The 70650-nt window shown below is 43.5% G+C and overlaps 3 protein-coding genes across 3 annotated transcripts in view; 2 read left to right on the top strand and 1 right to left on the bottom strand.

Annotated features, from left to right (window-relative positions):
* Positions 1 to 11320: 11320 nt before the first annotated feature.
* On the bottom strand, positions 11321 to 37794 carry LOC139200980 (zinc finger C3H1 domain-containing protein-like). The gene is made up of 35 exons (XM_070830175.1): positions 37083 to 37794; positions 35269 to 35658; positions 34023 to 34267; positions 33457 to 33907; positions 32505 to 32716; positions 31839 to 31962; positions 31568 to 31662; positions 30968 to 31159; positions 29840 to 30001; positions 29151 to 29288; positions 27908 to 28026; positions 27649 to 27798; positions 26730 to 26904; positions 26069 to 26197; positions 23106 to 23789; positions 22740 to 22849; positions 22406 to 22537; positions 22195 to 22316; positions 22008 to 22109; positions 21797 to 21925; positions 21511 to 21688; positions 21214 to 21400; positions 20079 to 20267; positions 19641 to 19878; positions 18813 to 18918; positions 18331 to 18529; positions 18023 to 18117; positions 17791 to 17895; positions 17430 to 17534; positions 17008 to 17158; positions 16828 to 16928; positions 16191 to 16292; positions 15084 to 15123; positions 14533 to 14595; positions 11321 to 12430 (listed from the first exon to the last, which is right to left on the bottom strand). Exons 1-35 carry the CDS (start codon positions 37639 to 37641, stop codon positions 12290 to 12292), a joined length of 6420 nt encoding a protein of 2139 aa, XP_070686276.1. The 5' UTR covers positions 37642 to 37794; the 3' UTR covers positions 11321 to 12289.
* A 1372-nt stretch (positions 37795 to 39166) lies between these two features.
* tbc1d15 (TBC1 domain family, member 15) lies at positions 39167 to 56815 on the top strand. The gene is made up of 17 exons (XM_070830182.1): positions 39167 to 39254; positions 40655 to 40756; positions 41203 to 41277; positions 43630 to 43771; positions 44814 to 45021; positions 46678 to 46780; positions 47705 to 47899; positions 48101 to 48229; positions 48483 to 48586; positions 49690 to 49784; positions 49898 to 50014; positions 50763 to 50863; positions 51185 to 51284; positions 52106 to 52203; positions 52906 to 53022; positions 54028 to 54114; positions 56357 to 56815. The coding sequence occupies exons 1-17, from the start codon at positions 39231 to 39233 to the stop codon at positions 56540 to 56542; spliced, it is 1983 nt and encodes a 660-aa protein (XP_070686283.1). The 5' UTR covers positions 39167 to 39230; the 3' UTR covers positions 56543 to 56815.
* Positions 56816 to 62937: 6122 nt separating this feature from the next.
* The window catches only part of tph2 (tryptophan hydroxylase 2 (tryptophan 5-monooxygenase)), an 11437-nt gene continuing 3724 nt past the window's right edge, over positions 62938 to 70650 (top strand). Inside the window, exons 1-6 of the mRNA XM_070830178.1 lie at positions 62938 to 63096; positions 66796 to 66930; positions 67503 to 67686; positions 68174 to 68274; positions 68976 to 69043; positions 69728 to 69924. Of these exons, the coding sequence (XP_070686279.1) occupies positions 62938 to 63096; positions 66796 to 66930; positions 67503 to 67686; positions 68174 to 68274; positions 68976 to 69043; positions 69728 to 69924 (844 nt within the window). The remainder of the gene's footprint in view (positions 63097 to 66795; positions 66931 to 67502; positions 67687 to 68173; positions 68275 to 68975; positions 69044 to 69727; positions 69925 to 70650) is intronic.

The raw sequence follows: 70650 nt of genomic DNA, 5'->3' as shown, positions 1-70650 counted from the left end.
CTGCAAAGTAAAATTGTTGTTTTTGCCAATGGAGTCTGGTGGTTTTGGAGAGAGCGATAAAACGGCTGTTTCTGGTTAAAGGATCTTACAGGTGTATCTCTGTGGGGATCCTTTCTGTAATGTTATTAAATTATAAACACTTTTTACACTTTTTTTTCCCAACAAATTTGTTGTTTATCATAGAAATAGTTATTTTATGCACTGAGATCGATCATTAAGGTAATTTTTCATTCCTTTCCTCAACTCTTCTCTAACATTTGTAGCGTTTGGGAGAAAAAAATCACATCGTGTCAATTAAATAACTGAAGGTTTCTGTCATACTTTCATTCACGTGTTTTTGGTTCTTGTCAATCAGATATTTCAAGTAAACTGTAACTTACTGTAACATTTCCAAAGTGTTATTTAAGTTAAACACCTAAATACTAAAATGCACAAACAACGCCAGCATCACCGGACTATTGCGATTAAAATAATTATTATATTATCATTATTCTCTATCAAATTAAGTGATTCTTGAGCCTGTAAAGAAAAGACTGAGAGAATTTAGCAGTAAGGGTCTTAATTATCGCTAACAATAAAAGATAATTATCTAATTTAATCCAGTCTCTCTCTCAGATCACCACAACAATCCAAGTCCAATGAATATAAAAAGGTTTTTTGGCGTGCGCGACTTTTCCAGCCCACAGAAACGGCGTCTGATCCGAAACATTCAGCAGGTGCGGCCTCTAAAACATAAACGCCTCTGGCTCTATCCGGTAAGTGAGCCACCAGTGCAGTTCAAACAACGGCAATCGCAGTGTGTGGTCACGGCTCACAATTACCCTCCATCTAACTGCAGCGTGCACGTGTTCCCTTCACTGCTCAGGCTACAGCGTAGGAAAATTAAGCCTCCTGAAGCATCTCGTGGAAGACAGCACAGGTCCGACAGGAAAGGAATCTGTCTGTTTCAGAGACACAGGAAGTGAACAAAGGTGGAAAAAAAAGTAGTCAGACCCTTAAATAAAAGATTAAAAATCTTAAAATCATAAGAAAAGTATTAGCAGCAAAGTATTAAAAATTAAAAAAGCACTGGTTTGGTCCCTTTTATACTTTATAAACCAGAGGTCATCATATAATTATCAATAATAATTAACTTTAAAACACCAAAGTCAAACAAAGTCCTGCGTTCTGTCCGGTAAAATTAGTGTTTTTGTCAATGGAGTCTGGTGATCTTTAGATCTTTCAACACGTCCCGGCAAAGTTCATCCACTAAAAGTGAATAATAATGATAATACTTTTCTTAACTGTTTAATTTAATTTAAAAGCACCCACATAATGACAAAAGTGGTTCACAGCTCAGTTGAGATGTTTATTTTACTGTAAAACTGCATAAAATTTGTTTTAATTCTGACTTTTTTTGTTCTTATTCAAATAAAGAATTCAAATAAACTTAAAATATAGAAAAAAATAGATAAATAACGTACAGTAGTTAGTGGTTTCTGTTCCTGAGATGTGCAGTGTTGAGCTGGCTTTTAATTTTATTTAATTCACTGATAATTTTTCCCCCTGTGACTAGTTTAACACACTTATTTCCACATTGTGTCGATGAAAACGCACTAATTTTGTCATTTTGTTTTTTCATACTGAAACATATAATTAAATTTGCATTGGGCTCATTTTTCACATCATTAAAAGCTAATATATATATATATATATATATGTATATGTGTGTGTGTGTGTGTGTGTATATATATATATTTATATATATGTGTGTATATATATATATATATGTTAATGTGGGTTTATTAGACATCAGTTTGAACTCCCACAGTGTCCAGTTTTAAATAATTTCCATAAATTATTGTAATGAAAGACAACACATTGTTATTACTGTTATTGTTTGTTTTTATCTATTATTAACACAATCAGACGAGGACGGGGGGGCTGGACTGTTGTCATCATATATATATATATATATATATATATATATATATATATATATATACATACAGATATTTATCCACACTGTTGCCCATGAAGTTGGAATAATTGTTCAATACCCCCAATTTAGTTAAAGCCTGAATACACAGTCTGCAAAGGTTCATTGTGGTTTAAGTTTCACTGTGATCTATAAATAAAAATAATATAATAATATAATAAAATAAATAAATAAAATGTATTATTATTATTATTATTATTATCTGTTTGGAAGAGTTTGATCAATAAAGTTGAGAAGATATAAACTTTATTTATCAGGAATAAATCACATTGTCACAATCATTTCATGAGAAGAGGTAAAACATTTTAGTCCAACTTTATGGGCAACAGTGTGTATTTGCAAATACATTAATTTGTATGTATATATATTTATATATTTATACACACTAGTTAATTACTAATTAAATAATAATTATCATGAATTAACTTATTTATATGGCACTTTTCTTACCAACGTGCTTTACAAAACTAAATAAAACCAGACAAGATGGTTAAAGAGAGATAAAGATAAAGAAAATAAGATAAATCGGAGCAGTTTAAATAAAAACATATCAAACGCTTTGACAAAGAGAAAGAACGACGAAGACTGACTTCATTTCTGATCAATTTAAGTAAATAAAATAAATACTTTTAATTACTGGACGTGTTATTACTTCCTTTCCTTATATAACTAACAAAGCTTTTAATTAGAGGAGCAGATAAAACTGGATTAAAATGTGTTTCTAATGTTTAGAAGGTGGAGTCTGTCTCTGCGAACACTGTGCAGCTTCACTCTGCCGTCTTTTTACGGCATAAGTGCATCCGGCTGCCGTTTATCTAGATTGGTCTATTACTACGTAGAGCTGCAGGAGATAGATCCGCCTGCGGTCTCTTTGTTTCTCGTCGTCCGCGGACCGACACGCTGCAGACGTCTCGCTTCATCAAAGGCTCTGAGGTCGCCGTAAAAAAAAGACCCCGAGTCCTCGAAGAGTTCACAAGAAAAAACACAAGAACGAATTTAAATTTAAATTTAAATAAATCTGAATCACTGCGTTACATTTATCTGAGTTTTAGCATTTTAACTGTAAAATTATATTGATTATCTCAAGTTAACGAGAACTTAATGATGACCTTTATTAGTTTTTTTTTTAATTTAATCTAAACTGATTAATAATAACATTTAAGGACTAAACAGTCGACTCAGTTTGAGGTTTGTGTCCATTTTAAATATGTGAAAAGTAACAAAAAAAAACTAAAATTAGTCCAAATATTAGTCTTATTTTTATCAAACTGGTTTTTACCATGAATTAATTTAAGAAAACAACAGTTATCTGATATTTAAAACTAAACTAAACTAACTAACTAAAGAAACTAACTTTTTATTTGGAGGTTTAAAACATCCTTCTCTCTATTTTAAGGTTCTTAATTACAAAAGCAGTTTAAACAGTTTAAAATAACAGAGACGTGATGTTTTATAACTAATACAGGCACTTTGATAGTTTATATATTTATTATTTATGACTTTTTATCTATTTCCAAAGAACTGGTCGTGTTTATTATTGATTTATTAATGTCTGATGTTATGACTCAAAATCAACTATGAAGAAAAATTAGGTTTTATTTTTGATGAGAACAAAAATTATCAGTTATTTTCCACCACTATGAATAAACGTTTGGTGTTTAGTTATTGATCAGTAGTATTGGTGGTCACGTTAGAAGCAGGATCTCGTTTGCAGTTTAACCCTTTGAGGGTATTTTTACTGCTTTTGATTCTACCTTTATATTTCACCTTAAAAAAACTGTTCACTTATTAAATCCGAGGAGGAAAAAGTTTTATTTTTTACTGTGAAAACCACAAAACATATTTAACAAACTAGTTCTTTCACTCTCAGAATAGCCGGTTTGACCGTTTTTGTCCTGCACCAAACGTGACGACGATAAAACGAGAAAATATTACGTAAATTATTGATCATGAGTCTGGTGTCACTTGGCCGATCAACACAATTTAAAAACTGGTTTGTTGTGTGAAGTCTCTTGTCGACTCCAGAGGGGTTAACGAATTAATATTTCATCTCCGCAGAGATCTGAGCTTCAACAGGATCGACGGTTTTCCTGCAGCCATCAAACGTCTGAGCGACCTGAGAGACCTGTGAGAGCAGCGCACACACACACACACACACACACACACACACACACACACACACACACACACAGTTTAAGTTCTTTAGTATAATTGCAGTCGTAACCACTAACTCCCCTCTTATTAAAATAACTGTTGGATGTTTTCTGCTGCAGGAATCTTCAGAACAACAACATCCGAGTCGTCCCAGAACATGCCTTCTCTGGAAACCCCTCCATCCGGACAATGTGGGGTCCTTCAGCCTTGTCGCCACTAACGATCAATCACACCTTTACTGTTTTCAACATGTTCATGCTGATTTCCATCTTGACAGAAACATCCAGAATAATCCTCTTCACTCTGTGGGACACTCGACCTTCCGGCTGCTGCCGGACCTCCGAACGCTGTAAGTCAACACAGTCCCCATTATGTACACTAGACCTGAATGTAGACCTATTTATACACATACACCTGTATTTTATTTTATACTCTCTTCATTATACACATACACCTGTATTTTATTTTATACTCTCTTCATTATACACATACACCTGTATTTTATTTTATACTCTCTTCATTATACACAGTACACCTGTATTTTATTTTATACTCTCTTCATTATACACAGTACACCTGTATTGATGCTGCATTCACTTGCTCTACAGCCCAACAAGTACTGATAGTTCCCATCCCACCCTGCTGTTGTTTCTTTGTAATTATTGTATTCTGTGTATTTAATGTTTCTTTATGTATATAAGGTTTTTTTTCCTGTATTTTATGTTTATTTAATTTTCTATTTCTTTTTTTTTTTGTCAATTCTATTTATTAAATTTTACATATAAAAGTAGCAATTACAGTCATACATTCAATAACGTATAGCTATTGTAATTCAGAACAAACAACAAACACCCCCCCCACCCTGGCACATATCCCCTCCAAAATAAAAAGTTGATCAGGAGGACAAAATGAATAATCACCACAAGTGAAAACTAAATATATAAGATAAAAAATAACATAACATGGGAAGAAGAAAAATAATCAAAACCAGGTCCTTTCAAATTTACTACCAGTACCAGACAGGGTCAGCCTGATTTTCTCAAGTTTAACAAAATAAAGCACCTCTTTAATCCATGGATAGGTGGAACTGCAGATTTCCATTTCAACAAAGATTTCAGACCAAAATCTTTTCAATTAATTTTCTATTTCTTTACCTGTGTGCTTTCTCTGTCCCCTTGAGCTGCAGTAACGGCAAACTTTCCCCACTGAGGGATCAATAAAAAGTTTTAATCTTTATCTTTAGTTCATTACCTAAAGTGCATTTTGCTGTTCATACTTTTGTATTTTGATTTCTCAGACATTGTAGTACTGGTACTTTTACTTCAGTGAACGATATGAGTACTTCTCCTACATCTGAAATAACTGAAATTATTATTGTTTTTCAGCGGCGACACGATTCCACCAGACTGATTTTAGTCGTTGTGTTTCCCCTGTGATTGTTGCCGTTCGCTTGCAAACAGGAAAAACAATCAGTTATTTCAGGAATAATACAAATATGAATAAAAACAGCACCTTCGTTACGAAACTCTACGTCTTCTTTGTTGTTTCCGTGCTGTTGGCCTCAGATCTCTGAGTGGAAGCAGCATCACGGAGCTCCCAGACTTCACAGGGACCCACAGACTGGAGACCCTGTGAGTTCAATTAGATTAACAGCAACAAAAAACTATATATAGCACAATATTTAACTTTAATAACTGCATTATTTACATTTGAATAACATTATTATCATTATTTGTATTTTAGTTATACGCCATGTAATTCATTTATATGTATTTTACTGACTGTTTCATTCAGCTCCATCACAGGCAGCCACATCTCCATCTTACCCAACACCATCTGTGAGGAGCTGCCCAACCTGCACCAGCTGTAAGAGTCATCTCACTTTATCTCGTTTGTTTATTTCTATTTTTATTGGGGGGGGGGTCTGTGTACATTAATAAAAAGTGTAAAATGGCTTAAATGGGTGAACTTTGACCCAGTGATTTTTAGTATCTTTACTGTATCTTAAAGGATTATGAAAAGAGCTTGTTTGATCCACTGACAGGCTCAGAGTGTTATTCTAAGTGTGTGACAGCATCATGGAAAGGATCCCTACAGAGAGAGACCTGGAAGATCCTTTTGGTTTAACCACAAACAGCACACACACCAGACTCCATTCACTAAAACAGGGATTTTACCTTTCAGCACACGTGAGTTTCTGGTCTGCTGCTGCCTCAATCAGTTAGTTTGTTTGTGCTATTGTGTGACTTCAGTGTTTTAAATTTTTAGTTCAGATGCAACATTATGTTTGTATAACCCCCCAAAAACTGGCTAATCAAGGCAGCGGTAGAGCAGCAACCCTTGTGTTCTGTGATGTAAAATTACTGTTTTTGTCAATGGAGTCTGGTGAGTTCCAAAATATTTTGTAGTTAAGTTAAAAGTTAAACAACCCGTCTGTCTTTGTGCAGTGATTTGTCCCGTAATCCGATCCAGAGTCTGCCCAGCTTCAGCGGCTGCAGGAAGATAAAAAACATGTGAGTGTTTCCACCTCTGTCTCACAACACTTTCATCAAACACATGAAGAAGAGACACTTTAAGGTGTCACTCTCTTAGTTTCACCTGTTCTCAAAAGCTGTTGAGACAACAGGTGAGAAAGTGTGACTGTGTCTCCGACAGCGATCTGACCTCCAGTCAGCTCTCCTCCGTCTCTCTGAGGACGCTCAGGAGTCTCACACACCTGAAGCTGTCTGCACACCTGCAGCTGGGAGTCTCCCACCAACACCAGCCCAGACTCAGGTAACACACTCAGGTGACAGACTCAGGTAACAGACTCAGGTGACACACTCAGGTAACAGACTCAGGTGACAGACTCAGGTAACACACTCAGGTGACAGACTCAGGTGACAGACTCAGGTAACACACTCAGGTGACACACTCAGGTGACACACTCAGGTGACACACTCAGGTAACACACTCAGGTGACAGACTCAGGTAACACACTCAGGTAACACACTCAGGTGACACACTCAGGTGACACACTCAGGTAACACACTCAGGTGACAGACTCAGGTAACACACTCAGGTGACACACTCAGGTGACACACTCAGGTAACACACTCAGGTGACAGACTCAGGTAACACACTCAGGTAACAGACTCAGGTAACACACTCAGGTGACACACTCAGGTAACACACTCAGGTGACACACTCAGGTGACACACTCAGGTGACACTCAGGTAACACACTCAGGTGACACACTCAGGTGACAGACTCAGGTAACAGACTCAGGTAACAGACTCAGGTAACAGACTCAGGTAGCACACTCAGGTAACACACTCAGGTGACACACTCAGGTGACACACTCAGGTGACACTCAGGTGACACACTCAGGTGACACACTCAGGTGACAGACTCAAGGAATAATCTCAGGTGACAGACTCAGGTAACACACTCAGGTGACAGACTCAGGTGACACACTCAGGTAACAGACTCAGGTGACAGACTCAGGTGACAGACTCAGGTGACACACTCAGGTGACACACTCAGGTGACAGCATCACTTCCTGTCTTTCTGAGCTCTTGCTGTGATTGGTTGTTTTCTCTGCAGGGGGGCGGAGCTTCCGTCTGTCTGTCTTCAGTCTGAACGTCCGTCCAGTTCGAACGCTGCTGACTGTAAGAAACGTCTCTTTGGTCCAGTTCACCGACTCTAAACCAGTGAAACAGAAACAATCAGATTCATTTTCCCACCAGAGTTTTGCTGCATGTTGGAAAATAAAATGGTCGCACTTTATTTTACGGGTTTGTAATTTCCAGAGGATTTTGTACGAAGTTAAAGAAAAAAAAATCTGGTTCTCATTAAAGAGAAAATACAGATTATTAGGACAATTACTTTAGTTTCTGAACAGTTTGAGGTGCACGGAAAGAATTTCTACAACTTTAAGGAGAACCCAATAAAAAAAAAACATATTTTAGGTTTGAAATGACTGGTTGGTACAAAAGGGTTTGGAACTGGTCCCAGCAGGCAGCCAAGAAACGGGCTGCAATGGCTGTAATTTATTCCTGATCACAGTAGGTCCACTAAAAGAGCTTGTTTGATCCACTGACAGGCTCAGAGTGTTATTCTAAGTGTGTGACAGCATCATGGAAAGGATCCCTACAGAGAGAGACCTGGAAGATCCTTTTGGTTTAACCACAAACAGCACACACACCAGACTGCATTCACTAAAACAGGGATTTTGCCCAAGAGTTGCTGGAATCAATAAGTTAGATTGCTTGTGTTATTTTGTGACTTTGGTGTTTTAAAGGGTCAGTTAGGATGAAACACAATATTTGAGAAACACACAAACACAAACAAACTAATCAATCAAGGCCACAGTGAAATTAGCCAATCTCATGTTGTACAAAGTAAAATTACTGTTTTTGTCAATGGAGTCTGGTGGATTTTAATAGCGTGATATAACAGCTGTTTGTGGTTAAACCAAAAGGATCTTCCATTATATCACGCTATCAAAATCCAATGGTGCTATCTGGACCCAAACTGGGTGCATTTGTACCTTAACCCATAACTCAAAGTTTGTGGTTTTGCGGTTGCATCGCGTTATTCAAACTCACCAGACTCCATTGACAAAAACAATAATTTTACCTTGGGGAACACAGGAATTGCTGGTCTACTGTTTCCTCAATCAGATACTTTATTTGTGTGTTACTGCATGACTTCGGTGTTTCAAATAGTTCGTTCTGATCCAACAAAATGTTTTTGTAACACACAGTAACACAAACATACTAACCGATTGAGGCAGCAGTAAACCAGCAACTCCCTCTGTTCTGTGAGGTAAAAGTACTGTTTTTGTCAATGGAGTCTGGTGAGTTTGAAGAGAGCGATTGCAGCCTGGACACTTTTTGTACCCATCAGTCATCTTGACTCCAGCATATGTAAAAATGGAGTTTGCATTTAACACAATGAAGTATATCTGTGTGTGAGAAAACAAATAATCAATTTTCTTTAGTTGACTCATGACATTGGCTTGTCAAAATTGTGAATTTCACTTTTAAATTAGTTTGATTGAAATATTTCCTGTTTCTCCACCTGCAGGTCCGTCCACATGGTTGTCTCTGCGGCTGCTTTACTTCAGCGTCTCCTTAATCTTCACCATCTTCACCCTGCCCCTCCTCTTCCTCTCCCTCCCTCCCCCGTCCTCCCAGCGTCACCTGGCTCTCCTCCTCTTGTTTCGGCTCCTCGCTGGTCTCTCCGGGTGCAGCATCGTCAGCACAGACTGTTTCTGTGCCGATTCTGGTCCTGGATCTGGACTCTGGTGGGTCTTCCTCTCCTGGCTCCCCTCCGAGGTCTGCGTCTTGATGGCGGTCGTCTTGAAGACCAGAACCTGGACTCGGGTCGTCTGCGCAGTCGTCTTCGGCCTCGCTCTGACTGCTCTCCTCCTGATTCTGATCCTGGAGATCAGCTTGTGCTCTTCCTGTTTCCTCCTCACACACTCAGCTCTGATGCTCCTCAACACTTCCTGTTTCCTGTTTACCATCGGCGCCCATGTGACCCACCGCCAGAGAGGAGTCCACGTCGCTTTGGCCTTCCTCCTCCTCACAAAGGTGACGCTCCTCTTCTCTGCCTCCTTCCTCTGCCTCTCCGGCCCAGATGTTTCCCCACCTGCGGCGGCGGCCATCTTCGCCTTCATCATGGCGTCTCTCCCCTGCTGCCTGGACCCGATCGTCATCGTCGTCTTCATCGGTCCAGGTTTCAGAGGAGACCTGCAGAGTTTCCAGTCAGAGGATGACGAGGAGTCGTCCCGTCAGTCAGTTCAAACCTTCATCTCTGTTCCACTGGAAAACATCCTGTAACAGATTTCAGTTCCCTCAGTAGGTAAAACTCAGGTGAACTCGTAAAGGTGAGAGACCAACGAGTCAGGAGTTCAGCTTTAAGCATTCAAGAATCCCCACATGAGCAGAATCAGATATTATGTTAGGCAACAGTGGCAGGAAGAACTCCCCTTTAACGGGAAAAACTCCCCTTTAACGGGAAAAACTCCCCTTTAACAGGATAAAACTCCCCTTTAACGGGAAGAGACCTCAAACAGAACCATTAAATTAAGAAACAGTGGCAGGAAAACTCCCCTTTAATGGGTCAAACGTTACAGCAGTCTGCTATTTCTGTGTAGTTCTGATAGCAGGAAGTAAGGAACTCCTTTTTTTAAATCAATAAAATCATTATTAGTCAGTATTTTGTGTCAAAGTGGACTCGACTTCATAATAAAGATACTAACAACTACAAAATACTGACTTTAAAACAGTTTTATTGATTTAAAAATGAGCATTTGTTCAGTAATGTGTTGTGAATGTTTGATCTTCATAATTTAGATGTTTTAGGACTCTTCAGCTTTAATTTAAAACTTTTGTTAGACAAGTAATCAGAAATTAAGTTAGTAATGATGTAATTAAAATAGTAATATCACCTTTTATATATATTTAACAGTTTAGATAGTAATCTGTAACCTATTACATTTAAAAAATAACCGTCCCAACACTGATGGGACAAACAAAACTCTTTTTTCTAGGTGTTGGAACGCACCCCAAATTTCTACATGCAACATATTTGCTGTTGCAGATCTTTTCACCATTTGCATGTTTTATTAACCGAGTTTATTGACCTTTCTCAGCCACCGTAGCAGACTGATGTTTGTGTATTTGAGGAAAGTTTCTGTGTTTTTTTCTTTTTGCTTTGAAAAGGCTCATCTGACCACATTTACATGTTAGATGTGATCCAACAGTCATAAAATGTCTCTGTGCTACATTTCTTCATCTCACTTTTATAGTTTCTGGTTGCTTTTCAAACTAAAGTCTTCAGTATTATAACACAGTGACACCGACAGGAACCAGTCAGCACAACAAATAAAACACGTTAAGTACATCCTGTAAACCTTCGTACTTAGTTATAAATACTTTAATGTGGTGTATTTTCACAGTGTGGTATTAGTACTTTTACTGCAGTACTCAGAATACTTCTTCCACCACGTTACATCTGATAATTAATAAACAGAAAAATCAACAATTTTAGTAACTGAAATATAATTTTCCTGTTTTTTTTTCAAAGTAAAAGATAAATCTTTGTAGTTTTTAAGTCACCAAACGATCAATTTACACCCAACAGATCAACATTCAGACTCTCGTGACACAATAAAAACTCAGGAGACGCTCGTTTTATCATTAGAAAATAATTTAATAACATTTAAATCCAACATATAAAAAAAACAACAGTGGAAGGACTTGTTTCTCCTCTCCTTGCTAATACTCTTTAATCATTATGTGGTAGAAATTTTGACAAAATAAAATAGAAAAAAAAAAATAAAAAGACAAATTGCACATGAGAGCACGTTAGCGAGGTCCTGACTGGTCTGGAGGCGGATCAGTCTCTGAGGCAGTCTCTCTCTCACACATTCAGACCGGACGAAGCCAAATAGAAAATACTAAAGAAGAGGCGGCGGCGGTGGCGGCGGCGCTCCACGCCGAGCTCGAAACTCCGTTTGTCTGCTTTTTTTTTTTTGTTTGTTTGTTTGTTTCTGTCTGATCAGTTTTAACAAAATAAAAGTCTTGTTTTGCTTTTTGTTTGGTTTTTTTTTACCCCCCTCTGGAGACAAAGAAAAAGACGACGTGAAGATGTTGCAGCGTCACTACTGGAGGGAGGGAGGGGGGTAAAACACACACATTGAAGGGTGGAGGAGGGGGTAAAACACCACAGTGAGATGTCACGTCTGTCCCAACCACACACCCCTCCCCCCCAAGCCTCCCCCACCCCCCCCCACCCTGCTCAGGTACATCAAAATAAAAGAAAGGGAGGAAATGAAATCCAAATGAAAAGCGACAGAAACAAAAACAGGGAGGACAAGAGTTAAAAAGAGAATAAAGGCAACACTGTGTCACTCAGCAGGTCGATACTTACGTACATGATGTGATTTAAGCAGCTCCAGACAGATCTGGACACTCGAGGGAGCTCGTGGTGTCCTGGAGGAGGTGACGGGGGAGGGGGGCGAGGCGGGGCCGGGGACGGGGGGGCGTCTGTCTTACCTCGTCTGATCTGTCTGCTCACACTCAATCATCTACAGCTGATCGATTTAATGGTTTTCTGACCGAATGAACGGGTTTCTGTGAGTTTGTGGTGCAGCCGACGGAGGCGTCACTGATCTTCGGTCTGATCGCCGCCCGCCACTAAACTGAGCCGCTCACTCAGACTCACGCCCACCTGCTGACACCTGTCCACCAGCCGCCTCAGTCTGTCGGCGGGGCCTCCGCCTTCAGCCGCTTCAAACAGCAGGCGCTGCAGGGGGGTGGGGGGGGAGACACGGGGAGAAGGGGGGAGAGAGTGAGGGGAGGAAGATGGGGAGGGGGAGAGAGAGGGGGAGAGAGAGAGAGAAGGGGCGAGGGGGGGTGAGGGAGAGAGAGAGAGGGTGGGGGGGTGAGGAGAGAAAGTAGGGGGAGAGAGAGAGGGAGAGAAGGGGCGAGGGGGGGTGGGGGAGAGAGAGAGAGAGGGTGGGGGGGTGAGAGGAGAAAGTAGGGGGAGAGAGAGGGTGGAAGGGGGAGAAAGGAGAGAAAGTGGGGGAGAGAGGGTGGGGGGGTGAGGAGAGAAAGTAGGGGGAGAGAAGGATGGGTGAAGTGGATGGGGGAGGAGACGGAGAGAAGAGGTTGGGTGGGGAGAGAGAGCATTGGGAGGGGGAGACAGAGAGAGAGAGACAGAAGGGTGAAGTGGATGGGGGTAGAGAGAGGATGGAGAGGGGGAGAGAGTGTGAAAGGGTGGGGGGGAGAGCGGGTGAAGGACAGGGGGAGAGAAGGGGAGGGTGGGGAGAGAGACAGAAGGGAGAGAGGGAGGAGGGGGAGAAAGAGAGAGATGGGAGAGAAGGGTGGTAGCGAGGAGGAGGGGGGAGAGAGAAAGGGGGACAGTGAAGAGATATAAAGAGACAGACAGAGGGGGGGGGAGATGAGGGGGGAGAAAGACAGGAGAAGACAGGGGTGATGGAGGAGGGGGGCATAAAGAGACAGCGAGGGGACACGGGGGGGAGAGATGGAGGAGAGAGGAGAGGTGAGGATGGGGGAGGGCAGCAGGTGAACATGCGTGTATACAGGTGAGGTGTGAACAACACAAAGGCCTCGTCGTCCACTCGTCACTCCAGGTGTCTCCGGACAGGAAGTCTCTCCGGACACGCCCCCTCCTGTCAGGACACGCCCCCTCCTGTCAGGACACGCCCCCTCCGGCTAAATGCTAAACGCTAAAACGAACACATCTCTTTGCCACCATCACCATGACAACCGGTGATTACTTGTGCCAGTGTGGATCTTTCCGGATGCATAATCGCCGCGTTACTTCCTGAGAGTTTGGAGACGCGTAACCATGGAAACCCACGGCCTTCAAAATGGCGTCGTGTTTCCCATGTTTACGATGCGAGAACGCCATCTTTCTTTTTATATTCACGACTTCGGACGCGGAAATTATCTGAAAGCCGTTTTCAGAAATGACGAAGACCATAGAAGTTAATTTATCGTAGTTTTTGTCGTACAGAGTTTTTCTTCATAACTTAACGTCAGAGGAAAATGTTGATAACAACAGCGTCACATTTCCTTAACATTAACTTTGTGTTACTCGCTCGCTAGCTAGCTAGCTAGCTAAATTTCTGACCTCGGTTGCCTCTAGACAGCGAGGAACATTTTGGCGTCTACGTTGCCTAGCAGCAACGACGTATCCACTTTAACGCCAAAGACGACTTCCCGTGTCGTAGTTTACGAGTTCCATTTGAAGCTAGCATATGATCGCGCTTAGGTGTTACTGATGCGACACCACAGACACTTTGGTCGCTGCCTGTTACCTTGTTGTCGTCACTACTGCAGTGCATCTTGGGATATGTATGCTAGCATAAATCTCACAGACTGTGTTAACGTACAAAATTAAATATTAGTCTGGAACCTTCGGACGCAGTTTTTTTTTGTTTCAAACGTGACACAAAAGGAAATTCGCCGTCTTTTCAAACGTATGACGCCGACAAAAGATGGCGCTCCACGGGATAATCATTTACAGAGTCGATTTGAGGAGGCAGATCATTAAATTAGCAAAATAATTGACAGAAATCACCTCAAAAATTAAATCAACCGGTGACTGACCCTAATCATTGATAAACTCTAAATCTATTCAAATATTTAGTAATTTATTGCTGCTGTATGAAGAAAAAGTATATTTTAAAAGTATGAAATGCTTCAATCGTCGGGTCTCTTGGATGCTTTTATACTTTTATTCTTTTAACGATCGATCGGTCGGTGGGGCGGACGGAGACACCTGAAGTGAGCGGGTGTGAACGGGGTCAGGGACAATCTGTGTGTTACGTGTTTGCATGTCATGGGTGTTAAAAAGAGAAACTGAAGGGGGCAAATTACATCTTTCCACAGGGCAGCACACAGTGGGAGGTTTTGCAGGGCCTGCTGATAGAGAAGTCGCACCTATAAAAGAAATAACAAAAAATAAAAGAGGGAGAGGGGGGGGGAGAAACAAACACCAGACGCCGGAGCATTGTGTCAGTTCAGCGGAGGGCAAAGACAGGAAAAAAAACAAAAACAAAAAAAAACCAACAACAAAACAACAAAAACACAAAGCGTGGAATGAAATCAGAGGTTTTAGTCGAGCTGTAACTGTCCACAAAAACACAGATGAACAACAGACAGGCTGTCGATCAAGAAGCTAAAGCGGCACTTTACACATTACTGGTGATATAAAACCTGTAGGGGAACAAATCAGATTCACATGAAACGATCAGAGCATTTCTTCTCCTTCCAACCAAACTTCATTCATTTTTTGATCGTTTTTACACGGAAGAGGAAACCCTGTTTTCAGCTCCTGCACCAATGAGGTTTTTCTTAATTTAAATCATGCTGACTGAAGCTTCCTTTAAACCCTGTTGACTCTCACACCCCCTCCACCGCTAACTCACCTCAGATCGCTCCTTTAGCTCCCTCTCCACGCCTATCGCTCTGCCGAGAAACACCACAAACAGTTCGTCAGCTTCACTTCTGGGAAAACTTTTACCTGCTTTAAATAGAAAAGTCTCAACTTTTAATGGATGAGGTTGAACATTATTCTGCGTTTTTTTTTTTTTGTTATCATCGACAAATCCCATGTTTGGACTCAAACCAACAGTGCGACTTCCTGTCTGTCATCTTTAAAAACACCTCACAAATATATAGTTCAGTAAATTCCTAAAAACAGCTTTTAATCAAGCAAAGAGGAGGAACTAGTGCATTTGTTGGGGACTATTTTCAGCGGCGGATTAATCCACATTTGGTGCTCTGGTGAGTATAAAAATCTTAAATTAAATATATGATTGATTTTTTTTTTTTAAATCTGAAGAAGACAATATTCCTGCGTGGTTAATGAAATGTTTACATATGTGTGCGCTCAAACAAACTGCTTCTTATGTCAAAATACAGAAAAGTGGAGCCGCTTGTTCCATTTTGCTTCTTTTGCGTCAAAATAGATTTTATCTTTTTCAGCCTTTGGCGGACTTGTTCCCTCTCTTTCACTCCTTCAACCAACATCTTGAAAAGAGCGGCTACCTGCTCACCGACCAATCAGAGGCGGTCTGCGTCACATCTGGCTCCCCAAAAAACAAAACAAAAAAAAACAAAAAAAATGGCGACACCCATAAAGCTAAAGTCGAGGCTTCACAGTGACGAACATTTATACAAAAAACAAACAAACAAAAAATGCTCCTAAAAGCTGAATAATGATCTTAATCAGGAAACGCTGCACTCAGAATAAGACCTACTTTAGAAAACACTCTTTACATGTCTCTCACAGGCCTCTGGGGGGGTCCCGGCCCTCATGTTGGGAACCTTTAGGACTAATGTGTTTTAAACTGTTAGTCTTGGCTTTCGTCTTCTCATGAGATTTGTTGACAAGAAACAGAAACTGAACACCAGAGTTGCTCTTAAATCTCTCTGTCGACCCGTTTAAACTTTCCTTTTCCCCACTTGTCTCACACTTCCACCTCATCAGCGCCTCGCTCGTACGTCTCTCAGCTTGCTTTTGTTGCACTTACATCTTCCAGTAGGCCAAACACTTTGCCGAGTGGCTGCTCAGCATCCTGGCCTGGAACTTCAGGTGCTCCAGGTTTCCGTCCTGCCACTCCTGATGCAGCAACCTGCGCAGCAACACACGGACACTGACGCCAACGGCTGAACGCACAGAGCACCGACTACGGCGGCCGAGTGTCCCCGACACACAGGCGGCGCCGTGCCACCGGCCCGGTTACTGGTTACAGCTGCTGGTGCAGACGTTTAACCAGTAAACTCTGCTGGTTTAAAACAGACTGGAGCCCAAAGTGACGAGCGCTTACCTGCCGAGAGCTTCTGAAACAATATATCAGCTGGATTTATCACCGTGTGTGAGTGTGCTGCACCTTCTCAGTCAAATTCAAGCACTTTCCGAGCATACTGAAGTGCATTTTCAAGGTTTTCCAGCACCTTGTGGCTGCGCTACATTAGATATATATATAAAACTATTCAGTCCGATAGTGTTTTATTATATTAATGCAAATAGAATTTCACTTTGCAAACCTTGAAAACACCTCATTAAAGTTCAAGCACTTTCAAGGATTTCCAGCACACGTACAAGGCCTGTGTGTGTGACTATGTGTGCATATGTGCAGGTGTGTGTGTGTGTGTGTGTGTGTGTACCTCAGGCCCAGTTCTGTGTTGTTGGGCATGGCGTATCGTAGTCTCTCCAGGACCAGTGCATGCTGGGACTGCGGTAAACAGCTCAGGTACAGACTCACCACCTGCGGATCAGCCAACCAACAGGAGACCGTTACTCTAACAGCCGACCTCCCTCACGGCTCACGTGGCGTCGACTCTTGCCTTGTTGTGGAGGCGGTAGCAGCTCCAGAACTCTGCTGGGTTGAAGGGGACCTCCAGTCGGGACGGGACGGTGCTCAGGCAGCGCTGGACCAGATCTGAGAAGAGCTTGGACTGACTGCTGGCCTGCTGGCTGCTGCTGAACATCAGGTAACTGCAGACGGAGAAACACACACAGGTAACCAACGTACTAGCAGTGACTATAGCACTAACGTATGTGTGACACAACAAAGTGTGTGTGACAAGGAGTTTTAAAGCTCTATTAACACCATGAGTACAGTGTGTGTGTGTGTGTGTGTGTGTGTGTGTCAGATCTACACGCAGCATGAAACATACAGAGTTTTGGTGGGAAATGCTGAAACAACAGAAACTGTTTGGTTAAAAGAAACCTCCACGGGACGGGTGGGGTTGGGGGGGGAACTCACTCCATCCAGAGTTTGTGAAGCTCCTCCAGCTGCATGGCCGACCCCAGCGCTCTCTCAAAGGCGTCGACCGTCTCCTCCACAGAGCCGTGCAGCCACTGCCAGCGACTGCAAACCACAAGCAGACGACAGGCCGTTTAACGACCGCTCACACTCACAGATCTATTTATTATTGTGTGTTCAAGACCTGAACTTAAAAATAAGACTTTTGTTTTGCCACAGTTCACAAGTGAAGTGAGCTCAGAAATGAAAAGCTACATGTAATAAACCAAACTAAAACTTTCAATCGCCTGGTTTACCAGTGAGGTAGAGAATAAATACATCCGTTAATAAATACACAACAAATCAAAACACACACACACACCAGTGAATGAGATGGAGGTAGGGCATCTGCTGACTGAGCTGCTCCTGCAGCTCCTTGATGATGGGACCTCTCAGGAGCTCCTCCGTGGGAAACCCCAGGATGTGTCTGACGGGAGGAAAACAGCCACAAACTTTAACTCAAGTCCTCGACATGTTTCAGCGTTTAGCACAGAGAAAAACAAACCGCTCGTGTGTTCTGCCTTCTTTCGCGGCTCCAGTTCAGAACAACGTACCGCAGAACGTCCACCGGTTTCTTCTGACTCTGCTCGTCCTCGCAGAGCGACAGGATGAATCCTCTGAACAGAGGAGCGATGGCACTTGACTTCTCCTGTCAGACAAAACAACAGCCGTTCTTCTCAATGCATCCATTTAAATAGATAGCTGAGCAATGAGCGCTTTAAAAAGAGTTATCTTCCATTGCTGAGCCACCATTTTTACCCATAATGCACTGCACGACAGGCTAGCTAAGTCAGTCTTACATTAGTGTCTATAGCAAGTCTGACTTAGTTATATTTTTACTTTACAGCAGTCGGTTACTCACCTGAGCCATGAGGAACTTGCAGGAGTGATAGAAGACCTCGGCGTTGTTGGGACACTCTGCCAGAGCGTGAAGCCACATGCTGACCGCGCGATCGCCGTCTCCTCGGCTGATGTGGAGGTCGGCCAGAGCGTCTCTCAGAGTGCACGACTCGGGACGACACTGCAGCAGAGACTCACACTGAGCGACACCGTCATCGAACCTGCAGGGAGGCACGGCAACAACATGTAGCGTTCAACCAGGCGGACAGCTGGAAAAGCATCAGACAGCTTCCTAAATAAGACTAGTGCTGCTTCTGTTGGGACAAAATCACTGCAACTTACACACAAAAGCAAAAACTAAATATTTAATCCCTTCAGGTTTCCATAAAATCAGAATATAACTCATTAAATAAACGGGTATGAAAAGACGACGACTTCTTCTTATGTGCTGGAAACAGTCTGTTACTTTTTGCAGATGCACCAGAAAAGTTAAAAACTCCTCACCTCTCCAGCAGTTTGTTGAGGAAGAGGAGGTTGGTGTGGAGAGGCAGGCAGGCCAGCGTCCTCTCACTCGGAGACAGAGACTGATCACTGCACTGAAGGATGGCATCTTCCAGGAGGAATCACATGAGATAACGAACTTTAGTGTCAAACCAAACACATCCATCTAAATAAAACAACCTTGTTAAAAGATAAGTCCTGTATTTTTAAGTGGTCCAGTAGATCACCTCAGCTAGCAGCCGTGAAATGACGAGCTAAATTGGCTGCAGCGTGATCCTTTGGGACAACTGCACCTGATCACAGTAGGTCCACTAAAAGAGCTTGTTTGATCCACTGACAGGCTCAGAGTGTTATTCTAAGTGTGTGACAGCATCATGGAAAGGATCCCTACAGAGAGAGACCTGGAAGATCCTTTTGGTTTAACCACAAACAGCCGTTATATCGCTCTCTGCACACACACCAGACTACATTCACTAAAACAGGGATTTTACCTCACAGGACACAGGAGTCTCTGGCTTACTGCTGCCTTGATCTGTAGGTGTAATTGTGTTATTTTGTGACTTTGGTGTTTTAAAGGGTTAGTTCAGATCAAACACAATATGTGTGTGACACATAACTCAAACTGATGGAGGCAGGAGTGGATCAGCTATTCCTGCGTTCTGTGAGGTAAAATTCCTGTTTTTGTGAATGTAGTCTGGTGTGTTTGCAAACCAAAAGGATCTTCCAGGTCTGTCCAGGTCATCATAGCTCGTTACTGGATCAATTCCAAAACTACTGATCATTCTGCAATATGAATGTAATATAACCAGTTATGTCGTTTTGTCTCTGCACCTTGGAAGAGAGCGATGAGGATGTCGAGCGGCGTGCTGACGTCCTGTGACGTCCTCCAGGGCAGCAGGAAGGACTCTCTGCTGACCAATCTGGACGGACCGGACTCTGCCAGATCAAACAGGCTCGACGGCAGCCGGTCGAACTCCGTCAGGTGGATGTAAGAGAGCCACAGCAGCGCGCGGTCGCTGGCTGTCAGGTGCTCAGCGATACTCCGGTCGTGGGCTGATTTCAGGGCGTTCTGTGGACAAATCACACAAGAAACGTGATCTTATTTTGATCTCAGAGGGGACGAGATCTCTTTAAATTCAACATAATGCCCAGAGACTACAGATTTAAAATAGAAATCCCATCACTTTTCCAAAACTTTGAATGATTTTACTATTTCTGTGACTTTTACAGGTCTGGAAAACAGACCATTTGTTGGTGCTGATGTTTCACCTGTAAAATGGCCAGGGCGCCCTCCATCCTGCCCGTGAACAGGCTGAGGTCCACCCTGTAGAGCAGCGCCTCCATCAGCTGGAAGGACAGTTTCTCTGTGACCCCAGAAGACGCTTCGCTGAGGAGAAACTGCAGCAGGCGGTCGCACACGTAGTCCTTCCCCTCGAACGAGCTCTCCAAGTTCAAATACTGCACAGAGAAACGTCATCAACACACACGAAGAACAGAACACAGTTCGTTTCTGTGTCAGCTGAGCAGGTTTTACAGCTCCATCGTGTTCTAAATGTTGTTTCACAGCCTTTTTACTCAGAGAGCAACACGACTCTCTGGTGATCACAAAAACACAAATAGTTTTGTCATTTTTTTTTTGAGTCCAGTCTCAGACTACTTCTGCACCGAGCAGTTTAGTTTTAAATCTGATGTTTGGTCTAGATTATTATTTTAAATCAACAGGGACAGTGTGTATTAATATCGTCTCTGAAAACAAGCCAGAGCCAAAAAGGCTCCTGTAGACCCCGGCCAAGCTATAGGTCAATGTTAAGAATAAAAACATTAAAAATATAATCAACAATAAAAGCAGTGATTCAGTTAATCACTTGTAGTAACTGTTTGAGAAAGAAAATGTCCTAATTCTGTGATTTCAGCTTCTCAAAAGTGATTATTAGCTGGTTTCTATCAGCAGCAGCTTCAATTCACGGCTTTTTCAGACCTTTTAACGTCGGCGTTTCATCAAACTGAGAACACAGTCAGACTCACACAGCAACACGACGACAGGTGGGTTAGGTTAGCACACGTGGTCAAATCAGTTACATGAATTTGTCCTTAATGACATTAGTCAGTGTGAGATGAGGTCACTTTATGTTCTGTTTCATAGTTCAAACGTGGCCTTTAAATGCATCAGGACAACAGAGCCGCTGGATTCTGCTCTGAACTGACAGCATTCAAAAAAATAATGTTCAAGACCTTCACACACTGAATTTCAGACATTTCAATACTTTTTAAGGCCTTTTATTAGTTAATGAGACTTTCTAAAGGACCCATGTTTTTATGATATTGAGGAAATTCAGATAAAAGAAGTGCTGCTGCAGAGAACAGGCCGGAGCCAGAGGATCAGGAGGGGAACACGAGGACTTACGTTCCACCACACTTTGTAGTCGGGCGCGTGCTCCACAGCCATCTCACACATCTCCTGGACCTCCTCCCTGCTGCCCCGCCTGGAGAACAGAGACAGGTAGTGGCTCCACACCTCCGGGTTGTCGCAGTTGCTCTCCAGAGCGCGAGACAGCGTGTTCAAGGCGGCTTCCAGACACTCTGCTGCAGACCTGCAGAGGAACACAGTGTCATATTCTCATCCTGAAGAGGGAAGCTAGACGGAGGGTGGGGGGGCAGGTACAGAAGAGAAGACTAACTAGAATCAGAATCGGCTGCTTACGTCTCGTTCTGATTGAGGTATTTGAAGGCTAATTTGATCCACAGCTGAGTGTCTCGGGGGCTCTCGATGACGCTGGTCTCCAGGTTTGATATGTCGTCTGTCTCGCTGACAAAATAACGTTTATCCTCCGATGTGACGCACACGTCCAGAGCAGACAGGCTGGTCCCAGAGCAGTCATCTGCACAAGCACAAACAGGCAGTCAGGGGCAGTTTGTCTCCAGCAGCAGCATGTTCAGGGATCATGTCCTGGTGAATTGTTTGGTGTCAGCAGTAAAACACTCCTCACCGTGTCTCCTGGCCGTCAGGTCTCCAGCTGCCGTCTCGTCCTCGCTGTCGTCCTCTGGGCCGCGGCTGCTCTGTGCCGACGGCTTGGGCCTCCACCTCCTCAAGTCTTTGCAGGTGGTGAACGGAGGGACTGAGGAAGGACAAAGAGTTCAGAAGAAGTCCGGAGACACTTTCTCTGACGGTGATGAGAGTTAACGGGAGACTTAACCAACCGTGTCGTTTGCTTTCATTCACTTTGCTGACGAGGAGAACCGCCTTCTGGTCGATTCCCATCCGGTCTTTGTTTGTGCCAAACAGCTTCTTCATGTACTTTTCTATAAAACACAAAAACATGTTATGGTTTAGTGAGCATCCACTTTGTGTGTGAAGAATATGTACTACTGTTGTTCTGTGGCCGACCTGTGGCAGCGCTGACGTCCTCGTCGGAGCTGCTCTCAGAGCAGACGATCAGGGGCAGATTGTACGACAGGATGTCCTGGAAAAGCTGGTTTCCGGTCAAAGTGCAGTTTCTCATGTGCTGCCTGCAGAGCAGAGAAGGAGGTGAAACCATACAGGTAGCCAACGTACAGCAGGTGGAGCAGAGAGGTAAAGAAGCTGCTGTCACACTCACCATCTGCAGTCGTCGTCGTTGCAGGTTCCTGTGAGATCAAAGCGGCAGAAACACTTCTTTGGTTCGATGGTGTTGCTGTACGTTACAGAGCTGAGCGGCAGCTTCTCCTTGGTCCTGTAATACGGACTGAACCTGAGAGAGGAAGGAGAAAGACTTTGTATCAGTCCGCCCGGAAATCAGCTGCTCTACAGGACTTTTACTAGTTTTTAAAGCTCTTGTGGCCGTCTGACTAAGTAGCTAAGTAACTACTGGAGCTAGTTTGTCTTTTTAAAAAGGGGGATGAGCAAACAAAAATAAAACATGAGCATTTGGTAAGTGCTGCTGTGGAGTCTACCTGTACGATCTGAAGACCAGCAGAGGGCTGTGATATGGTCCAAAGGGAACCGGCTTCAGCTCTGTGCTCCCTGATTGGCTCGTGGCTGCGTCCACCTCCAGTGACGCCACCTGCACAGCGACCGAGACATCACAGAGCACACACCGAGTCAGAACATGGAGAAATCAAATCTAAACTTACTGTAAACACAACTTGTTTCAAATATAAAAACTCAAATATCAAGCAATGATGCTGTGAAAGCAGTGACATGTTCATCTAAGACCTTTTAAATACCTTGAATAAACTGGATTCTCTGCAAGATCAAGTAAACTCTTACAAACAACGTGTTGCAGTCCTGAGAAAACATTTCAAAGTTCTGCCGGTCACCTTTCCAGTTGGAGGGCTGTCGACATTTTCTCCCACTTTGTCCAGCTCCCTCTGCAGCAGCTCTCCGAGCTGGGGCTGCTGCTGGTACCGCAGCTTCAGAGCATCCATGTCCAGCCCTGCAAACATCTCTGCAGGAGGTTTGGACCTGGCTGAGGTCTTGGCAGGTTTGGAGGTGCCGCTGTCTTTAACTGGAGTGGAGCTCAGCTGCTCCAGGTTGGGTTTGGTGAAGGAGCTGCTGGACTGGCGGAGGGAGTTTCGGCGGGGTGCTTTGGCGACGGTGGCGGCACCACCGGCAGCTGCAGCGGCACCAGCACCAGCGGCAGCAGGCGTGGGTGCAGATATGGATTCGGTCTCGTTGTCGTCAGCCTCGATGGCGTCCTCGCTGTCCAGGGTGAGTTTGTCCTGAGTGAGGTCGTGCAGGGAGGGCTGAGGCAGAGGGAAGGCGGTGGAGGCGGGTGGGAGCTGGGCCTGAGGTTCAGGAGGGGTGGAGGCTCGTACTGGCGGCTCCGCGGGCAGGTCGGCTGGGATTCCCTTGTTGCGCAGGGCCTGAGCCTCCTTCAGCTTTTGGATCTTGAGGGCGTACTCCGACTCCAGCTGCTGCAGCCGCTGCTTCTGAGCGATCAACTCTGCAAAGTGCCGCTCTGATCCGCGGGGAGCTCCGTCCACACGCTGCAGCTTACTGGGCTGAAGGGGGGGGGCACAAAAGAAAGTTAAAGTCCATTCACTGCTGAACACAAACCTAAAGATCTGATTCTCTTTCAGCACAACATGTTTTAATATTCCCCCTGTGTAAAGTATATCGTTTCTATATTCATACTTCCTCTGTCTCAGCTGTACATATTTCTTATATCTCCTTCGGTCTGCTGTGACCTTATAAATGTCCCCGTCGTGGATCTAATAAAGGAATATCTCATCTTATCTTGTTTGACAAGTTCAAGCGTGAGTTTTCTGTCTCAGTGCAACTTCTAGATACAGTAAAACACAACCAGAAGAGATTATTCACAGTATTCACATGCCTCCGAGTTCCCTTTTGTCTGACTTTACTCTGTGAGAAACACTGACGCAGCGTGTTGTGTCAGACTAACATGGGCAGGTTAGTTCATGTGATCATACCTGAAGGCTGGTGCTTCACACTTTAGGTGTTTCTTACTTTTAAAGCCACATTACATTGAATTAAAGACACACTGACATTTATATTCTATGTGACTGTGGAGCTTCACTATGAGAGCAGGATATTTAGTAATAGATATACCTACTATTTATTTTTTCCATGTAATCCTGCAGTTCAAGCTCATTAAATACAAACTGTACAGTATCTTTAACTGTCCAGACGATTTTCCTTAATCAATTAATGTAATTGTATTACCTAGCACAGACTAATGCATGTGTGTGAGGTGGTAGATGTCTATAAATCTTAATAAATAAAGAATAAAATTCACCTGATCCCACCATTTACCTTCTCAGCTAACACACAGACATCCAACTTTTCTTGCATCACCACTAAACACTGCTGGCTGCACACAAAGCTCCATTAAGGGGGTGATTAAGTTAAAGCTAGCAGCCAAAGCTAAGTCTGAGCTCCACACACCTGTTACAGTCTGGGGAAAGCTGCAGGTAAGAGCTAATCATCATTAGCTCGTGTTAGCGAACTGTGCGTTAGCAGCGAGCTAATTAATGCTAAACCAAAAGAAAACAAGTCTTTGTGATGCTAATAATGCTAATTTTTAGCTTTTTAACTGGGCAGCTGCAGTAACGTTTAAGTGTCAGAAAAGCAATGAAATCCATTTAGTGTCCGACGGTTAGCTAACGTTAGCTTAGAGCGGAACTAAAGGGCCATGACACCAAGTAACCGACACAGAGGGCCAGTTTCCCCGAGCAACAGTGTTCAAAGATCAATACCATCTTCACTCCGACCTGGGAGGATTCAGTATGTTAGTGTTTATATGTTATGGCTGCTAACGGAGAGGCTAGCAGGTGTGAAGCACATGCTAACAGGTGTGGAGCAGAGGTTAGCAAGTATGAACCACAGGCTAGTAGATATGAACCACAGGCTAGCAAGTGTGAACCAGAGGCTAACAGGTGTGAACCAGAGGCTAGTAGATATGAACCACAGGCTAGCAAGTGTGAACCAGAGGCTAACAGGTGTGAACCAGAGGCTAACAGGTGTGAACCAGAGGCTAGCAAGTATGAAGCAGAGGCTAGCAAGTATGAACCACAGGCTAGCAAGTATGAACCACAGGCTACTAGATATGAACCAGAGGCTACTAGATATGAACCAGAGGCTAGCAAGTGTGAACCAGAGGCTAACAGGTGTGAACCAGAGGCTAGCAAGTATGAAGCAGAGGCTAGCTGGTGTGAGCCACATGCTAGTAGATATGAACCACAGGCTAACGGATGCGAAGCAGAGGCTAGCAAGTATGAACCACAGGCTAACGAGTATGAGCCAGAAGCTAACAGGTGTGAAGCAGAAGCTAACAGGTGTGAACCACAGGCTAACAGGTGTGAAGCAGTCCAAGCAGTCTCAATCCAAGAGACCCAGAGTCAGTGACGCTCAGTATAAATCTGCACATCATGGTTGACTAAAACTGTTGAAACAGGAACATGGAGCTGGAAGTCAGTCACATATTTTAACGAGGAAACTGGATTAAAGCTAAAATGATTTTCACGGTCAATTATTTAGTTATAGTTTCAGTCATTTAATTAAGCCCACAACTTCGTTTGGTATCACAGTAAAGTGATTTTTAGGATTTTGGACGTTTGAAGATGTCACCTTTTATGATTTATCCTTGTTTTCTGACATTTCATAAACTGAACGATTAATCAGTTTGTTGGAGGGAGAAAAAAAATACATTGGCATTGAGCTGTAACCCCCTCCGACTATCCACACTACACTACGTCTATACGGAGCTACAGAGGAACGAGGTAGCATTAACTTAAGGAACCTGAAGGGCCGGGATGCTCACCAGGGTCTGGTTGGAGTCCAGTCTGCGTTTGGGTCCTCTGCTGACAGCCAGCTGAGCCTGAGCCAGCTCCTGCTCCAGCCTGGCCGCCATACTCTTCTTTATGGACACCCGATGCTCAACCCGATGCACCTACACACAGATATGAACCAGAGGGACTCAAATACAGGTGGAGGAGGTGTGTGTCTGACAGCATTATGGACAGGATCCTTTTGGTTTAACCACAAACAGCCGTTATATCGCTCTCTGCACACACACCAGACTACATTCACTAAAACAGGGATTTTAGAGAACAGGACACAGGAGCTGCTGGTCTTGATCAGTTAGTTAGTTTGTTATTTTGTGACTTTGGTTAATTTGTTTGTTGTATTGTGTGCTACACAGACATTTTGTCAGATACACCAAAACCCCAATCGAGGCAGCGGTAGACCAGCAACTCCTGTGTTCTGCAAGGTAAAATGACTGTGTTTGTCAATGGAGTCTGGTGGTTTTGAAGCCAGTGATATCGAGGCTGATATTACGGCTTTTGGTCCGGACTTCTATTGAGTAAATAGGACACGAACCAAGTAAACTAACTATTGCTGAGGGTTTGACTTCTAAAGAATCCTGTGACAGTATTTAAAGATCTGCACGTGGACTCCAATGTTCCCGTTCATCTTCCCACCTGCTCCTGCAGCTTCTTGAGGAGCGTCCTGTTGGCGCTGACGATCCTCTCCGAGGCCTGCAGCTGCTCTCTCAGCTTGGCCACCTTCCCCTCGGCGGCCTTCAGAGACTCCCTCTTCTTCAGCTCCTGTTGGAGCAGATGTCTCAGCACGACCTCGTCTCTCTGCAGCAGCTCTCTGTGAGACACAGATGGTTCGCAGTCATTCACTCTGCACGCACTGTACCAACATGAACACAAGCTGAACGCTTTATACAGCACTGCCTCATGAGGCCTGCAGGAATGGGTTTATATGTGTTTAATCTTTGCTGAATATATACTATTCATTTTGCCACATCCCATCCTGGGTTACTATACATGATCCATTTTAACATTTGGCTCTGTAATGTTGTCACTCCTGTAGATATTCTTCGTCTCCCTCCTACTTTGAGCTACAGTCTGTGTTTCTAACCACAGTCTCTGCTTAAACAGGAAGCGTAACGTTGCCATCATCTGTTAGCGTTGACAACCGTCAGCGCATAACTGTGATACTGAGGGAACGATTTCTAAGTGGACTATTTATGGACGATGGTTTCATGTCACGGTTTGATGATCCGAGTTGTGAATCGGCAAAGGAGAAGTGAGATTTTTGACAGAAACCTAATTTCTCTCCCTCCGAGGGAGACGACTCAGTTTGAAAACCTCATTTAGATAAATGTTAACCGAATCAAGCTCCATCAGTCTGTTACTTTACATGTTTATGTTATTTAATTAAATTATTGTTATGCTAACACAAAGCAACAATGGTCTCTGCACTACCCCCCCCCCCCCCCCCCATACAATGAGCCCATGAGCGGTGGCTCTACAGCAGTAGTAGGTTAGAGCAGCTCCTCCATCACTGTGCAGTGGCTTTAGCTGTGAAAGGGAACAGCTTCTGTGTCACCTGTGTTTGTTGAGTCTCTGCTCCGCTTCAGTCAGCTTCAGCTCCATGGCTGACTTCACGAGCAAGTCCACCGCGGAGTCCGAGACGGCGGGTGAGGCGGAGCTCCGAGTGCTCGGACTGTGATCCTTCATCATCTTCTGCTTCTCCTTGCTGCAAGAAATTCATTTTAGTCTTTTGAACATCAGGAATACATCCACCACGGCGCTCACGGTGTTTTTCCTCCTGTTGGTCTTTGAGGTGACGACGGCGGTTTATTTACCTGGCGATTTCCTCTATGAGCAGGCGGTACTCGGCCTTCTTGGCTTCGGGTAAGGCCTCCGGGGTTCTGACGGGGTTGTTCTCCTTCTCAGATCCTGAGGCTGCTTTAGGCTTCGCTGCCTGGAAAAGAGATTTCAAGTGGAACAGATAAAGTCAGCGTTTTACTAATTAGTTTAGTTTTGAATTAGTTTTACTGACACACGACTGCATGTGGTCAGATGTGTCTGTTAGTTATTATGAATTTCAGCATTTAGCAGGTTATGTTAGCGTGTTGTTTCATGGAAGACATCCAGACGGAGGGCGGGAAGGGAAGAGCAGAAGATGAAAGGTGCAAACAGAAAACCACAGCATATGTTGGACTGGATCCTTATGTCATGAACAGGAGGCCATTTTTACCGGCGTGGTTCAGTTTTCCCCTTTTGCTATTTGATCAATGTATACACACACACACACACACACACACACACACAACCCACGGGCGTTATCAGGGTCTGTGATAGTGTTTCCAATGTAAAGGGGCACCTCCTACCCTCCATCTGCGTCGCCGTAGCAACGCAGCGATGTGGCATCATGTGCAGCGACACCCAGATACATTAATCTGTGTTGTGTGTGTGTGTGTGTCACTGCGTCACTGGAGCTGGAATGGATTTATAGTCCAGACATCATGAACACTGACCGACAGCCACAGCTTGTTTTAAAAGAACAGTGATAAAGTAGAACGGATTCAGACTCCTTGTAAACTTAAAGTTTAAACAAAAACTCCTTTTTTGTTTGTTTTCTAGGAAATCTAACAAACTTATGACGGCAACCAGTCTTAGAAACATTAGCAGGGTCAACTTTGTCCTCCTGCAGTCCTGAATTAAGGCTGAATATGCAAAACAAAGACAGATATTCTTATTGAAGTCATGAATTTGGTGGAAATGCTGATTCTTCCGCTTAATTTACAGTGAAAAGAACATAAAAAGATGTGATTTTTGCTGGAGATTTATAACATTTATAACATAAACTGCAGCTCCTGCAATTAGTTATCAGTTATACGTTGAATCACTGCTCAGCAAAATCATTCTAACCACTAAACACTGTTGGGCCTCCTGAATGTACTGGATCACAAGATGGTCGTACTGAAATCAACTCAAAGCACTTTTAAAACTGCAGTGATTCAATTTAACTTCTGACGGCTCGCCATAGCAAGACAGTTTTCCAGGTTTTTGATGCCTGACGACAGACAGAAGAGTCCGACCCACCTCCACGGTCCTCCTGGCTTCTTTGATCATGAACTCCAGCCCTCCGAACGCCGCCTGTGTGGAGCTGCAGGCGTCCACGTCTGAGTCGCTGTCCTCCGAGTCATTGAGAGAAACCACCACGGACTTGTGTCTGGGCAGCTGGACGGAAACACAACAACCAGGTGAGAGTCTGGGACTGTTACCAACCGCTGAACACCACATTTACTCTAATTATGAGAGTCGGGTGCTGCAGGATGAAGCTTATCATCATCATCATCATGGACCACAGCCCACATCAGAGCTCATGTGTCTGATCACAGGTTTTATGAATGAGGTAGACTGTGTTTAATGGAAAAACAAGGATATAAACATGTCTATTCACCAAACCAATATTTTTTGTGAAGTGCGTTCTTAGTTTCATGAAACTTTAGCAGCCATTTCTCCTCCTCAGCTCTCGCTCTAACATCAGCCAACCTCTGGTCATCAAAGTCATGAAAAACTGACGGAAATTGAAAAATTAATGGAAATTCTACTTTTTAAGTCGTGGAAAGTCTCTATTTGACCTAAAGTGGGAGCCCCGAAGATATAAAATCCCAAAATCTGTTTTTATTGTGTGAGATGAAGATAACATGATGATTTCAGCCTCCAGCAGACGACTGTGGTCGCCCTGGTTTGTGTCTGTGTTGGACACCAGACTGTGAGGTTCTTACCACCAGTGGCGCTCTGGGAGTGTGATGTCCTCTGGTGAACTTGCTGCTTCGTGAGTGAGACACCGTGTTCAGGCTGACGGTGCTCAGGTTTCCCCTGACAGGCTGCTGAACGTCTGCGGGAGGCTGACAGCTGGGAGACGGAGGGCCGCTGGAGCTCTTGTCCTACAGAGAGGAAACATGTAATATCTGTTAAAAGGAGTCGACACGCAACATGGAGTCAACAGCACCAACAACTGCCGGTACAAAGTCATGAGGAAAAAAGGTGTTGGTTTGGAACTGGGGATAAAATCATGTTAACAACTGTCTGAAACTTTGAAATGACTCCCGTCTGTGCTGCTGATTATTTGAGCTGCAGGAGTTTTAACCTGTTAGAAGCTGTAAGAGATGGAGGTCAGACTGTTGCTGACAATGAGCTTATAAAAGATTTGGCAGGAAAACTCTTTTAAATCTGGGCCCTATTTTTTTTTTTGTGCATATTTTGGTTTCAAAATGACTGGTAGGTACAAAAAGTTTTGGAATTGGTCCACCGTGAAGTGCATCACTGCTGAAATTCAACTGAGGAGCAAACATCTGCTTTCACTGTGTCACCCATAAACACCTGAATCTACTCTGTGACTGATCTCCTGCAGATGAAGTCAGTGGCAGATTAATATGTTCACCTCACCAGACTCCATTGACAAAAACAGTCATTTTACCTCACAGAACACAGGAGCTGCTGGCCTCAATCGGTTAGTTTGTTTGTGTTAATGTGTTACAACCTTGTGTTGGATCTGAACTAACCCTGCAAAACACCAAAGTCAGACAGTAACACACACTAACTGATCGAGGCAGCAGCAGACCAGCATCTGTGTTCAGCTGAGTAAAATCCCTGTTTTTCTGAATGTAGTCTGGTGTGTGTGCAGAGAGCAGGTGCAGTTGTCCCAAAGGATCACGCTGCAGCCTGTTTGGTAGCTGCTGGCTGAGGTGATCTACTGGACCAGTTCCAACAGTCTTTTTACCTACTTTCATTTAAAAACTCTTTAAACTTAGTCAAAGTCTTTATATATGAGACTGCCTGTAATTTATAATTCCTAAAATTGATCACAGAGGTGACATCACAGCCTTCAGCCGAGCAAACGGGACACAAACCTCAGCCACCACCACTCTCTTGTTGGCCATAGACATCAGACAGGTCTCCCTGAGCAGCATCTCCTCCTCCTCTTCCTCATCAGCGAAGGGAGGTTTGGGAGGAGGCTCCAGCTCGTCCGGTGGAGGGGGGAGGGGCGGAGGCGGGGGAGGAACACCGGACAGCATGGAGGAGAGGAAGGGCTGAGAGAAATCCTGAGAAACACAAACAAGAGGAAGAAGAGCTGATTTTAAAATCAATGCTTTCATTTAGTTCACCAACTCCAGAGATAAAAGAAGAAACATCTGGGCTGAACAGCTGCTCAGTTACACACAACACAACATCCACCTGGATCTGAACAGTGACACAACTAGAAAAAGATGATTATTGTGAGTATGATGATTAGATTGGTTGAGTTTGGGCCATAACAGTCTATTAAAGTCCATTTTAAATCAATCAACAGAGCTGTTTTAAAGAATATAAGAAATGTTAATTATCTAGATTATGAATGAGGTGAAACAGTCTTCCTCAGTGAGCGGAGAAGCTCCGGCAGCAGCTCAGTTAGTAGAATATTTTTGTATCTAACATGATGAACACACACAGAGTGAAAAGGGGGGGCGTACCATTCCAAACTGATGAGAGTCGGTCACATAGAGAGACGCCTGAGGGAAACACCTCGGATCGTCTGGAGCCAGCGGGTCGCGTGTCGGAGACGGCACTGGAACAAACATGGACGGATTAATCAGATCCAACATGTAAAGTCTGAACAGCTTTAGGAGCCGTGATGGTGATGATGATGATGATGATGATGATGAGGTGTATCCCTGCACACAGTAAAATGAACCAGAAAACACACAGACTTCATTGATTTCATGTAAATGATCTGCCGCTCACCTGGTGAACTGGTCTCGCTGTCGGTGTCCATCGCCACCTCGTCATAGTTGTCGTACTGGTAGAGGTTCCCCGAGGCGTCCAGGCCCTGTTTACCTGCAGACTTCCTGTGCTCGCGGTCCCTGGACTGAAGAGTCATGTTTGTTCAGCTTCTATCGGCCGGCGTTTACACTGTTCTTCACTATTTTGATGAATATTTTTCACTGTTTTTCTTACATTTTATCTACCAAGGGCCTCATTACAGAAGCTTCCACAGTCTGAAATACTATCTTTATCACAGCTATGGTTTCCTATAACATATGATTGAGAAGAAAACTTCTCAAAAAGGTGGAGTTTCTTCTCATGGAAGCTAAAACTAAAGGCCCGTCTTTTCCTGTCCATTACAGCGACCCACACAAACAGTTTGTGCCGACTGGAGAATGGAGTTTCGAGCTCTACTTATGACACAGTGTGAGGTCAGAGGCAGGACGGGACACAGCCGTGAGTTTAGGAAGTTTTTCTGCAATAGGAAGATGGGATTTTTCTGATCTTAAGACAGGACAAGCAGTCTGTAACAAGGCCCTTAACCTTTAAATCAGCTGTGAAGATAATGTGCAGTTCAGAGGACGTCTCACTCACTAAATGAGACAAAGAAACAGTGAAGAAGAGCGTTTGTGTGCAGCCTCTTACTTTACTGCGCGTCCTCGTCTTCCCTCCCACCAGCTTCATGAAGCGGTTGTACTGCTCGTCCTGGTTGGACAGATCTCGGATCCGCCGTATCTCGTCCTCCCGTTTGCGCCGGTGATCCTCCTCCTGTCGACGCTTCTCCTCCTGCTCTCGCTGCTGCTGCAGCTTCCACGTCCTCAGCTGCTGCTTCCTCAGCGCCTGCTTCGTCACCGAGCCTGAGAGGAAGATTATCATCAGGTGATGCAATCATTCAATCGTTTTTGTCTTGAGAATTACAAGACTGAAGCACCTACAAGATCCTTTAGGTTTAACCACAAACAGCCGTTATATCGCTCTCTACACACACACACCAGACTCCATTCACTAAAACAGGGATTTTAGAGAACAGGACACAGGAGCTGCTGCTGCCTCGATTAGTTTGTTATTGTGTGTGTGAAAGTAAACCAGCAAGAAAACATTATCAAGGTTCATCATTTATTCACTAATTGCGCTCAGATTTGAACCAAACTGTATTTGGCCTCCGTATGTTTGTCTCGTGCTGCTGTATGTGTCAGTTCATTCTAACGGTGCCGTCTTGTGATCAACTATGAGGCACTGTGAGGTCCTTTGTTTGCTGGAGACAGATGATAAGAGATGTCTAATCTTTCTGTAGTGAGACAGATGCTTTTCCTCTCATTTCAGGTTCCTTGTGAACAAAGTTTGTCTCCTATTATTGTACAATAAATCTGTCATCTTGAACACATCTGTGTTTTTTCCCACCGTGTGTGTTTCACTAAGATTGTGTTGGATTCAAATGAACTTAAAAACACAAACCAACTAAGCGCCTGAGGCAGCAGTAGTTCAGCAGCTGACTGTTTTAGTGAATGTAGTCTGGTGTGTGTGCTGTTTGTGGTTAAAGCAGAAGGATCTTCCAGGTCTCTCTCTGCAGGGATCCTTGCGTGCTGACCCTCCTCACCTGTGCCGATCATCTTCTTGGCCATGTGAGGTTTTCCTGGAGTCCTGCTTCTGTCCAGCTGCTGTTTGGGACCAGGTTTAGGACTCTGTTTGGGCCTCTCTCTGTCTCTGTCTGGGACTCTGGGCCCGGTCTTGGTTCTCTCTCGGTCCCTCTCCAGAGGTTTGGACCTGGTTCTGTTCCTGTCTGCAGCAGCGGTAGCAGTAGCAGCAGCAGCAGCAGCAGCGGCGGCGGCGGCGGCAGCAGAGGAGGCCGACCTGGTGGTGACTCTCTGCCTGCCAGGCGGAGCAGCTCCAGAGCTGGAGCTCTTGTCCTGGACCGCTTTCGTGATCCGGTCCTTGCTCTTCTTCATCACCTGCTGCTCCTTCTGCTGCCACTTCTTACTGGCCGACTGCAGAGCGAGGAGACGCAGCTGCAGCTCCGACAGCTCCTCCTCCTCCACCCTCACCAGCGGCTGAGAAGGATCCAGATTGTTAAACCAGCCTTCAGCTAACACATGTTTACAGCTGAGCATTTCCTTCCAACAACATCCATCACACCAAAAACCATCACGGTGACGTCAGGCCCACCTTGTCAGGAGAGACGGCCGAGTCCTCGCTGGAGGCCGACGACGCTCTCTGATTCGCTCTGTTTTTGTTCGCCTCCTCGCTGCAGCACACACACGTTGACTTCGCCTCCTCGTCGCTGCACACACACGTTAGCTTGGCCTCCCCGCTGCAGCACACACATGGTAACTTCGTCTCCTCGGACTCTTTTTGTTCCGTTTCTGCACCACCTTCGGCTGTTTTTGCTCCCTCTGCTTTTTCCTCTTCGCCTGGACACACACACACACACACACACACACACACACACACACACACACACACACACACACACACACACACACACACACACACACACACACACACACACACACACACACACACACACACACACACACACACACACACACACACACACACAGGAAGTGAGACCATACCAATGACACAATAGAGAGTCACGGCTAAATGTGACTCAGTATGTTGACATTTGGGTTGATTCTCTACAACATAAACGTTTGACGGTGGTCTAACATCACTTCCACTTCCTCTGAAGGTTTTCCCAGAATCCTCAAAGACTCTTCAAACCGTCTGAATGAAAATACAGTTTTTCAAGTTGTGACTGCTTTTCCAACAAGCAAAGATGGCGGTCAGGAATCACACGAATCTTCACTCCTTCTTTGAGACCCGAGAAATATATTAATGTTATTAACTGACACTGCAACTAATGATTATTCTGATCCTTGATTCACCCTCCAGTTCCTTTCTTTATAACTCAACGAACCGTTTGCTTCATGAAACATCAGAAAACAGTGAAAAGATTTAAATGTGACCCACAAATCTTCATTGTTCTTCAAATATTAGACCAAGAAAAACAGCTTCCTCTCATGTCTGAGAACCTGCAGCCACGTCTGGTGTTTCTTTCTTGTTATAAGAATTGTTGCAGATTCATCTTGTGTCTTTTAGTCAGTCGTTTATTTCTATGGTTGTTTACTTGTTCGCTCTGTAAGATGTCAGATAATCGCAGAAACTTTTGCTGTGTTTCACAGTGAGAGCAGAGACCTGCTGTCCTTTCTGTCGACCTGGATTAAGAAGTACAGTCGGAAACATGTTTACATCTGGTTCACGTTGCCGCAGACAGAATATTTTTTCAGCCAGATACTCAAAAAGTCTTTGAGGATGCTGGAAAAACCCCTTGAGAAGATCAAGGAGTGATGTTGTGAATGTGACTCTAAGGGAGGAACAAACCAACAGTGAGCTGCTTTACTTCTCTCACCCTCCTTGTCAGCGTCGCCTCCTTTCTGCTGCTCGGCCCACTTCCTCCTCAGCTCGTCCAGGTTAACCGGGGTGGGAAGTTTCTGCCGGAGCGGTTTGATGTTGAACGCCTGGAACACTTTCTTATCAGCCGCCTCCAGCTCGGACGCTTCCTCCGGAGTGGGAGCCGGTCCAGGAGCCGGTTTGGCCTCTGCGTTAGTGGCAGCGTTGTCCCTGCTGGGGGACACTCTGGGCTCCAGAGCCATCGTCTCCTCTTTCCGGATGCACTCCAGCTCCAGCTGAATCTGCCTGTACTTGGACAGTAAATCCTCGAAGGACTCGTCAACACTGCTGTCTGGTTTGGAAACACTGTGGGCCGGTTTTCTCGCCTGATTCCTGCCCTGCGGCTTTTCTGGGGTCAGATGTTAAGGAGAGTACAAGCACAAGGGAGGGGGGGGCAACAACTAACAATCCACCTTTATCAATTCACCGATTCATCATTTAGGCTATTAAATCGCAGAAAAATGTGAAAAATATTCTCATGATGACGTCAAATGTCTTGTTTTGTCCGACCAACAGTCCAAAGAGACTCAGTTTACTGTCACAGAAGCAAGAAGAGCAGAAAATATTCACACAAAAGAAACAGGAAAAAAAACTATGCAATTAATCAATCAAAATGATTTCCAATTCATTTTCTGGAAAGAACTGGATTAGATAACAAAATATTTCACTTCTACATGAGAATTACAATCAAACTAACTGTTTTGTAGTCACACCTTTAACACTTAACACTAATTTACTGTCATATTTTTCTCTCTGCTGCCGGATCAGTGAAGCCCTGAAGGCTCTGGTCATATTAAATACTGAACTACTGATATAACTGGAGGAGGTGAAAGTTCAGTCATCAATTCAGTATTGTTTATTGCTTGTGTGTGACAATGATGTTCACCTCTGGACATCATCTTTAACACTTGTTTTAAAGGACTAAAATACTAAAAATGTCTGTAATATGTCAGTAACTCATGACTTAATGATGGCTGGTAGCCCAAAACATGTCTGTTTCCTAGAAAAGTGTGCCGTTGTGCCTCATGTGCTCTGGTTAAATGTGGCCTCAGAGACGAGAGAGGAAGACTCAGAGACAAGAGGAAGACTCAGAGACGACAGAGGAAGACACAGAGACGACGAGAGAGGAAGACTCAGAGACGACGAGAGAGGAAGACACAGAGACGACAGAGGAAGACTCAGAGACGACAGAGGAAGACACAGAGACGACAGAGGAAGACTCAGAGACGACAGAGGAAGACACAGAGACGACAGAGGAAGACTCAGAGACGACAGAGGAAGACTCAGAGACGACAGAGGAAGACTCAGAGACGAGAGAGGAAGACTCAGAGACGAGAGAGGAAGACACAGAGACGAGAGAAGAAGACACAGAGACGAGAGAGGAAGACAGAGAGTTGGCTTCACGTCATCGTCTTGAAGGTTTCGTTTTCCTGTGAAACACCCAGCTGTACACTGTGATTAACTGTGTCCTCAGAGCTGGACTGGAGGCAGCAGGTCTGACTGGGACACCCCAGGATCAGGGTCAGGGTCAGGGTCAGGGGTGCTCTGTGCTCCTTATGGACACTTAAAGGTTCTCAGGACAATGTGGTGATAACATTAAGAGCTGAAGCCGGTGTGTTGTTACTGGATCAGCAGCAGGTTCCTGCTCCTCCGTTAATCCACCGGGCTGATCAGCTCAGAGGTTTCCATCACACCAGGATGTCCCACGGCTCCTCTAATTCATTCACTGTCCCCCGGTGAGGTTTAATAATTACACAAACAGGGAAAGGATACGTTTTCTCGAGGGAGAGTCTTTCTTGTTGCCGTGACTCTCTCCGGGCAGGTACCGACCACCGGGGGGACCTCTGATGTTCCCACCGCCCCGGTTTCCTCGGTTCCAGCCTCCGCGGCCTCCGTTCGGCATGGCCCGGTGCCTGAACCGGCCCAGGGCGCCGTGGCTCCGCTCCCAGAAGCTGGTCCGCGGGCTCGGCTCTCCGTGAGGACCGAGACCCGGCGGAGGAGGCAGCGGAAGCAGCGGCGGAGGAGAGGGAGCGGGAGGCCGGTCGGGCCCGCTCGGCCCGCACTGCTGCCGGTGGCTCGGGGGGAAAGGGCCGTGTCCGTGAGGTCCGCGGTTGTATGGCATCAGGAGGCGGAAATCCGGCGGCTGGTGGCCCATGTGTGGAAGCATGTTGTGCGGATGGTGAGGTTTTCGTGTCCGTGGCGGAGCGCCGCCGGGCCTGTTACCATCCCCCCGCCGGATCGGCGCACTGTCCTCGGTTTCATCATCGCAGATCTCCCCGTCTTCCAGCTCCCCCTCCTCCCTCGGAGACAGATTAACTGTATTTAAATCCATGTCGTGGTCAAGTCCAAACTAACCGCCAGCTCTCTGCTGATTGTAATCTCATCGGACTGTAGATGTGGAGGTCATGTTGTCGTTTCACCGGACAGTTGGTCCCGATGTGTCCTCCCTGACGGTTAGCTCCGACGGTTAGCTCTCCCAGCTAGCTCCTGCTGGCTTCTGCCCTGCTGCTCCCCCCAACTCTCGCGATACAACGCTTCCGCTATCTCCAGCCCTGCTGCTGCTCCCACCAACTCTCGCGATACAACGATTATATACCCAGCCCTGCTGCTCCCTACAACTCTCGCGATACAACGCTTCCACTATCTTCAGCCCTGCTGCCTCCTCCAACTCTCGCGATATAATGACAGTCATGAGACCGGAAGCAGCTCATACGTAGAAAGTGATGTAATAACATTTTCACTTGTTGTTTTGTGACTTTATAATTATGTTATTTTCAACAAGATTGTTGTTGAATACTGTTTTACTTTTTCAAGTTTTTCAATTTCTTTAATATAACATATTTTACTTGATGTTTATACCTGTTGTGAGCAGTCCAGGTGAAAGTGATGTTCACTTTTTCATAAGCATGAAAATGAAACTTGGTACACTTGGGGCCCTTTGTTTTTTTTTTTAAGTGAACACATGGAAAATATCCAGCAGCTCATTGAGGACATACAACTGATTGCAAAAACCAGAGAATATAAGAAAGATAAACAAACAAAATAAATGAATCACTGGGGATTTAGAAAAAGAAAAGGCACCAATTAAACAAACACAATGAACCTACAAAGAGAAGCAACGACTTACAGAATATTAGATACGTCACCACAAAACCCTCTGATAAATTTGGTTGAATTCATTATTCTAATAGCTAAGAAAAACTGTTTTAAATCATTGATGAACCAAGCAAAAGAGGGCTTATCATTTCTCCATCTGCTGCAATACATATCATATTTATCCATATGAACAATTACATTAAATTACAGTCTAATCATCCAAAATATAAGAAATGTTAAAAGAGTTAAACCAAGATGGTTGACAGACGGCCAGAAACACCAAGTTGCTCATTTTTTTTCTGTTCAAACCTTCTAGAAAAAGAGAGCATTGCAGGTAAGAAAAATATGGTGACATCAAGTAACATCTAAGGAGTCATGCAATTGCTACTATTTTCCAAGTACTGATTTTATATTGGGAGGAAATTATGAACTGAATTGTACATCATGCATCACTAGCTATATTTCAACTACTGGACATGTAAATATATCTTTATAAAATACGGGTTGGAAGTTCAAACCTTATTTTTCACGCCTAAAGATGAACTGAGGTTATCATAATTCATGCATGAAAGGGTTAATTATTAAGAAGCTGACTTTCCAAAATAAAACCATAACTGGATGACTGGATGAAACTATATAAAGAACAGTAAATGTATTTATCTTATTTATTATTTTCTGAACCAAAAAAAAAAAATTAAATAAATGAGAACATGGTCACGTATGCGCATGCGCAGAGCCTTCCACCGGAAGCTGACTTGTCAGTTTTGTTTTGGAAGTTGACAGGCACGTGAGCTGCTGTCGTCATCAGGGCCGCGAGCAGGCGACATGGCGGCCGATTCTCTTCTCAAGGTAAAAACATGTAAACACTGTTTGTCTCTACGGACTCTGGCAGATTCTGGCGGTTGTAACTTTTCCTGCATTAAACTGCCGCGCTAGTTCGCGGTCATGGCTCGGCGTTAGCTAACCGGCTGATGAGTTGGCTGAAAGTTAGCTAGCGTTAGCCGCTGTGCTAGCTTAGCTGTGCTGTAGCCACAACGACATCACCAGAGCAGCAGCGGAGACCCGCCACGGAAGCACTGCAGTCAGCTGTGACTCTCCGTTAACTATATTATCATCTTTAAATTTGTGTTCAAAGGCGCAACACGACCCGCAGGCTTGACACAGCCTGCTAAAACCTCGGTTAACATTAGCATGCTAGCAACGAAGCCAGCTGACGGTTGTTGACAGATTGGGCCCCTGAGAAGTCACAAAACTGGTCAACAGTTAGCCAGTAAACCACCAGACAGCGTTCTTTAGATCAATAACTAAAAAAAAACAATAAACCATCAGCTGTAACTGCTTTTTGCCGAGTCACAACTCTCCACACTGCTGCAGAGCTTCAGTTATCTGACGTGTGGTGTGTCTGCTAAATGCTAACTTGTTATTAGCATCAGCAAACAAAGTTTCTCACTAGTTGTTTTTTTGTCATAACAACACTTCACACTTGTGGAGGACGAGCTAAACTACACTGCACATGCCGGTAAACTTGTAGCTCCAGTTAGTTCCTCTTTTCACTGAGTGTTTGAAAACCTCTGATCTGATTGAACACCAGTGATCAGATCCTTTAGTCCACTAAAACACTAAAAACTCTTTGTGGAAATACTTCATTACACCTAAAAGTCAAGCATTCACAATCATATATAAGTATAAAAGTACTTAAAGTATCAAAAGTGAAAGTACTCCTAGTGCAGTGTATTATTCCTGTGAGTCGCTTCCTGTTATATTTGATGTTTCTGGTTTAATGTCACTGCTGCATCAAAGTGGATCTCACTTGATTAAGATTGAGCTCATTTTAACTACTTTATATTGTTGGGCTGTTTCTGTAGCAATGCATTGTGGTCCATTAGATCATCATGTATGATAAATAGAAACTATAATATATGACATACGTCTCTGTGATGTAGTGGAGGAAAAGCATAAAGCTGCATGACATGGAAATACTTATGTACATTCAATGTGTATCTAAGTGCAGCACTTGAGTGAATGTGTTTCACAGCATCTCACCACTGTTTAGCACCACTTCCTCCTTTTCTGGAGGTTTTTCCGGATCTGGGTGAAAAAATATTCTGTCTACCGCTAAATAAACAAGATCTGCAACACATTTTCTGCAAACAAATGTGGCAGCTGAAGTGGTGTTTATCTTTATTGGATTTGTACAATGTGAAATTGTAAATAACCCGAATAATCTTAATCCACCGTCTGTCGCACAGGTTATATTTGAACATGAAGGAGTCTTCATACACCCGAGCAGTGATGAAGATGGCATCGAGCAGGATTTACTCATTTCAGGGTCTCTTCGGATCATTGAGAAGGTGAAACAACAAGTTGCTGTGTTGCTGTTCGGTCACTCTTTGTTGTTTCCATCGATCACACATGACTGTATTTTAATTATTACTGATTAATTTTCAGAATATTTTATAGTTTAGTCAACGAACTGGCAGAAAATAATGAAAAATGCAGATTACTTAGAGTCCAAAGTGAATTCTTCCAGTAGTCTAAAACCCAAAGATATTCAGTTTGCTATCACAGAAAACCACATTAGAAAATACTCACATTTAAGAAGCTGAAAATTAGCTTAAATGTTTGATTTATTATCAGAAGCAAGTTATGAATAATTAATAGACTGATTGCTTCAGCTCGACATGCGTGTTAATAACCAATGTAGTGACTGCTGCACTATGGTAGGAAATGCTTCTCTGGTTTGCTGGTTGTATGAAATAACTTGCTGATAGCGTTTTGTGTGTCTCCCCTCTGTCAGGATGCTGAAATCGTTGTGGACTACAGACCTCTGGAAGACACCGTCGACCCATCAAACATGCTGTGTGCTGGAAAGGTTTGTCTCAGTGTGACTGATTTACTTTATTGCTTAAACATCACAACACAAATATAGAAAATAACCCATATCTTACACATCCATCTTATTTTGGAGTGCAGAAGTCGAACTGTTTTTTCCTGCTAAGTAGCTTAACTAGCTTGTTAAACAATGTCTAAAGATGATTTGATGGCATAACGTAAGTTGTTTACTACTGAAATCCCACTCCTGCAGCAGCTGCATTAGCTGTTTTCTATCGGTAAAGATAATCAATACATAAAGACACTGTCATTTCAGACTATCTGAAGACAGACCGTTGTGAGAAAACCCCCCCGATGTGTTTACCAATCATATCTGTGTTGGCAACCGGCTACTCATTCAGAGTATTTATGGTGAAGAGTAAATAATGTGCCATATGTGTGCGTGGTTAATGTTTAGCTAAGTGGAGTTTTATATGATGCAGTATAACATGTCAGTGCTGTTTGGTTAGTCGGCTCTAAATGTCTGGCTGCTGTGATGTGGCTAACAGTAGCCACATTAGCTAAGGTTAGATCTAATATTATAAGGATTTATGAAGAGACTTCACAGCCTGAAAAGAATCACACGTGTCAGGAACTTATTTCTATAAAACCAGAACTGTATTTTCGCTGTTAGTTCGTACCATTAATTTCCCAACACACAAGATAAACTCTCAGAGACAGAGATCTCAGTTCAAAGTTTTACTTGCAACAAGCAAAGATCTACATCTGCACTGAGCAGTCTCAGTGTCTTTCAAGCATATATGTAACATGTATAAGCAAAGTTCCTCTTCTCAGCGGTCCTCCGCCGCACCCTGCTCCCTCTCCTCCTCGCAGGGGCGGTTGGTGAGAAACGCAGGTACGCTGACTTCTCACTGTTCAAGGCCTTCTAGAACTCTTCTTTATCTCAAGAATGCAAGCACAGTCTGATACATCCTACAGCAACACACATCTCTTTGGTCTGTGTAAAGGTCATAACTATCACACAGTCCTGCATCAGGCTAAAACTTCTTGATAATAAAGCATAAATGTACTAACATAAAAACATAAAAAACACAAGCGTGCCTGCACATTTTCTATTTCCTAACAACACGTATCCCAACAACAAATACGGACAAGAAAAACCTTCACATCCCTTTTAGTTCTCACATGTTCAACCCTTCAGCCAGCTAATGAAGCGCCTGATCGGAGGCCTTAAACAGTCATGTGGGGATTCTTGAATCCTTAATTTTGAATTCCTGAATCGTTGGGTGTCTCTCTTGATTAAAGAGTTTGGTCTTGAGATCTCATTTGTTATGGATCTAACCTGGATGCCTCCGTACTGACACTGAAATTAAGGTGGATGAGTCATGAGGTCCAAACAGTATTCCATATACAAAACCATTCTGTTAAAAATAGATGCATCCAAAAACACGTTCCACTGTTTTCAGGCAACATAACTCAGACTGTTCGAGTGTCACGTTGACGCTCTGAGTGTGACGACAGCAGGAACACTGGAAATGATCTTTTATGTAATGTTTATTATTCGCGTACGAGTGACTCTGAGCTGACTCCAGGTTTAGTCCTAAATATGTCGTCTATTTCTGTATCTGCTCTCCTGAGACGGCACTGATATAATCTGTCACCTCCATCGCTTGAACCAGGTGAGAGTTCATAACCCACCAGCCTCTTCTTATATCAGAAACTGTTTGTCCCCTGACTGAAGCCTGTACAGATGGATAAACGGCTCATGTTCAGTGTGGATGCCCTCAAATTAGATTATTACTGTAAATGTTACCACGATGAGAAGAGCAGCAGCCACTCCCACACTTTTACAAGATGAACAGACTTGATATGATCGAATATGGATGTTGGTGAGTTACCTGAGTGCAGCTCACTGTAGAGATGCATCTCTGTGGTCGCTCTGAATGAAGAGATGACAACAAGATGCGTTCAAGAGCTTTGTGTAGTTTACGAGCTCGGAGTCTGACGTCACAGGCAGAGAAGAGAGACTGAAGAATACAGAGTAAAGCCTCCACATATATAGGATTCTGTCAGCAATATCTGGTTTCAGGTATGTGAGGTGATGCACTAAAGATGGACGTGACCTTTCCTTGGACCGAACAGTTGTCCAGACAAAGCGGAGCCAAGATAGCATACGTACCATCTGTGCTACATGTCCCTGCTGTTCTAACACTCACAGTAGAAACAAGGAAGAGTAAAGTTTAACAAAGACCCTGCTGACAGAATCGAACCAGGGATGTTGCAGGTCATAGTCAGAGCCCCAGACCACCAGGGTGCTCCAAGCTCACAGTTCAATCCATGATTTGACTTATTGTGTGCGCACATGTCGTTATCAAAGTGTGTGTTTGTTCAGGACTCCAGTTCGGTCATGGAGTGGGACCAGTGTTCAGGCGAGAAGTCCCACCAGCTGTTAGAAACACAGCAGAGCTACGAGACCGAGTGGGACATGATCAACGCCGTGTCCTTCAAGAAGAAAACCTGCACTAACGGAGAGGGTGAGTTTTCCTCTTCTACATTAGACGTCTCTTCAAGGATTACTCCAGTATTTCAAAACCTGGGTCCAAAGTGGGTCAAACACACCAGACTCCATTGACAAAAACACGATTTTTACCTCACAGAACACAGGAGCTGCTGCTCTACTGCTGCTTCAACCATTTAGTTTGAGGCAGCAGTAGAGTCACACAGTTATACACCGTACAGCTCACTGTAATCTGTAATTCAGTTTCATTTCTGAAAGCTTAGAGTTAGTTGATGACTTGTAATTGTAAAACCTCATCTCAGTTTCCTCATTCTGTTTTCTGTGTATTGTTGTTTAAATACTTTGACTGCATGTTCTGATTTGAGAGTCTTGACGGTAGAAGTTAACGTCCTGGAAAACCTGTTCTGGATGTTTGGAAATGAAAGCGCTGCTGCTTCCTGACAGACACGTTTCACTGCATTCACAACACGTCAGCAGTTAGCTGTGACCGTGCCAGGCCATTAAAGCTGTTTTATACCAACCAGAGTCACCATTTCTAGTTTAATCTGATACTTACATCCATTTAAATGTTAATTAAAAACGTAACAGACACATTGAAATAACACCTGCTGCTTCAGAGATATTTGATCCAAATCCTGGAGGTCCTGGTTCAGAAGAGCAGAGCTCGGTAAAGAAACAGCAGCATGACAGAAAACAACAGTAATGGGATGTTATAGTTTACTGAGCTCATCTGCGGCTCCTTTCACACATGCAGTCTGTCCCTGAAATGATCGGGAACGTTTCCTGCACAAGGTCGTGTGTTAACGGGAGCTGGGATCAATCGTCCCACCTCACGACGTTTGTCTGCCAAAGGACGCTGACGTGCTCATGATGGGAATAAAAAGACGTTTTCTGTGATATACATCCGGCCTCGCCACTTCTTCTTCTGTTTAGTTTAATGGTGTTGTATTACCGCCATCTGCTGCACTGTCCCCTTCTGCTCTGACGTTCAGGACGGAGAATATTTACCAGGAAGTGTGTGTGTGTGTGTTTTCTGACCCCTCTCTTCGGTCTCTCAGGCTCTCTGAACCACAGCCACGAGAGGAGCAGGTGGGCGTTCACCGTCAGCGTCAGCGACCTCAGGTCCATCACAGTGAAGGAGGAGGGTTGGACCTTCCTGATCTTGAAACTGAAGGAGTCGTCCGCCTCCCTGCCGGCTCTGCACTTCCACCAGGGCGGCAGCAAAGAGTTCCTGGACGGCCTGAGGAGATTCGCCCTGCTCAGCGAGTGAGTGCCTGCGCAGCGTCTTAAAAGTGACCTGCAACCTAAACATTCATTCACACACTTAGAAGAAGGTAGAAGCTCATCAGTTGGAAAAGAAAACGACAGATTTGTTGTTAGCGCCCCGAGGAATCAAACACAATCATGTGTCAGTTCTGCAGTCCTTCACTTGTGTCATTTATATGCTAATGTGTGTGATTTCCATACGTCCGGATTGATGGTGTGTGAAGAAGTGTTCCTGTCTCAGTGGACAGCAGCCAGGACACACTCTCCCCTCCTCTCCCCTCCTCTCCTCCTCCTCCTCCTCCTCTCCTCTCCTCTCCTCTCCTCCTCCTCTCCTCTCCTCTCCTCCTCCTCTCCTCCTCCTCTCCTCTCCTCTCCTCTCCTCTCTCCTCTCCTCTCCTCTCCTCTCCTCTCCAAACGTTACGTCAGGTTTCTCTGCTGAGGACGCGGACAGATTCTCCCTGTATCTCGGCACAGATAGCTGTTATTAAAGTTCTTATCGAAGCCTTTCACAAAGAAATCATCTGGATTAAGTGCCGGATGTTTTCAGACTCAGAGCACCAGTGTGATGTCCAGCTGACTGTCTGTGTCCTGATTGGCTGCGTCCTCTGTGTGATCAGTGAAAAGAACGACTCACTGTAGAATCTCTTTAGCGCCTAAACGCTCCACTGTGTTGCGTCTTACAGCTTCTTACAACGCTGTGAGAGTGAACCAGAATGCTAAACATGAGAATGAGGAGTTTATTTGAATGATGGCTCCTCTTCCTTTTCTGAATAAGTTGATCAGCTGGCTGGACGGAGGTCACAGAGAGCTGAAATCAATAAGAACAGCCTGCTGCTGTCGGCTGGATCGTCTCATTTCCAGTAAAGAGACGTCTAAATATCACAAGATAAAACGTGTTTTTTCAGTTTAAAAAGCACAAACGTGGTCAGAGCTCGCCATCTTTCACTGGCGTGGTTACGTCTCCAGTCTGATCAGCTGTTTGCTACGTGGTTTGTTTACATGACGACAACAACAGGAGTGAATATTTGACGGACTCGGTGTGGACGGAGAGCGTCAGAGGTTAAACTGCGTGTGCTGTGGCCACACTTTCTCTGCTTTTCTGTCTTATGGGACTGACTCGCTAGCGTTAGCCTGTGTGCAGGTCGACAGGTACGTAGTTAGACGGGCACCAGAGTTATTTTTCCATTTTTTTTGTCAAAACATTTGATTTATTGATTTCTGTCTGGCTGCCATGAGAATATCAACAAATATAACAAAATATGTCTGAAGTAAGTCGCAGTCCCTACACAAGTAAAAAAGTCTTGACGTGATGGAAGGAATTAATAAAGAGAGAGTGTCTCAAAGTCTATTTCATACACTGGTTTTATAAAAATATACATTTCAGCAGCTTTAGAATAACTTGTTTTGTCCAACCAGTTCAAAAGCCAATGATATTTAGTTTACTGCGATGGAAGACCAAAGAAACCCAGAAGATCGGTACATTTGAGAAGCTGGAACAGGAGAATTTTCTTCAAACATTCCTCGAGACCATCATAGCATCAAACCTCAACACAAACGTTAACTTATCTCTTCTTTATTAGAGTCAGTGGAGGCGGTCCTGTCCGGTTTATCTCTAAATATTCTGAGGTCAGTTTTGTGTGTTTTTCATGTTTGCAGGACACCAGATGATGAAGCGTGTCTGTGGGTCAGCACACCCAACAAGGCTCTGTCACAGTCCTTCGAGAACCTTCTGGATGACAACAACTTTGGCCTCGTTCATGTAAGAAACAACTCTAACTGTAACTCAAAGTCGGACAGAAGCTACGTCCACGTTGGTTCTGTGCCGTCACCAAAGTATGGATGAGCCCTGTTTTTACATACTTGTCAAGCGATTTCCAAGCCTTCTAAGCCACCAGACTCCTTTGAGAAAAACAGTAATTTTACCTCACAGAACACAGGAGATGCTTATCTACTCCTGCTTCGATCATTCAGTTAGTTTGTGTTATTGTGTGACTTTGGTGTAATAAAAACAGGGGTTGGATCTAACACAGTGTCTGTGGAACACACAGTAACACAAACAAACAAACCAAATCGAGGCAGCAGCAGAGCAGCAGCTCCTGTGTTCTGTGAGCTAAAATCCCTGTTTTAGTGAATGTAGTCTGGTGTGTGTGCAGAGAGCGATATAACGGCTGTTTGTGGTTAAACCAAAAGGATCTTCCAGGTCTCTCTCTGTAGGGATCCTTTCCATGATGCTGTCACACACTTAGAATAACACTCTGAGCCTGTCAGTGGATCAAACAAGCTCTTTTAGTGGTGATCTACTGTGATCAGGTGCAGTTGTCCCAAAGGATCACGTTGCAGCCATTGCAGCCCGTTTGGTGGCTGCTGGCTGAGGTGATCTACTGGACCAGTTCCAACACTTTGTACCCACTTAGAGCCATTTAGACACCATGTTATGTAGAAATAGGTTTAAATTTTAAAAAAGTGTGTGTGTGAGTGTTAAGAGACTAACAGAATAACACACTGAGTAACATAAGGCAAGCTTATTAATAATCCTCCACTGATCTGGAGATCAATCACAGAACCTCTGAGAAGATTCAGGTGTTTATGGGCGACACAGTGAAAGCAGATGTTTGTCCCTTGGTTGAGTTTCAGTGACACACTTTGAGGTGCGAGTTGAGCAAACGGTTTGTCTCCTTGACAGAAGTTTAAGAAGGACCCGTACGTCACCACCTTGGGCAGCTTCTCAAAAGTCACCAACTACATATTCGACGCTTTCCGGGGGACGGAGGAGCAGCACCAGCGCCCCCCAGAGGAGGTGGCCGACCTGCTGGGCGAAGTCATCCCGGGACTGGAGATCAACCAGCAGGAGGAGCCTGGCTTCGAGGTCATCACCAGGGTGAGAGGAGGCACGCCGTCACACACGCTTCCCGCTGCATGCGCTGGTTTGGTTTATTAAACATTCACTGTTATTTATAAAAAGCAACAGATCACAGTAGAAAGGCTCGTTTCTGCTGGTGTAGCTACACACAGGACTATCTGCTCTAGTATGAAGCGCCTTTGACCGCGTGTGTTCGTCTCACCCGTTTGTTCCCGTCAGATCGACCTGGGAACGAGGCCTCAGGTGACGCGGAGGGAGCCGCTGACGGCAGAGGACTGGACCAAACACCAGGATCCAGAGGGGAGGATGATCAACATCCCGCGCCTCAAACAGCTCATCTTCAAAGGGGCACGTTTAATTCATTATTCATCACCTGTGTCGGCCTGAGTACGGCCAGATCACCGTCAGGCCTAGTTAGTGAAGTCACAATCAGGTCAGACAGCATTTAAAAGCACCTTTTATTTCACTACTTTCCTTTAGACTTCCAGGTTTTGTAGTAAAACTCAAGAACGGATTCCTTGAGTTGGATTAAATGACTCCATAACCACATTATCATTATCATGTGTTCTCATCACGTGTGTTTACCCGTGTGAACCTGCAGGGACTCTGTCATGCTGTGAGGAAAGAGGCCTGGAAGTTTCTGCTGGGATATTATCCCTGGGACAGCACGTCGGAGGGGAGGAAAGTCCTGCAGAGAGCCAAAACGTACGACAACTAGGACTTTCTTTTTATCACTGGCAGATACACTCGATGGCCTCTTTATTAGGTTCACATTAGGTACATATTTTAGTGTCATATTTAAAGGCTGTGAAGACTTTGAGTCACTCCTTCCAGGTTTAGTTTGAAGTTTTGTATTAAAGTAGGTACAAAAACTGGTCCAGTAGATCACCTCAGCCAGCAGCAGAGAAACAGGCTGCAATGGCTGCAACGTGATCCTTTGGGACAACACCTGAGCACAGTAGGTCCACTACAAGAGCTTGTTTTAGCCACTGACAGGCTCAGAGTGTTATTCTAAGTGTGTGACAGCATCATGGAAAGGATCCCTACAGAGAGAGACCTGGAAGATCCTTTTGGTTTAACCACAAACAGCACACACACCAGACTACATTCACTAAAACAGGGATTTTAGAGAACAGGACACAGGAGCTGCTGGTCTGCTGCTGCCTCCATCAGTTAGTTTGATTGTGTTATTGTGTGACTTTGATGTTTTTAAAGGGTTAGTTTGGATCCAAACTCCAAATTAACCTTTTAAAATACCAAAGTCACACAAAGCGCTAAGTTTGACCTATGCAAGGCAAAATCCCTGTTTTTATGAATGTAGTCTGGTGTGTGTGCAGAGAGCGATATAACGGCTGTTTGTGGTTAAACCAAAAGGATCTTCTAGGTCTCTCTCTGTAGGGATCCTTTCCATGATGCTGTCACACACTTAGAATAACAAGCTCTTTTAGTGAATCTACTGTGATCAGGTGCAGTTGTCCCAAAGGATCACGTTGCATCCTGTTGCCAGCTGAGGTGATCTACAGGACCAATTCAAGGATCACTTGGCGTGGAGTGATAATTTCCAGAAAGAAAAACCATCCAGTGAGTCAGCGAGAGAGGTGGATGGACTCTGGTCATCTGAGGACTGTGGTTTAATGTTCAGGGGAATATCAGTGTGAATGCTACAGTATTAGAGAGGTGTTCCTAATAAAGTGGCCAGTGTATGTTTCCCCTCAGGATGTCACCCAGCTGAAAGTGTCTGAAAGCATCCTTCACTTTGGGTTTGTTGTGCTGTTGATGTGAAAGGTTTTCTGTCTGCTTGTTGGCAGTGATGAATACTTCCGGATGAAGCTGCAGTGGAAGTCAGTCAGCGAGGAACAAGAGAGGAGAAACTCCAGACTGAGAGACTACAGGAGTCTGATAGGTGAGACTGAAATCACATTGTAGCTTTTAGTCATCGGATATTTTGGGCTCAAACTCACAAGACGTCACCTGCCTCTCTGAACTTAATGTCGTCTGTTGTCTCGCTGTTTTCAGAGAAAGATGTGAACCGAACAGACAGAACAAACCGGTTCTATGAAGGCATCGACAACCCGGGCCTGGTCCTCCTCCACGACATCCTGATGACCTACTGCATGTACGACTTCGACCTGGGTGAGTTCACCTTTAGCATCTTCAAGCCTGGAGCCAATTTATACATATTTTGGGCTTGAAATCACTGATAGATGCAGAATGTGTCAGTATTGGTCCAGTAGATCTGCACACACACCAGACTACATTCACAAAAACAGGGATTTTGCACAAAGGGTTGCTGGTCTTCTCTTAGTTTGTTTGTGTTACTGTGTGTTACACAAATATTTTGTTTGATCCAAACTGACCCTTTAAAATACCAAAGTCAGAAAGTAACACACACAAACTGCCTGACTGAGACCGAAGTAGAGCAGCAGCTCCTGTGTCCTGTTCTCTAAAATCCCTGTTTTAGTGAATGTAGTCTGGTGTGTGTGCTGTTTGTGGTTAAACCAAAAGGATCTTCCAGGTCTCTCTCTGTAGGGATCCTTTCCATGATGCTGTCACACACTTAGAATAACACTCTGAGCCTGTCAGTGGATCAAACAAGCTCTTTTAGTGGACCTACTGTGATCAGGTGCAGTTGTCCCAAAGGATCACGTTGCAGCTATTACACAGCTGCCAGCTGAAGTGATCTATTGGATCTCCTGCTCATATTTCCACCTGGTTTTCCATCGTTTGAGCTTTCACTCAACCTCCACTTGTCATCTTGTCATATCCTCCTCCTCTTCTTCTTCTGAGATAGTTTAACAGCCCGTCCACTCATATTCACACAGCAAACGTCAGTCAGTCGTCGTTATTTCAGCTGTGACTGAACTCCTTCTGTGCCCGTCAGGTTACGTCCAGGGGATGAGCGACCTGCTCTCACCGATCCTCTACGTGATGGAGAACGAGGTGGACGCTTTCTGGTGTTTTGTCTCTTTCATGGACCAGATGGTGAGTTGACCTGCTGATCTCATATCAGGGATCCTTTTTTTAAATCCAAGGTGGCACATTTCGGTTGTGATAAACATTTTGTGTCCACAAAGTCAAACAATCTGTTGTGTCTGATGCTGATAAAGCTCTCCATACGTACCCTGTTTAAACCTGTGTGTGGATAAATATCTTTGTGTTTATAATCAGACTTTCATCCAGCTGCACCGTTTTATAACAGGAAGTGATGTGTGTAACTGTCTTCTCCATGGGATTTGAATTTCGTAGTTTACATCAGAGACACGTCCGGTGTGTGTGTGTGTGTGTGTTTTTGTGGTTTTATAGCACCATAACTTTGAGGAGCAGATGCAGGGCATGAAGACGCAGCTGATCCAGCTCAGTACTCTGCTCAGACTGCTGGACTTGGCCTTCTGGAACTACCTCGGTATGCAAAACCCGCTGACAGTGAAACGTCTACTAGATATCAACTTGATAATGATGTAACAACCTTCAAGATAACAGATATAGATGCAGATGCTTAGTGCTTCCACAGCAGGGCTGCACGGCCAAAATGATAATCACAGTATTCAGATCCTGATTATTTATCACGATTATTCATTGATTTCAGAGACAAGATATTTTTATTGCACTTTTGCATTTACATAAACATGTTGTGCTGCACTCGGACGCCTATAAATAAAAGTAAAGCTGCACCAAAACCTTTTAGCCCAAATTAACTTGATACGGTGACGCGCCGTAGAGCGTCGCTGTCTGAGTTGATGTTGGACAAAGACCGGAATAACGTGAGGTAACGTTAGCAGCGTTTTTCTTCTGGGCCTGGAAAGTTTGTTGTGTTTTAGTGTTTTATTCCTGTTTAACATCACCTGCCCTCAATCTGAAATACTTCCGATCAATGATGATGATCCAGTGCGAGGAGCCAGAGAGGCCGCCCAGCCCTCCTCAAAAAGTGAAGCTGAAACATCTTGAAGTTTAGGATGCGACCGATTTGACGTGCAGCAGAGTTTTCTATGAGCGGAGCACATATGTGATTGAGATTAAACTTGGATCAATCGTGCAGCCCTGATCCTCGGTTAATAATCTATGTAGAGAAAGATTTATTCATGTAGCGCTTTGACAACAACAGCTGCAGTGCTTCACAATAAAAGCATTTAGTAGAAAATATCTAAAAAGCAGGATAGTAACAAACACAAGTAGTTAAAAGCAGTGGTTTTGTTTGTCGCCTCATTTTGTGTGTTTTCTTTGCAGAGTCTCAGGATTCAGGTTACCTGTATTTCTGTTTCCGCTGGCTGCTGATCAGATTCAAAAGGGAGCTCAGCTTCCAGGACGTCCTGCGACTCTGGGAGGTGAGTTTCTCTCCTCGCTGTCCCACCTGGATCGGGTCGTTCGTCTGACTCTACCGGGACAAACCACACCGACAGACTGGCACAGTGACGGTGATTTAAAGTCACTCTTCTGTCAAGAAGCTTAAACTCTTTTATTCGGGTGGCGAGAGACAAAAGCAAATTAAACAAATCTGTTTTATTAACTGGTCTCATTCAGGAGCAACAACTCTTCAAGGAAGCCATAAAAGTTTTTAATTTAAAAAGAAATCTGTAAAAATATAATCTATTCAGCTTTGGGAGCTTTAAAGTTTCAGCTGAGTTTAATGAAATGAGCTCATTAATCCAGGACCCCCACCAGGGGGGCTGTGAGGGGCGACACAGGCGCTGTGCACGTCCCGCTTTTAGGAACCATCTCAAACCTTTAACCTGATGTGTTGTTACAGTTTATTTTGTCTTTTTTCCACTTGTGCGTTTGTTTATTTGTATTTAAACATGGGCACATGTAATGTTTCTCTGTTTGTAACCTGCTTGAGATGCAGATTAACGTTCCTGCTAACTCCAGCATGTTTTACATCTTGTATTTTTATACAAAAATTAAAAATCTAACAAAATAAAATCCAGAAAATCATCTGCAGATGAATCCAATATGGAAATAAGGATTAGTTACAGTTTGAATGAACTGTTGTTGCCGGGATGATGAGTCCACCTGTGTGCCCTCCCCAGGTGATGTGGACGGGGCTGCCCTGCCAGAACTTCCACCTGCTGGTCTGCTGTGCCATCCTGGACTCGGAGAAACAGAAGATCATGGAGGAGAACTACGGCTTCAACGAAATCCTCAAGGTGCTCCGGCCCTGCCTCTGACATGTTAACTATAAATGGCATCAGACATAGAGACGTATGATAAAATGTGGGTTACAGCGTGCAGCCTGGTCTGTTTTTTGTATAGTGAGAGCAGTGAAATGTTGTTTTTCCCTGTTTTATTTGCTGTTGGCAGGCAAACACCTGCAGCAGGGAGCCAAAAGTAGAAACAGTTTTCCTCTCACTAACTCTCGGCAGCATCAATTACATTTGAGAGTTTCCACTCATGTGAATTCATGTGTTGATGCAAAACCTCGTCGTCCAAACGTATTTTATAGATGAAGCAGATAAACACGCCTGTGCAGCTCAGGATAGATTTAAAGTCCTCTCTAATAGAACCTGAAGCGATTAATCGATTAGCCAGAAAATGTATATGCAAATGTTTTGAAAACTGAATAATTGTTTGATTTGCTCTTCCAGCTCCTTAAATGTGAGGAGTTGCTCTTTTTCTCTGTTTCATATCATGGTACACTGAATCTCTTTGGGTTTTGGACTGAGACAGACATTTTTTAGACTATATGATCAATTAATCAAGAAAATAATCAGATAAGGAGATGAATCATTTGTTGCAGGCCTCCTTTAAGATCCTCTCTGTTTTTTTGTTTCCTCTCTGCTGATCCTGTTTCAGTATCGGCAATAACGACTAAAATATAACGTCAAAAATTAAACTCTCTAAAGAAACAATCTTCTCCTGCCTGGAAAAATGTACGACTACGCTCCTCCGTCAATAATTAGAAGAGTTGAAACAGCGAATCTTCTCGCTGATGGTCTCATTTCTTCAGTGTTAAACTGTGAAACCTTCTTGTAGCTGCTTTAACACTGTTTGGTTAATGGAGAACAGCATTTATTACGTTTTCTTAAATCAGGATCCTCAGAGAGTCGACATGAGACTTTTCTAAATGTTATTTTTAATCAGAATAAACTCCAGTGCTGAAAATATTCATCAAAAGTAACCTGACTTTTGTTTTTTGTTTTTGTCCGTTGCAGCACATTAATGAGCTTTCGATGAAACTGGACATTGAAGAAATCCTTCAGAAAGCAGAAGGCATCTGTCTGCAGATAAAGAGCTGTAAGGTACGTTGAGCATCATCATCATCATCATCATCATCACAGAGCATGTTGAAGCTCGAAGGTTCGTTCCTGACCTCAGAAATAACAGCTGGATTAAAAAAAACAAAAAACATTTCTCATCACAAAGTCCAACGTCTTTGTTTTCTGGAAGCTTTATGCCACATTCATGGGCTTCATCGCTGGGTTGAGCTGTTTAGTTGCTAATGAAACTCCATCCACTGATGAAGGCCATGAGATGTGGCCGAAGGTTCTGGGGAAAACAAGGGGACCAGAATAAGGGAATTATTAAAATATATCGGTCATAACATCGACGCTGAAGTGGCTGTAATATGCAGACACGTCATCTTTTCCATAACGGTAATAATATTACGAGGAATAAAGTGACGATAGTCCAAAGTCCACGACACTTCTGACCATCAAATCAATGAAGAACTGAGTCAAAGTCGTAAAACATGCAGCTAAGTTTGAATTTCATGAGCTGTGGTTACAAGATAAGATAAGAGAGACTTTATTTATCCCACACGTCAACAGAGGAGACAAAGAAGAGTCAGTGTTTTACAAAATATAGAAATAAATGCAAATCTGACAATATGAGAGAAAAATATATGTAAAATACATGCATGTGTGTGTTGCACAGGATACAAAATAATAATCATACGGAGTAGAAGACAGATTCTGAGCAGTTTGAGATCCTTAAAGTGTCATGTAAGCGTTTATAGGTCATGGAAAGAACACTAGACACTGCGTCGCGTTCTTTAGCTGGTTTGGTCTTTAAACTGATGTTTGAGCTTCTAACGGGATCAAATAGGCTGCGTTTCTTCTTCTGCTGCTGCTTTAAATGTGTTTCTAACAGGATCAAACAGGCCGCGTTTCTTCTTCTGCTGCTGCTTTAAATGTGTTTCTAACAGGATCAAACAGGCCGCGTTTCTTCTTCTTCTGCTGCTTTAAATGTATTTCCAACAGGATCAAACAGGCCGCATTTCTTCTTCTTCTGCTGCTTTAAATGTGTTTCTAACGGGATCAAACAGGCTGCGTTTCTTCTTCTTCTGCTGCTTTAAATGTGTTTCTAACGGGATCAAACAGGCTGCGTTTCTTCTTCTTCTGCTGCTTTAAATGTGTTTCTAACGGGATCAAACAGGCTGCGTTTCTTCTTCTGCTGCTTTAAATGTGTTTCTAACGGGATCAAACAGGCTGCGTTTCTTCTTCTTCTGCTTTAAATGTGTTTCTAACAGGATCAAACAGGCTGTCTTTCTTCTTCTGCTGCTTTAAATGTATTTCCAACAGGATCAAACAGGCCGCATTTCTTCTTCTTCTGCTGCTTTAAATGTGTTTCTAACAGGATCAAACAGGCTGCGTTTCTTCTTCTTCTGCTGCTTTAAATGTGTTTCTAACGGGATCAAACAGGCTGCGTTTCTTCTTCTGCTGCTTTAAATGTGTTTCTAACGGGATCAAACAGGCTGCGTTTCTTCTTCTGCTTTAAATGTGTTTCTAACAGGATCAAACAGGCTGCGTTTCTTCTTCTTCTGCTGCTTTAAATGTGTTTCTAACGGGATCAAACAGGCTGCGTTTCTTCTTCTGCTGCTTTAAATGTGTTTCTAACGGGATCAAACAGGCTGCGTTTCTTCTTCTTCTGCTGCTTTAAATGTGTTTCTAACAGGATCAAACAGGCTGTGTTTCTTCTTCTTCTTCTGCTGCTTTAAATGTGTTTCTAACAGGATCAAATAGGCTGCGTTTCTTCTTCTGCTGCTTTAAATGTGTTTCTAACAGGATCAAACAGGCTGCGTTTCTTCTTCTGCTGCTTTAAATGTGTTTCTAACAGGATCAAACAGGCTGCGTTTCTTCTTCTTCTGCTGCTTTAAATGTGTCTCTAACGGGATCAAACAGGCTGCGTTTCTTCTTCTGCTGCTTTAAATGTGTTTCTAACAGGATCAAACAGGCTGTGTTTCTTCTTCTTCTTCTGCTGCTTTAAATGTGTTTCTAACAGGATCAAACAGGCCGCGTTTCTTCTTCTTCTGCTGCTTTAAATGTGTTTCTAACGGGATCAAACAGGCCGCGTTTCTTCTTCTTCTGCTGCTTTAAATGTGTTTCTTGGATGTACTTCCTGCTTTGTTGTGCTGCAGCTACAGACAGCAGCTAAAGTCACAGTCAGAGTGTTTCTCCATCCCAGATGAACTTCTGGTCGTCATGTTGTTAAAAACCGTTTGTGTCACGTCTCAGGAGCTGAGCTGTTGTTTATCTCCCTCAGGATTTGCCTCATTCCATCAGCGCCATCTTGGGCTTCGACTCGGGCGTTCCTCGCTCTGACCCGGCGGACTCGGGATCTCCTCCGGCTCCGAGGCCGACACAGCGACCGGACGCCTGCTCCAACGGCCACGGACACTTGAGAGAAACCAGCTCTCACAACGGCTGCAAAGTTGCCTTCATATCGTAGTGAACAGCAGGTCCAACCAGAGACTGACTCAGTGTGTCAGCTGGAGGAGGATGGCGGCGGCGGCGGCGGCGGTGTAGCGCCATGCCAACCCGAACTACAAAGACGACGAAGAAGAAGAAGAAGAGGAGGAGGGGAATGTAAAAAGGATTTAAGATTATTCAGAATCTTATTTTTGTAATTTCTTGTACCATATTGTCTCTTTCTTTAAATAGTCATTCCTTCTCTCCTGCTAATGGCGTTTTCTGAAGCTCCGTTCAGGCAGGATCAGCATTACGGGGGAGGCGGGCGATGAAGGTCACGGTGAAATGACAGGAAGGAGGCGTTCAGTGTCCCATGGGGGGGAGCACCAGAGAGCTGAAGGGGCTGGGGGGGGGCAAAGATACTGCAGGAGGTGAACTAAACACAGACACGAAGCACATACTGAATCACTCAGTGTACAGCTGCTGACTAATCAATCAATCAATTAGTCGGCAGCTATTAAGTGATGCACTGACTATTTTAATAACTGATTTATCGGTTTGAGTCATTTTTAAGAAAAAAACACACATTTCTCTGATTTCTTTTCTCCTTTATGATGGTAAATTTAGTATTTTTGAGACGTTTGAGGTTCATCTTTTTTTTTTTTTTGGGCTTTGGGAAACACTGATGGACGCTTTTCAAACCTCACAACTGATTGATTAATTGAGAAAATAGTCGACAGATTAATCCAAAGTGAAATTAATCTCTTCTCACTTCTACAGGATGTCATTATCTCTGATGTCCATCCAGAACAAACCTCCATCTAGACATCACACATACAAAAGACGCTGCAGAACCTGCTTGAGAATATCATGTTTTTAGGGTTTTCTCCAGTATCAAAGTTATCCAGTGACACTAGCCTGCACGTCCGAGGGTGCTCCTGCAAACAGGAACAGCTAACAGATGATTCTGCAAACTTTTAATGGTGCCAATTTGACAAAATATCGACGAACGGGGCTCAAAGATAATAGCAGCACCTACCTGTTGTTACTTCAGCACATGTGTGGAGCTTTTACTGTGTCTTGCTCTCCTGATGTATTTTCTTTTTTCATGTTATGTTGGTTCCCACATTAAGCTTAATGTTAACACTTTCCTCTAATGTCACACTGAAGCTGCAGCAGAAGGGAAAAATTCAGCTCCGGATGGGGTTTAAACGAGAGGAAGAGCACGTTTAATAGGTTGGAAATGAGCCCGCCCTCCTCCGCCGACAGAAATCCAGCCTGAACGGAGCTCTAGACGGGCAGAGCGTCGTGTTGTGGCCTGTGATGTGTTTTATCTCCTCTGGCAGTGAACTCCAACCACATCAGGTGCGGCGTTTAGTCCCAACCGGACGTTTTATCGGCTGCGTATTTACACTCGTGATATTTTCTCGCAGCACAGCCCCGCGCTCATTTTAACAAGACAAACTTGTGAAGCTGCTCGCCCGCCGTATCACAAAGATCAAGCTGTTATAACTCTATTTACATAACCTCCTCTCAGTATTAATCAGCTGATATGACATTGGTCATTCCATGCAAAGTGGAATAACATATGATGTTAATGTGCCCGGTGGAAAAGCAGTTTCCCCTTGACGTGTGAAGAAAATGTTGATTTGTGTTTTTTTTTTTTTTTTTTTTTTTTTATGACGACGCTGATGAACCGATGCAGGTCATGTTATTTACTTAAAGGAATACTGTGGCATTTTAGGAAATAATTGGGTTTCTTGCTGGGAGTTAAACAGGAAGATTGACAGGTGTAGATGAAGGTTTAAGAACAGAGACAACAAATTAAAGGGTCATTTAAGTTTATCGTACCTTCAGTCTTATTTTCGGGCTGTCGGACATCTTTTTCTTTTTTTTCTTTTTTTAATAACATTTTCAAGAAAACAAGTCAAGTATTTATCCAAATGTTGCTCAAATTGTACCAGAATTTCTAGAAAATCACCAAAATAAAGAAGGTTAGAAGGCTGAATCGCTTCCTGGGAAGGGAATCTGAGTCCAGAACAGGAATGGCGGACTCCGCCACTAATATTGAGCAATTTATAGATATAGATAATTACTAAATGTAACAACATTGATTGGGAAAAACTGACCATAAATACTATTATTGAAACCGTAATCTGAAAGATTAAGACTTTAATGTGAATCTGCTCATTTAACTCGCAGCAAGAAAACTGAATGTTTACTTCCAATATGTGAAAATATTCCTTTAAAACCAACACAAGCACCTTTTTTGAATCAAACCTCATGCTCTGCTGTCACAGTCTGATGTGAAGTCAGTTTCATTCCAAAGTGAGACAACTGACAACTTTATTATAGCAAAATGATTGACAGGGAAATAAATGTGGTTATTGATAAAGTGAACAGTTATCTGGAGCTTTTAAGAAATCAGATTAAACTGTGGATGTTGAGTATTTTGGAATGAAACTGTTCACACTCACAGCTTTAATGACACAGACTGCTTTTACTTTATTTTCTAAATCCTGATGGAGCTCTGAGATGTTTTTTTTTTGCTGCAGGTTTAATTATTTGTGATTTCAGCTCTTTTCATGTAATCAATTGAACACTTTGGGCAATAAAACGATTTCAGGAGCTTTTTTTTTTTTTTTTTTTTACTTTTCCTTGTAAACAACCTAATCCCCTTAATCCAGTCAAAGCTTAAGAACCAGACATTCATTTATTTGTTTGAACGCGACAAAGCACGTTAATCAGAGAAAGAAAAACAAGATGTAAACATGCCAGACTTAACAAAAATACTAATTTACATCAAAAACAGACTTATTACAAGTGACAATAACAAATACAAATGTACAAATACACTGAAGATGAATTGGAACAGAAATAAGACAAAATTCATTGATCACACTTCTGGTTGGAGGAGACCAAATACAGAGCTAAAGCAGTGAACTTAATTCTTAAAAAGATGATAATATGTTTACAACTGGTTCTGCTGCACAAAAACATAATTTAAAGTAGCTTCTAAATACAAACTGTAAGGGATCAAAAATGGAACCCTGAGGAACCCCACAAGTAAAAACAGACTCTTTAATGGGGCGATCATGTTGCTTTGTGACCACATTAACTTTATAAGCTGATGAAATAAAATAAAATGTTTTGTTTTCAGCTTGTGCAGCCGCTCAGATGGCCAAAATAAATCTATTAAAAGAGGCTTAGTGACACATTACGTTTACTCCAGCTGATTTATTTTCACTTTTAACAAGCAAAATAACACAATTATTTACCTGAGGTCAAAGACTGTAAGACGCCATCGTCACAATAAATCCAAAAATAATTTAAAACAAGATATTAATAGCTCTAACACATTAATTTGTCATTGATTAATTGTTTGTGTCCTGCATGAGGAGACACATTACTCCACTGATCTACAGGTGGCGCTAAAGCTCCAAGAAAGACAGCAATGTGCTATCAAAGGAGAAGAAGAAGAGGAGGAGGACCGTCAGCTAGTAAACATGGATGCCAACAATGCAGGTTTTTTAAAAATCATCTTTGGAAAATTATTAATGAAGAAAGAAATACATTCAACATGTTTGTTCGATCAGTGAGTCCACAGGGAGCTTTAAAGGAGCAGTGCGTAGGATTCAGTGGGATCTATTCTAATTATGTTTTCAGTTGTGATTAATCATCCAAAATTAAGAATCTTTGTGTTTTTGTTTTTTACTAAATCAGATTTACAGACGTCTCTGACAATGTAAGTCTATGGAAAAACATCTTTTTGGGCCCAGTGACCGACCCGGAAGTTGAAATTGCACAACTTGGACAGTAAGTGAAGTTTTCCTCAAAACCTGTACCCACTTCTCCGGGTGTGAACAGTGTTTCAGCGCTCCCGTTGTTGTCAGCGGTTATCTAGAGAGCAGATATCGGGGTCGTGACATCCTCGGCTGATCTCCCCCAACAGATACCTTCATATTAATGTAAGAAGAATTTAGAATAAAAAGCTAAATCGTCGACAAACGATAGAAGTTGGGTTCCAAGATCGCGTTTCGATCAATGAGTTCTCTCCACGCTTCAACACGATTGGTCGACTACTCCGACGACACTTCCTGTACCAAAACTTTGTCCACAGATTTAGGATAAAAAATACATATATGTGTTTATAGTGATTAAGTTGTAATAATCGATCGTCTCGTTGGCAAGAAAGCAAATCAAAATGTTAAATCAATCCATTAAAACACCACGTGATGTGAGATAACGCTCCTGTTAAACATCATCAATAATAAAATCATTAATATTCACAGCTGAACAGACACAAACACAAACAAACAAAACCCCCACGAAGGTTTTCATTAACGCCTAGAAATGATTTTCGTTTTATTCAAATTCATCTTTCATTCATGAGTCTCTGCAGAAATGTCAGAGCTGCAACTGAAGAACTCGCTCGGCTCCAAATGTCGCTTCAGCTGCTTTCATGTGCGTGATGGACGTCCCCTCTTCCCTCCTCCTCCCCCTTTGATGGGAGACATTTGGTGTTGAAGGCGGAGGAAGGTATCACCTGCGATCTGCTCATAAAGCTGCTTCAGAGTCAGAACAAAGCAGCCGGAGCTTCTCCTGCCGTCTCACCGTGCTTTCATTTCCTGTGTGGCAGGAAATTGTCTCAGCACACGGCCTGATAGCGCCGCCGGCCACCACTTATCAGCCGCCGCTTATCAGCCATCTCTCAGGGCTTTATTGAAGTGGAGGCTGCTTTGTGTGCACCGATGCCTGACTGTCATTCACGCAGCTTCACCTGAGCTCGGCGAGGCGAGGAGAGACTCCAGAGACGAAACAACAACAATCAGCCTGTTTACCTGCTGCAGAAACTCTCTGAGCTGCATAGAAACAGATATAAACACAGAAAAAAGAGCACAGAGGAGTGTTTGGCTCAATAACAAGACAAAAGATTTTATTTTGCATGTTGAATATCGTAAAAAATAAATATTTCTCCTCTTATTTTCATCCCTCCCTCATTCCTGGTCCTAATATTCATCAGAAAAAGGAGATTCGTTAAAAAACACTTTGCTGTAAATGAGTCAGTCCAATTGTTTTTAACGGTTGTTTGATCATATAGATCAAAAATATGGCTTCAGAAACACTTCATTTATCTTTTAAGTCTTCTTTCTCAATGCAGGACTTTCACTTGTGGTTAGAGAAAGAGAGTTTTGTGACCCTAAAGGTTGCGGTTTAATCCCAGAATGCACCTCTCTTATACACTATCGTGTATAATTTTGATAAACTGTATTTTATTTCACATATAAGCTTAAGGCGAGAGAAATAATGTGTTTTTTTTAAACAAAAATATTCTAGTTTGACCCCAATAAATGGCCCAAAAAGCACCAACCATCTGACATATCATGCAAAATGGCGGACAGGTCTGGGTGTGACACACGTGCTCACCAAGTGTCATCTTTCTAGGGCAAAGCCAAAGGGGGGGGCTTCGGCTGTGAAAACAACGGTGACATATTTGCCAATTTTCATGAGTTTCTGAGTCCCGTCCCCCCCTCCTGCACCTCCTCGTTTCCCCGCCGACGCGTCCAAATAAATCTAATAATACGAAAACCTGCAGCTTCCTGTTTAAATCTTATTAAATTCTTAAATATAAAACATCAAATCACACAGATGTTGTTTTGGGAGTTTTCTTCCTTTAGTCTGATGAGAGGATGGGAGGAGCATCAGCAGCTCCCCTCCTCATCCTCCTTCCTCTTCATCCTCCTTCCCTTCCGTTGCACTATTCAACCCCACCAGACTCCATTGACAAAAATGGTAATTTTCCCTGGCAGAGCCTCAATTTGTTAGTTTGTCTATGTTGTTGTGTGTAACATAAATATTGTGTTGCATCTGAATTTCTCATTTAAAACACCAAAGTCACACAATATCACCTGCAGCTTCCTGTTTACGTGTGTGTGTGTGTGTGTGTGTGTGTGTGTGTGTGTGTGTGTGTGTGTGTGTGTGTGTGTGTGTGTGTGTGTGTGTGTGTGTGTGTGTGTGTGTGTGTGTGTGTGTGTGTGTGTGTGTGTGTGTGTGTGTGTGTGTGTGTGTGTGTGTGTGTCGTGATGCTGCTCTTCGTCGTCTCAGGACATAAATCTTATTAAATTCTTAAATATAAAACATCAAATCACACAGATGTTGTTTTGGGAGTTTTCATCCTTTAGTTTAGCAGCAGCAGAGTTTGATGAGAGGATGGGAGGAGCATCAACACTCCCCCCTCTCTCTCTCTCTCTCTCTCTCTCTCTCTGCTCTTCATACAGACCTCCCCCTCCTCTCCCTCTGTGAGTATTTAAGAGGAGGCGTGCCGGCGTTGGGCCGGCGTGGGGCCGACCGAGCGTCTCAGAGCAGCAGTGTGAGGGCGGTGGAGCAGAGCAGAGCAGGCTGGAGCCGTGGTACTCGTACACCCACTGGTTCCCGATGGCCTCGTCCCACGTGATGAAGCACGGCCCGGAGCCAGTGCCCAGGATGCAGCCGGCCATGATGATGTTCTCCAGCAAGTACTGGGCCCGGAGGGGCATGTCGCTGGACTCGGCCATGTTCGACCACCAGCAGCAGCGCCACACCGGGGGGCAGATGGTGAGGGCAGGTCCTCCTCCTCTTCATCCTCCTGCTCTTCATACTACTCTTCATCCTCCTTCCTCTTCTTCCTCCTACTCTTCATCCTCCTCTTCTTCCACCTTCCTCTTCATCCTCCTGCTCTTCATCCTCCTTCCTCTTCTTCCTCCTTCCTCCTACTCTTCATCCTCCTCTTCTTCCACCTTCCTCTTCATCCTCCTACTCTTCATCCTCCTTCCTCTTCTTCCTCCTTCCACCTTCCTCTTCATCCCTTATCTCCATCCTTCCTCTTCATCCTTCTTCCTCTTCTTCCTCCTTCCACCTTCCTCTTCATCCTTCCTCTCATCCTCCTTCCTCCTCATCTTCCTTCCTCTCCGTCCTCCTTCCTCTCATCCTCCTTCCTCTCCATCCTTCCTCATCATCCTCCTTTCTCTTCATCCTCCTTCCTCTCATCCTCCTTCCTCCTCATCCTCCTTCCTCCTCATGCTCCTTCCTCTCCATCCTTCCTCTCCATCCTCCTTCCTCTTCATCCTTCTTCCTCTTTATCCTCTATCCTCTCCATCCTCCTTCCTTTCCGTTGCACTATTCAACCCCACCAGACTCCATTGACAAAAATGGTAATTTTCCCTGGCAGAGTCTGGGAGTTGCTGCTCTCCTGCTGCCTCAGTTTGTTAGTTTGTCTATGTTATTGTGTGTAACACAAATATTGTGTTGCATCTGAATTTCTCATTTAAAACACCAAAGTCACACAATATCACAGATATACTAACTGATGGAGGCAGCAGCAGACCAGCAGCTCCTGTGTTCTGTCCTCTAAAATCCCTGTTTTAGTGAATGTAGTCTGGTGTGTGTGCTGTTTGTGGTTAAACCAAAAGGATCTTCCAGGTCTCTCTCTGTAGGGATCCTTTCCATGATGCTGTCACACACTGGGTTGGTAATTAGAGGTTGCTTATTACAGTCAAACTAGAGGGCGCTGTTTCACCACATTGGTATCAAACATGCGGCGGTGAGGAGACATTTAGTGTTTGAAGAGTCAGAGTCACTTCTTTGTCACATGTTGCTGCTGTTTTTGTGGTAAAAGTTTTCATAATCAAACGTTTTATTTAGAAGAGGAAGGTAACGGCTTTAACGCCGATAACAGCTTCACATCCCATCAGGAGCGTTTCAGAGAGTTTTTCCTGCTCAGATTTAGCTGGTTTGGTCTTTAAACTGATGTTGGAGCTTCTAACAGGATCAAACAGGCTGTGCTTCTTCTTCTGCTGCTTTAAATGTGTTTCTTGGATGTACTTCCTGCTTTGTTGTGCTGCAGCTACAGACAGCAGCTAAAGTCAAAGTCAGAGTGTTTCTCCACCACTGACAGGCTGCACGGGGGCTTTTATTTTGAAAACTGAGCTGATTCTCTTTGCAGTTTGTCTGTCTGACTTCCTGTCGCCTCCTCTGCTCTGAGCTGCTTGACGCGGCGTCCGTCAGAAACAGACCAGGAGCGAATCTTTAGCGGAGCGCCGAGACACTGGTGTGGTTTGAGGCGCTAACCAGACGCTCCTGTTGGGATTTAGCCCTCAGGAAGTCAGGTGGGGCAGGTAGTCTCACCTGTGACACCAAATACATTACATTCATACTGACAACTACTAAACAACCAGACAAACACACTTATATCACTGAGAAACTGATTTGGTGTCTCCAGCTAAAAATCCTTTTACTAAAATCACATGTTTTACTGAAACTCCATTAATAAATAATAATAATAATAATTAAAGAGTGTCGTCATGATTGCTAAAACTAAGGAGGATCAGAACCAGGCGCATCATCGGGAATGATCAATGTGATCATGTGACGGCGTTGTAGCCACAGGTGAGGTTAAAGAAGGAGGTTAGTGATGCGTTCAGGATCCTGCTGAAGCTGCTGAGAAGTGTGACGAGGAGTTTTCCCACTTTTCCCAAGTTTACGTACAAGGGTGTTTCTCAACCTGCCATTTTACCCAGGATGCATCGGGTGTTGGCTTGTGTGGACCGCAGCAGTAGTGGAAAATGGCAGACGAAGCATTAACGACAGTTTTAATTTAGAAAACACGACAATCGATACGTTACAGGATGTAGTTTTAAGGCTTTTATGCGAGTTTATAGTTTTTAAATTTAAAATCTGTGGACTTCTGAGTCTGAGCTGTTGAGAAAGGCCCCAAGTTTATGTGCAGACTAACTGATTCAAAACCTATAATCAATTAGCTGAGCCCACACAAAGGGACAAAAGGTGGTTCTTTTGTTTTGGAGGAGATGCCTGCATGTGTGGAAACATCTTCTTTGTGTCTGTCTGTCCATCCGTAAAGACCGTAAACGTCCCGTAAACGATTGATTGCTACATAAAGAGAAAAGCTGATCAGCTCCAGCACCTCGTCACAGCACAAATACTGAATTAATGGGTGTGTTTTTTCCTGCACGAGGCTCTGCAGGTCTTTGTTTTTGCCTTCCAGTCCTCAATCAGGGAACAAAACCCCTCTGCAGTCAACAACACATAGATTTTTGTATTTATTCTTTTTTTTTTAATTATTATTTTCAACGTCTATCCAGCACAAGTGCACCTGTGAATGAATCATAGATGAATAAATGCTGTGGCAGCTCTCAGAGACAAAGAAAAAAAGAGGAAGCTTGTTAAAATCTTCCTCGGCTGCTCAGTGTTTTGTTTGAGCTGCAGTAAAGAGGAAATTTAACGCCGTCGACGTCAGATAGCATCTGCTGCCTGATTGATGTTACAGCTTATCAATACATCAGCGGTGTGTTTGTCTTTGTCGGGCTGCAGATATCAGGCTGCCCGAGTTCTGCTGCTGTGACGACGACAGACGACAAAATAGAGCCTGAGCTCATCGGTTATCTTTACATTAGCCTCATTAGCCTCATTAGCCTCATTAGCCTCATTAGCCTCATTAACGGGATTTAACTGTGTGTTTGAAGGCAGTGATTTGTCCCACAGCGAGCCAATTATCAGTGAGTCCTAATCAATACCAAAAGCTGAAATATGATCAATAGAAACACTTTGAAATATAATTATATTAATATAAAAACTATCAAACACAACCTGAGACTGATCAGAAGAATTATTAGACATAAATATTATTTTAAAGATGTTTTTCAGTATTCAATATTATTATAGTCAATATTAATCAATCATTGATTGATAGATTTTTTTAAAGATTTATTTATTTATGTTTTTTTTACGTCATGTTGTTTGTTGGTGCTGTTTTACCTCAAACTGTCTAACTAACGGACTAACTAATTAAGTAACTGAATGATTTACTAACTAACTAACTGAATGACAGACTGACTAATTCACTAACTGACTAACTATCTGATTAACTAACTGACTGACTGACTGACAAACTATTTAACTAATTAAGTAACTGATTGAGTAACTAACTAACTAACTGAGGTGAAAACATTTTTATAAATCAGTGTTTTAATTAAAGAGTTTGTTCTTAACAAAGTTGTTTAAGATGCTGAAAATAAAAGTCGTTGTTTTTTGAACAGAGTTTGGTTTAGTGTCAACACTGTGTGTGTGTGTGTGTGTGTGTGTGTGTGTGTGTGTGTGTGTGTGTGTGTGTGTGTGTGTGTGTGTGTGTGTGTGTGTGTGTGTTGTGTGTGTGTGTGTGTGTGTGTGTGTGTGTGTGTGTGTGTGTGTGTGTGTGTGTGTGTGTGTGTGTGTTGTGTGTGTGTGTGTGTGTATGTCCAGTCCAGGCGTCCGTCCTTCTGTCCGATCAACGAGGCGCCGGGTAAAGAGAGCGCTGAGGATTCTGGGAAGACGGCGGTGGTGTTTTCTCTGAAGAACGAGGTCGGCTGTTTGGTCAAAGCGCTGCGACTTTTCCAGGTGAGAAGAAGAAACTCTTGGGGGGGGGGGTTATCACCATGACGACTGGATCCTCACCTGCTGTGATCCTCCTCCCCCCTCTCCCCTCCTTCTCCCCTGTTTCTGCTTCTCCCATCTCCTTCCCTTCATCCACCTCCCCTTTCCTCCCCTCCTCTCCTCCACTAATCTCCTTCCTGCTTTCCCCTCCTCTCCTCTCCTTCTCCCGTTTCATCCCCTCCTCACCCTCCTTCCTTCCTCTCCCATCCTCCCTCTCCTCCCCCTCTCTCCCTCCCTCTCCTCCTCCCCTCTCCCTCCTCCTCTCCCCTCCTCTCCCCTCCTCCCTCTCCTCCCTCTCCCTCTCTGCTTCCCTCCCTCCTCACCTCTCCTACCCCCCCCTCTCCTCCCCCTCTCTCCCTCTCTCCTCCACTCCCCCCCCTCTCTCCCTCCTCCTCTCCCCTCCTCCCTCTCCTCCCTCTCCCTCTCTCCTTCCCTCCCTCCTCACCTCTCCTACCCTCCCCCTCCCTCTCCCCCCCCCCCTCTCCCTCTCCCTCCTCCCCCCCCCCCCCCCCCCCCCCCCCCCCCCCCCCTCTCAGGAGAAGCGGGTCAATCTGAACCACATTGAGTCTCGGGTGTCTAAACGAGTCTCTAACGAGGTCGAGATCTTCGCCGACTGCAGCTGCAGCAAGAAGGAGTTCAACGAGCTGCTGCAGCACCTGAGAGATCACGTCAACATCGTCTCCTTCAACACGCCTGCACACGTGTGGTCAGCTGAGGCAGGTGGGAACACCTGGGGAACACCTGGGGAACACCTGGGGAACACCTGGGGAACACCTGGGGAACACCAGGGGAACACCAGGGGAACTGATCAGATTTTATTGATACCAGTGTCATTATTGATACCAGCTGAAGTCTCACTGTTTCCAGCATCAACGCAACAAATGAAATTAAACTGACTTATGAAATAAACATCTGAATAAATTACAGCGCTGCTTTGAAAACAGGAAATATAAAACTCCCCTTTAACAAATTCCTCCTCACCAGGAAGAACAAAAATCCCTCTTAACAGGATTAAACTCCAATTTAACAATTAAGGAAATCAAAAACATGAAAATATAGAGTATTGATAATGAAACACACACACACTGTATCTGTCATTACTATTATTTCTAATGAAAGAGCCTGATAAGTAATGAGAGGTGTCCACACATTCAATAGTTCAATAGTTTAACACTGTTGTTCTGCTTCTGATCTCCTGTTGAATCAGACGGAGACGACGTCCCGTGGTTCCCCATGAAGATCTCCGAGTTGGATCAGTGCTCCCACCGAGTGCTGATGTACGGATCTGAACTGGACGCCGACCATCCCGTGAGTTTCATTCATGCTTTACAGGATCAACCTTTAAAGTTCAATTACAACAAATTATAGTACGATACGATACAGGATATTTTTTTTAATCTTACAAATATTAAATCTCAGAGTGTTTGACAGCATTATGGAAAGGATCCCTACAGAGAGAGACCTGGAAGATCCTTACTATCGCTCTCTGCACACACACCAGACTCCATTGACAAAAACAGTGATTTTAGTCCACAGAACATGGGAGTCGTTGCCTCAAGAGGTTAATTTGTTTGTGTTACTGTATGACTTTGGTGTTTTACAGGGTTACTTTGGATCCAGACTAAGCCTTTAAAACACCAAAGTCCCCACACAAAATTAAAAAAAACATGCTAAGTCTTGTGTTCTGCAAGGTAAAATTCGTATTTTTGTCAATGGAGTCTGGTGACCTTGAAAAGGTGATTTACTGGACCATTGCCGAAGCTTTTTCTTAGTCATTTTGACACCAAAATAGAGCCCAAGTTTAAAAGAAAAAACTACTGCCAACCTATAAAATAAAGACTGTATATTTTGGACAGGTTTGAACGTGTTAGTGACTAAATCAATCGAGTATGTGAGGAAGAGGATGATCGATTCAAGACGACATTCATGACAAGAAGAACGTGTGTTTACGAAAAGTGTTAAAATTTTGAATCACGTTTTATTTCTCTTGACTTCTTCCTTCCTGTCAGGGTTTCAAGGACGAGGTTTACCGTCAGCGCAGGAAATACTTTGTGGAAGTGGCCATGAATTATAAATTGTAAGTATCTTCCTGCCTGGTTTTTGGGAAATTTTCCCATCTGATGTTTTTTTAACATAATTAATCATAAAGCAATCAATGGATCGGTGGAGAAAATAATCACCAGCTGCAGTTTGATACTAAATAGAGGAAAAATAATCTAATGATAGAATATAAATATAAATATAAATAAAATAAAATAGAATAATAAATAAATAAAATAAAATAGAATAATACATAAAATAAAATAAAATAGAATAATAAATAAATAAAATAAAATAGAATAGAATAATACATAAATAAAATAAAATAAAATAGAATAATAAATAAATAAAATAAAATAAAATAGAATACAAAATAAATAAAATAAAATAAAATAGAATAAAAAATAAATAAAATAAAATAAAATAGAATAAAAAATAAATAAAATAAAACAAATAGACATACATACAGTTATCACTTTTCTGCTCCACTACTTTTACTTTTAATACTTTAAGACTCTTATACTTAAGTGACATTGCAAATGCAGGACTTTTATTTGTAGTATTTTTACTCATCAGTAGTATTTTTACTGCAGTAAATGATCTGAATACTGTCCGACTCTGTTCTGGATAAAAAAAGTGATTCATACTTTGTGTTCATTGGTTTCTCATGATATAAAATGTCTGTCTGTCTGTCTGCCTGTCTGTCCCCCCCCCCCTCCAGCGGGCAGCCCATCCCTCGTATCGAGTACACGGCGGAGGAGATCCGGACGTGGGGGGTGGTCTTCAGGGAACTGACCAAACTGTACCCGACCCACGCCTGCAGAGAATACCTGAAGAACCTGCCGCTGCTCAGCAAACACTGCGGCTACAGAGACGACAACATCCCCCAGCTGGAGGACGTCTCGCTGTTTCTCAGAGGTTTTCGCCCTTAATGTGTATATATACGACCACCAAAGGGTCCCTGTGATCCTGCAACCCCCCCGAGAAGGTCCAGGGGGGAGGGACAGTAAACCACAACAGAAAGGAGAACACAGGAAACCAGGGATTTATTCACAAACTCAGACATAAAGTGCCACTAAACAGAAAAGCCTGTAGTCTGTATAAACAGAGGAACAGTCACAACACAACAATCAACGTTAATTTAAACATTTAACACAAAGAGAAAGAAAACAGAGCGTCTAAAGCACGATAAAGTTCTCTTCAACCCTTTATGACCTTCCATAGAACAACATCTTTACATCTGTACAGGCTGTTTTCTGGAGCATTTTAATCAACACAACCCTTCTATCAATCGCTAAAAAGTCCAATAAACCATTTTTGTTTTACACATGTTTCTAAATACAGAAATGTCTCAGCTGTCTCCCTCTAAATGTGTCTGGATCATAATGTTTTTGTTGTGTTTGCTTTATACTGGATTTCTGCTACAACACATTAGTGGAAGGAAACGGCGCTCTGGGACATGAGAGTGTGACTCCTCTGGTTTTATATGCAAAAAGAATTATTGATCCGTCTTATTTAACAGTTAATTACACTAATTTATCTGTTAACTTCTATATTTCAGCTTTCTTTGATTATTCTCAAATGTAATTGGACATAAAATGGTTGCAGTTTGGTTATGTTTAGGCGCAGAGAACGTGGATTGGG

This window comes from Pempheris klunzingeri, chromosome 5 (genome assembly GCF_042242105.1).
Source record: "Pempheris klunzingeri isolate RE-2024b chromosome 5, fPemKlu1.hap1, whole genome shotgun sequence".
NCBI lineage: Eukaryota > Metazoa > Chordata > Actinopteri > Acropomatiformes > Pempheridae > Pempheris > Pempheris klunzingeri.
Note: the sequence above shows the minus strand (reverse complement) of the source record. Positions and strands in the feature narration are given on the sequence as shown.

Excerpts from the sequence above, each read along its gene's own strand:
- LOC139200980 (XM_070830175.1), bottom strand. The coding sequence starts at position 37,641 with ATGGATTTAAATACAGTTAATCTGTCTCCGAGGGAGGAGGGGGAGCTG. Across the intron at positions 31,663-31,838 it reads CAGCGAGACCAGTTCACCAG|TGCCGTCTCCGACACGCGAC; the intron begins GTGAGCGGCAGA and ends TGTTTGTTCCAG. Across the intron at positions 22,538-22,739 it reads CTGGTCTTCAGATCGTACAG|GTTCAGTCCGTATTACAGGA; the intron begins GTAGACTCCACA and ends TTCCTCTCTCAG.
- tbc1d15 (XM_070830182.1), top strand. The coding sequence starts at position 39,231 with ATGGCGGCCGATTCTCTTCTCAAG. Across the intron at positions 39,255-40,654 it reads CGGCCGATTCTCTTCTCAAG|GTTATATTTGAACATGAAGG; the intron begins GTAAAAACATGT and ends TCTGTCGCACAG. Across the intron at positions 41,278-43,629 it reads ACATGCTGTGTGCTGGAAAG|GACTCCAGTTCGGTCATGGA; the intron begins GTTTGTCTCAGT and ends GTGTTTGTTCAG.